A 72,089-nucleotide genomic window follows, 5' to 3' on the forward strand; every position below is an offset into this window, starting at 1 on the left:
AGTTCCAATCATTCCATTATTTACACATTTGAAATTTGACAAAGGGATATATAATCATGATGGACAATTTATTTTGCTATTTTTAGAACAGAAGAGGATTACATATAATGTTTACCAGTAAGCTGCTGCAATTAAAAGAAAAAATAATAATAAAATAATTTTTTAAAAAAGTAAAATAAAGTTTGCAATAACTAAAGTCTTCTTTATTCATTTCTTTCAATCAGAACTGCAAGAGAATTGAGCCCTTAGAAGATGGTTTCAGGGTATGAATTCTAGCTAGCAAACAAGAACTCCTGAGGTTTGTACAGGAATAGTGTTTCATAAAGACCGTTGTCCTCAATTGGCCTCAAATATCCAGCATCATCTTATGCTAAATTAGGTGATGATATATAGAATTTTTATGTTAGAGGACAAGATCAGAGTAAAAACAGTGCTGACTAAGGAGATTTGATTTTTTTTTTTTTTCCCCTAACTTTGTTCTCTGAAACATTTAACTTCCCCTGTGTATTATTGAACTGAAAAGATATGAGTTCTCCTACAGCACAGTAAATGGCTGAAATGCATGAATTAGTTTTAACATCTAAAATGCATTTTAAAGTAAAAGCTGGAAATATGTGATTCAGGCTGCACATGATATGTGTTCTGGATATAAAAACCTAATGACTAAGCTTTTAGCACTATGTCCTGGGGCATTTCTGAAACCTCATTCTTTTCTGGATCTAGCTTGCATCAGTTGGTGCAGCTAGCATTGGGGAGTCAGCACCTGAAATTCTTGAAGAGATTATCTGTATCATTTCCTCCTGAGAATCTAAACAGGACTTATTCCTTATTGTTTCTTTTGGATTGTCTTTTTAGGTTGTTGTGGTTTGGTGATTTCTGTTGTCGGTATTCCACATCAGAACATCATGCAGAACAGTGGCAGTTAAAGAGTTCATGTTCTGGTTCTGTGTTACTGCCATTTGGGGCATTTTGGGTTCCCAGAGGGGAGGGGTGGCATCCCCGGAGGACTTGGCATGAGGAGGAAGCAGAATGGGAGCCCGGACCAGACCCCAGCCACTCTCTGCCTCTGGCCATCTCAGCTCTCCATGGAGAAAAACAGTGCTTCCCTCACACTGTCATGGTTTGACTCCTACTTTGGATACTCTTATCTCTCTTGTTTTGTTTGATTTGGTTACATTTAGTCAATTACCATTTCTTCTCAGATCATTGCCATTGTGTTTTCTCTTGGTTAAAACTGTCTTTTCCTGGAGCCTGTGCCCCCCTGTCACAGACTTACATCTAGGAATAACCCCATGACATAGGCACACCAGGATAAAGAAGAGGAGGTGGAGGAAGAGAGGAAACAAGTGGATGCCCCGTTTGTTACAGTGCTGAGGCTTGAATGTTCTATAAAAGTTCAGTGCTCTTTTCAGCTATTAAGTCAGCATCCTAAGCACTATAATGAACTTTTTCTTCTGAACACCTGCTGTGCTTCAGAAAACAGACTAAAACTTTTTTTCAGCAATATACTCCCCAGTTGACTTAAATGATGAAACTTTGCTTATGAGAATTTCACTGATGCCATCTGGTATTTCTCTGATATTGGATCACTGAGATTTTACTTGGATGACCTGTTATTTAAATATGGATTTAACCTTCCAATTCTAACCTTCTTTTCTAGAAGTCCTTTCAGGCTTTTTTAATCTTTTGGCCTAACACCTACAGTTGATCTTCTTTGTTCCCAAATTCAGAACAGTTTCTGTTGAGACCATTCTTTGCAGGAAGAATGGCAATAAACACAAATTATAGCTATGCCTGAAAGGTATTTTAAATGCAAGCATATGTTTCTGCTATCTACAACTCCAATTTTATCTTTGGTACACACTGAACATCTTTATAAGAAATACTAATTTATCCTTGACTTTTAAACAGTTTAGGATTATTTTCTTTTTGTTGAATGTCAGGTCTCACTCAATCTTGACACCTACCTAGTCTATTAATAGCTCAAGAATAATTTACTAGGCAAACAATGTGATTCTAAAATAAAATATGTAATTGGTAGGATGAAGAATCTCAAATACTCTGTGTAATTTAATTAATTTAAATTACTCTGTGTAATTTAACATCAAGAAATTAGTATGAAAGAAATTATGAGTTGGCCCAAAGATCCACTGAATGTTTTTCTAGTCAAATTCAGAAAAAAAATTAAGTTAAAAGTCAGGATAATTCTGTAAATAAACTGAAAAAAAAAAATGTTGGCTGAGAAATTTTGTTCAGGTGAAACATACAAGAGTATTACTTGAAAACATGATGTCAGTGCTCAGTATCTCTTGTCACATTGGTAATAGCTCACAGTTCTCTTGTTTTATAGCATCTTTCAAATATTTTCTCTCAAAATGTTTAATAAAGGAATATCTCTTATGAGTAACACGAAGAACGTAGTCCACATTTTTGATTGGCATCATTGCATCTCCTTCAATGTCAGCTGAATGGCCGGGAAAATTTTCATTCTATTATAAGCAGGACAGTATGAAAACAAGACAGCTAAGGGGACTTCAGAGCAAGACAAATCCGGCCCAGTTCCCACCTTGGTATCAAGCGTAAGTACTTACTAAGTTGACATCCTATGTTAAAGATGGCAGTAACTGGAATGAAGTATTCTAATGGATCAGAAATCAAACACTGCAGAAATGCAGCCACAAAATATTTCCATGATTTTAATGAAGCATGTTAAGAAAAGAGTGAATTCCGTTGATTGTTTACAGGAAATGTATGGAAGAGACAGTAAAAGCGTATTAATAATGCCTTGGTGAATGCTTAGCCTTGTCCAAAACAGAGCTTCTTTAATAAATAAAGAAAGTAGACTCTGTTTTGTTTTCTTTAGTAGCTAAAATAATACTATTAGTTAATATTCCTCAATGCTACTCTAGAATACTATTTGGAAAACTATTAAACCCTAGAAGTCTTCCCCTTTGAGAGCCTTCAAATGTTTTCCATCACCAGGCATTTCAGTATTGTTCATAATGTTTTTTGTTATTTTCTTTTTGTTTCAACTCTCTTTTGTCTCTGTGGTATTTTTTTTTACCCTGTGTATATGCAGTAGAAGAAGCTCAGTAAACACTCTCTGAGATCTGAGAAGTATGTTATGTACATGCTAGTACTGTTATTGTGTTAAATATTTTATTGTTAAAATGGCAAATATCAGTCTGTTATGAACTCCTTTTTGTAGAGAATGTATAAGAATGTTGGATCAAAATGAAGATATTACTGATATTTAATGTGTTGTAGGAAACTGTTAATGGAAAGATTTGTATTTAGCTCTTTATAGTCAAGGGATTCTAATGGCCAGCATAATTGAAGAGAAACTTCATTTTGATGACCAAAGTTCTAGCTCTGATTAATAAACTGGTATGTGTGAGGGAATTTTTCATTCCTTTAAAAAGGTTAGATAAAAATATTTTTATAATGAATTTGACTAAATGGTAAAAATTCTGAAAATACTCAGAAAGAATTTGGAAAAAAGTATTGTTTCTGTCTATTAAAATGTTTTGTTCATAATTCAGATACAGTTTTCCTGAAAACTAAATCTGTAGCTTTTTTCCCTTTCTCCCTTCCTTCTTTCTTTCCTTCCCTTCTTCCCTTTTTCTTTCTTTCTTTCCTTCCTTCCTTTCTTCTTCTTTTAGCTTTTCTTTTAGGAAAATGAGATTAGCTGATTTAAAAGCATTCTTCAAAAAAATTGAGCGAGGTATTTCTATATTAAAAAAGAAATATCTTTTGTTTTGTTCTGTTTTTGATGAAGAAAAATAATTTTGCCAAATAATTCTGAGCCAGGTTGATATATTCCACTCCTGCTTTTTAATTCCCTGACTACTGTGGTGTTTTCTCCACAGCATGGTCCAGCTATATCTTTTGTTAATAATTCACGTGTTTTCATACAAATTGTTCTAGAAGTTTGCAGCACTGTAGACTGGGATCATTCTTGTCATATCCATCAACTATCTTAGTATTCCTAACAAAAGCAGTAGAATCTGCCAGTCTTGTAAAATTATACTTCTTCGGATATATTGTAACAAAGTGATTTTATGTACACAACAGATTCAGAGAGCCCTATGTATTCATTCATATCTGAGAACAAATTCATTAAAAGTTAATTCCTTAGCTAGAATGTAATTAGAATAGACTACTTAATTGCTGCTTTCCCTATAATTCTGGGGCATCTGTCTCTGATTCTGAAAAATATAAGTCAGCTGAGAAACAATCTGGAAAAGCACATGAGGCTTTGCTGCAGCTGGCAGATTCAGGTTCTTTTTGTTTCAGATTATTGAACTCACTGCAGTGGATTTCAAATGAGAGCTCATGAAAATTGGTGAGACCAAAGCAATGGGGTGGGTTATAAACAAGGAGAGTCCTAGGTGATATACTGGTAAAGACAAGCTGGATGTATTTGATTTTATCTTCTTAGAACTACATGTTATCTGGGGAAGGAAATAAAGATGTTTCTATTTTCTTTTGAATTAGACTTACAAATACACACAAAAAATGGGAATTGCAAGAGGAGAGTGATGAAATAGAAAATGAAATGTAGGTAAACCATAAGTAAAATAAAGGAACTACACAAAGAGAGAGAATATGGGAAGCAACAAAGAAGGGAAAAGATCTAATTCCTGGTATACAACATCCTGAATAGTTCTTAACAACTGAATTGGACACAATTATAGGTGATAGTGACTTGCAAGTAGCTTACAGCAGAAAAATAAATTACATTTAAAGGTAATGGCAGTCTGGTATAAATGCCACTAGATGGGCTAGTTGGTATCAGGTGTCATTTGCCTCTGGTCAGGACACTGGCCTGGTATCAGTTGTGATGCTAAATTTGAAAAGTAATACACACATTGGCTATGAAGTCCTGATCACTTTCTATAGACCAGGACAGGTGCAGAATCTATGGCGAAGAAACAAGAGCGCAGTATACTTGTGGAGGAGACTCAAGGTGGAGTGAAGCATAAATCAGAGTGAAGTGCACTTGGCTGCCATTTCTGGAGTCTCACTCCTTCTTTTTCCTCTCTCTCTTTTTCTGTCTTTAACTGATCTTCTCTGACCTCATTAGGTATGTAGGTATTAATCCACAAAACTGATATTTATGAGTGAAACATCTGCTTGCTTGATGTTCTGCAAATTTGAGCTTTTTCCACTTACATATTAGAAGGGAATGTAGTTTAAATGAAAACAACCACATAACTAAACTAGCTGGATAGAATATAGACTTGAACATTGTTTTTCTTGTTTGTTTGTTTTGTTTTGTTTTGTTTTTTATTAAATTTCACCTAATATAAAAGATCTTCAAACTGGCTTTGGTACATCTAGTAATTACCCATTACCCTTGGAATTGTTATTTGTTGGTGCTTTGCTAACAGCCAGACACTCATTGATGATGATGTGGTGATACTGAACAAACAGACACACAGCTGTTCTTCATGTCCCATCTATCATGGTGTTTATGTCTGATATTTTTCTAACTAAAAAACCAAGCAGCTGAAATGAGACATGGAGTCTGCTAGAGAAACTGCCTGTCAGCATTCTTGTGGAAGGCAGGTAATCTCTCAGGGACACTGCACAGGACCAGCAACCAAGATAGAGAGATGCTGGAAACTGTTGAAGTGTTCCAGACATATTTCTGTCCTCCTAAACTGCTCTGTGTCCCTCAGTGCCAATGACAGCTCTAGAAGCCCACAGTGCAGCATCTTTCCTGAGCTGCATTTAATTTCCAAGCAGCCTGCAGTCTTTGCAGCAAAAAAACCTGGCATCCTACCCCTGTCATGCCTGCTATGCTGCAGCTCATGGGAGAAGAACAGTGCCTCTGGAAGTGAGTAATTACTCCTGTGCTGGCCTTATGTTTGCAGACTCTCTGGGCTCTCCTTGAGCCCTCTTTCTGCTGCAAAGGGTAAATACGGGAATAAGAGACTCAGCTGTTCTTTGCAAGTGACATGTGGCAAATAATGGCTGCAGAGGGCCAGACTCACAGGCATACATTCCTTTCACCTCTGTTGATGTTGCTTGTTCCTACTTCTCTCAGCTTCCTAACACAATGGTTTAGCTACATCTTCCAGTGCCCACCTCATTACTCTGTCATTTCAGAGCACACTTGAGATGTTTTAGGTTAATTATAGATGTGCAGCAGTACACAAGTGAGTGAAAGAGACGTGGAGAGATAACAATAGTCTGCAACTATGCAAAGGCTTTAAATGCTGAGACAATAGGGAAGATATTGAGGGAATGTATTAAGTATGAACAATGAGCTATAACTGGGGTGAATGGGACACTACTGGGAAAGGGAATAATCTGACAAATTCTCCTGAGAAGTCTGCCCAACAGTATGGTTATTACATCGGGAGACCGTCATCTAGCATTTTCTAGGAGAAAGATTTATCACTTGGGAGTTTCAAGTTTAGATTGCAATAGTGTACTGTAGGGGGTGGGTTTAATAGAGAACAACTTTAGGTTGCTGGCAACTGTGGAACTGTCATTTTTTGCTTATCTTCGTCTATCTCCATGCACAGTCACATTCATAGTTACACAGATGTAGATAACCATGCATGACTCCTTTGTGACAGTGACTCAGTAGTGACTGTGACATTCATGATATATGTTGTATGTTTAACATTCTCATCTCATCAGGATCCCTGTCCTTCAGTAAGACTCTACTGTGATGCTTCTTATATTTCTAAGGCATGTATTGCTCCAAACAGCTGTCATGGGACAAAATAAAACCTGCCAGAGTGGTATTTGTGTCTTATTTCTAAAAAAGTAAAATTTATTCCAAAGATTACTAATGGCCTGAGGCTTAAGAGAGGTAACATTCAGCTCTGTGCTAGGACTGTTTTTATATCTCACAATTCACTGGATTTGGGAAAAAAAAAAAAAAAGTGTATTTTCAGTAAGGAAAAAAAAAGTGTTCTGTTCTAAGACATACACTGTACTTTCAAATCAAAATAATGGCATGGTTGATGTGTTATGAAAAGTTTACTGCTTTTATGAGAACCTCTACAGATACCAAAAGAACAGCATGAAATACAAAAACAAGAGTTATTCTAAATGTTTCCATTTTGTGAGTTAGTGCAGTGTTACCTACTGTAAATAATCTGCAGTCGGTGGTAGTGTCTGATACTTCAAAGTGTTTAAAGAATCAAAGCCTAATCTTTCTGCCAAATATCTTTGTTTGTTTGTTTGTCTTTCACCCCCAAAAAATAGTCATTGAAAGGATTTCAGGAAATCACAAAATGCTGTGTAACTTTTTTATTTGTAGATTTAGTATGCAGAGGATTCCATTCATGTTCTGCTGCCTTGAGACCTGTCGGTGTCTCATTAGTCGGGGAACACACACAACTTTGCCTTTGTATCACAAACAGTATTTGTGCTACACCAATAACACTATGTAGGCAGCTCCTAAGCATTCAGGCTGTTTCAAAGTATTCACAGCTCAGGCTTGTTGCAGATTTGCATGCACACTCCACACTATTGCTTGTTCCTTTGTCACTGCAGTGCTGCTGGTAGCTGTGTCATGAGAAATGCATACAGCACGTGGGACCCTTGCCAGTCAGATGCTAAACTGTTTTTGCCCTAGACGACATGCAATACATTTCAGTAGGTTATTGCTTGTTTGTTTGTTTGTCTTGTTTATTTGAAGCTCTGATAGCACTTTGTTGCAGAAAACAAGGTGAATTTGGCCACAGGTATAAGTTTATCTGGGGACTTTTCAAAGGGCTGCAAAGAAGCAGATGTGATTTTGGATTTATGTTCATCGTGTGCTGCCCTTTCTGTTTGACCTTGCAGTATGCAGTAAGGAGAGAGAGAAAGGAGAGAAGAGATTGATGAGCTCTGAAGTGCATCAGAATCCTAGATGTGAGTCCTACAGAATTAGAAATCCAAAACTTGAGGAAGGCATAGATAAAGCCGATATTTAGTTACAAAGGAAACAAGAAAATACAGACTATTTTGTGCAGACTTTGCAGCAAGAGTTGGCTCTGTCTCAGTTTCAGCAGTCTCTCAAGCCAAAGGGAATGCAGGATGTGACAGGAGGGTCTGATTGGAAAGGAATTCAATGCAGCTATCAGCAGCAAGCTTCTATGTAAATACTGTAACACCTCTGCATGGAGGAACAGCTGAGATAACACTGTAAACTAATCTCTAGTGCTAGTGAAGCTGGCCAATCCCTCACATTGTAAGGTTTCTGTAGAAAAGATGTGCTAGAGAAAAAAAAAAAAAAGGAAAAAGAAAGAAAGGAAAAAAAGGTGAAGAGATGAATAAGCAGATGTGGCAGCTTACAACAGAGTAAAATGTACTTTTTCTTTCTTTCTTTCTCTCTTCCTCCCTTCCCCTCTCCCTCCCTTCCTCCCTCCTTTCCTCCCTTCTTCCGTCCCTTTCTCTCCCTCTCTCTCTCTTTCTCTCTCTCTCTCTTTCTTTCTTTCTTTCTAATTGAAAGCAGTGTGTGATTTTTTTCTTTGAAATGGTACTCTCTGCACACATAGCCTGTGCTATACAATATACTCTGGCACAGATACATGAATTCATACACAAATAGGCACTGCTATCACCAGAATATTTTCAACTCTTTCTTAAGCTATGTCAATTTAAATAAATACATACTCACTTGGAGTCCTTATGCCATCACCATTAATTATGGATGATTTTTCACCTATACCCAGAGTCTGAGAGATGAAGTTTGTCCAAAGCAGTAATACTGGTGTATAGTCCTTCCCTGCTACAGCCTTTCTAGGTCACTGTATTTTACAGACCTACACATCCCCTTCTCATGTTGCTAAGAAATACATATTTCTGCATATATACACATAGAAAATACACACACTCCTTTACACACAGATGGCGTCTCACCTGAAACAGGCTGTGTCTCCTCACTTACGGAAAAGCAGGTGCTAGGAATGACCAAGTTTATTGCCACATCTGCTTCAGAGTTGTGTTCATAATTGGCACAACTACAAGACAAACCAGGACTGAAGTGGAGCTAACCACCTCATTACTGATGCCACTCTCTCTGATTTCAGAACAAATAAAAGTTTAGGAGCTTCTGATGCACCCTTTGGATATGATTCAGCAATAAGTGGCAGTTCCCAGCTCGGTACCCTTTGTCAGAGCCAAGTCACAGCACAGACAGCTCTCATAGCAAAGCACTTCCAGGTTGGTATGCACCCACAACCTCTTTGCTCCCACCTCTCTGAAGCTGCGTACAGCCATATGGTGGAGGTGACACCAATAATCTAAAGCTACATGAAGCAGTTGATGCAGCTGGCTGGGTTCCCTCCTGCACTGTTTCATCCCCTCTTTGCCTTCTGCCCCAAATCTCCATTCTTATTCCTGCTGTGCCTTTTGCAGACCAGTGCTAAGCCATTACACACGGCACTCCTGAGGGATGAAGGACGCTGCTGTTCCAATGCAGTCCCTCTGGGACTCGTGCTGACAGGCTCTGCCTCACATACCATGCCAAGCCCACTTAAGGGATGCCTCTCCCATCTTTCTATTTTTAACTATACTTAAAAAAAAAAAAAAAAAAAAAAAGAAAAGAAAAAAGAAAAAAGAAAAAAAAGAAAAAAATAGATGAATATTCTGGGTTCCACCGTTGGAACAAATTATCAATGTGGATGTTTCAACAACTGAGCAGGAAAACAACTGCCACATTACATTAATAACACAGCTCTTCTTTCTTTTTTCATTTTTCTTTTTTTTTTTGTCTGAGCTATCCCCATCTCTCCTCCTCTGCCTTATGCATATCACTATGCATTACCAATCCAGCGTGCATTAGAAGAGCAAAAATAGGGTGTTTCAATAGATGCATTAATGTGAAGGAACAGCTCCCATTTTGTGCCATAGATATTGTCAGCCAAAACTAGAGAGGAGCCCCATTTTTTGTCTGCATTTGCTAATCAGAGTGTAAAAGAAGTTATAGGCATGTAGCGCTCTCTCCTGTGGCAGCACAGATGCTGCTCACGTGCAGCAGGGACGCCACCATTTCTGTTACCGAAAAAGCCTCATGGTTCATCTACTACACAAGTGATAGATTGGATTTTGTTTTTTGATGGAAACGAAAACGAAAAGAGGGGGGAAAGGACATCCCCGCGACGTGCCCCGCCACTTCTGCCATGCCTCTGTGCCTCAGCTCTGATGCCCCACGGCGAGTGGTCACCCGGGCCCGACACCTCGGTCCACGCACGGCGGCTCACTCTGCCTCGGAGGGACCATGGAGAGCCCCAGGAGAGCTCCGAGCCTGCCCTCCCACCACGTCGGCGGGGGGCTCCCTATTTGGCCATGCGGCGGCAGGACCGCGTTGCTCCGCACCTGCCTTAGATGGCCGGGCAGCCGCGCCGCGCCTTGCGCCATTCATGGCCGCGCTGCGCCGCCATGGCGCCGAGCCGGCCAAATAAGGAGAAGGTGGCTGCCCCGGCCCGCGGACCGCCCGGCCCCGCCGCGGGCTATAAAGCGGCAGCCTCGAGCCCCGCCGGCATCTAGGCGCTCGTCGGTAACCTTCCACCGCCCGTGCTGCTCCGGTGAGTGGTGCTGTAAGGCGGGACGGAAGGGATGGAGAGAGAGAAGAATGGATGGGGGGCATCGACGGGAGGCACCGACGGGCTCAGCTTGTGCGGGTGATACCGGCGCTCTGCCTGCTCCAGCCGCGAGCACGGGGACGGGAACACCGCCCTCTGCCCTTCTCCACCCCTCGGGAGCGGCTGTGGCTCGACGGGGCGCGGTTCCCTGCCGGTGGCAGAGTGCGCTGCGGTATCATTTCGCTCATCCGTTTTGATCCGTGCCCCGAGGTTACCGCTAGTGATGCCCTAAGTTAGCGTTCTGAGAGCCTTTGGAAGCGCGAAGGCAGTGGCCGCCGGGTCCCGTCGGAAGCCGTGCCCGACCATGGCCGAACCCCGCGGCACCCGCCGGGACCCGCCGAGCCTCTCGCTGCCTCCGGGGCCGTCCGTGTCCCCGGGCGGTGCCTCGCGGTGCCCGCAGGGGTCTGTATGTGCCGCCGCGCTGTCTTGCAGGTCCGTGCCTATCAGCCAAGATGTGTGACGACGAGGAGACCACCGCGCTGGTGTGCGACAACGGCTCGGGGCTGGTCAAGGCAGGCTTTGCTGGGGACGATGCCCCCAGGGCCGTGTTCCCATCCATCGTCGGCCGCCCCAGGCACCAGGTAAATTCCTGACTAAGGAGAGAACCGGGCTCCATCCTCTCATCAGGAGGCAGCCCCACTCCATAGTTCTGTCCTTCTGCCACCCCAGCCTTCTCTTCCCTCGTGTCCTACTGACACCATTTCTGTTGTCTGTGCTGCTTCCCTACATTTCCCTCTTGGGCTCACCATTCTCTTATCTCTGTCACTGTCACCTCTTGTACCAGTTCTTTCTGATTCAGCAGTATCCCTTCTCTCTCCCTCAATGAGTCCAAACCCACTTTCCTTCAGAGCTGCTGCCCACACCATCCCTTAAGCCAGATATGCTGCTGGTGTTGGTTCAAAGGCATCTCCATGGGCTGAATTGAACCCATCCAATTTTCTACATATCAAGACTTTGCATTTCCTGTGCTGCTTTTGTCTGTCTCTGCCTTCTTATCACCTTCTAAGCCTTCTTTTCTGAGGTCCCATTTCATTCTCCCTGTCTTATCTCACAGTTTGTTCAAAATGCAGAAAACACATGGCTTTTTCTCCTATAATCATCTCCTGATGAATATTAGAAAGCTTATCACGCTTTTCACTGCCAATTGAACTTTTGGTCCAGAAAGAGGACCAAATAATATAATAAAATAATATAATAAAAATAAAGGATATATAAAAATAAAATTAAAAAAAATAAAACTGGGAGAATTCCTTTGATCTTATTAAAGGAAAAATAATTTTAAGAGAGAACTTCGAGTTCTGTTGAGTTAGTATTTTAATAAATAACTTTAACAACCTTTTAGTGGCATTACTGGTTGTACCTTTCTGGAAAATAGCATGGTTGATTGAGGTGTAAATCTAGCTCTGTGATCTTGTCTCAAATCATGTGTTCCTGTGTTTTGTTCTTTTAGGGTGTTATGGTTGGTATGGGTCAAAAAGATTCCTATGTGGGTGATGAAGCACAGAGCAAAAGAGGTATCCTTACTTTGAAATATCCAATTGAACATGGCATAATCACCAACTGGGACGATATGGAGAAGATCTGGCACCACACTTTCTACAATGAGCTGCGTGTGGCCCCTGAGGAGCACCCCGTGCTGCTCACAGAGGCCCCCCTGAACCCTAAAGCCAACCGGGAGAAGATGACCCAGATCATGTTTGAGACCTTCAACACTCCAGCTATGTATGTGGCCATCCAGGCTGTGCTGTCCCTGTATGCCTCTGGTCGTACCACAGGTAAAATAGACTTCTTTCCTTTCAGGACCCACAAAGGGACTCCTTCCCTTCCCACTCCAGACGTACACACACAGACACAAAACATCTCAACATTCAAATTTGCAGAAAACTATGCTGTTGGCTTATTCTTTTTTAAGATTATATTTATTAAAAGTAAATTTAACTAGCAGAAAAGCTAGTCTGTGGAAGGAGCTATATAAATTTGTCAGCATTGGTTTTGAAGAAAGACATTAAAGAGCTAATTTTCCAGCTGCTTGTCATGATGCAAACAAACAGACATTACTGCAGTTACCACAAGTATTATACTAGTTTGTGTTTAAACTGGGCCTAAGAGTTGCCCTTTACTGGATCAAGGCGATCAATACCATTGATATACTTGCAGTTCAGTGTAGTATTGGAAGCCTATTCTTATGGATTTGTAGAAGTCCGTATGGGACATTTTTTTATGGGGATTGTTTGACCAAATGGGAACATCAGGAGTTGGCAAGAACTGCCTGGCAGGAGCTGGCTAAAATAGAACCATGCTGCTTTATGCTACCTGAAAAATGCAATGTTCTTATGTCTATGGTACTGCTGTGTTGTAAGGTTTCTCAGGTTATTCCAACTGTTTTCTGACATTTCTGTTCCAGGTATTGTTCTTGACTCTGGCGATGGAGTCACCCACAACGTGCCCATTTATGAAGGTTATGCTTTGCCTCATGCTATCATGCGCCTGGATCTGGCTGGCAGGGATCTGACCGACTACCTCATGAAGATCCTCACAGAACGTGGCTATTCCTTTGTGACAACAGGTCAGTCCTTCAGCTTGACCCTCTTCTGAATATCCTCATATCTTCCTTGGCCCATCTTCTTTCCCCAGTATTTTGTTTCTCCAAACTTGATTTGATTTCTGTGTACTTGCAGCTGAACGTGAGATTGTTCGTGATATCAAAGAGAAATTGTGCTATGTTGCCCTGGACTTTGAGAATGAAATGGCCACAGCTGCTTCATCATCCTCCCTGGAGAAAAGCTACGAATTGCCTGATGGTCAAGTGATTACAATTGGTAATGAACGTTTCCGCTGCCCTGAAACTTTATTCCAGCCATCCTTTATTGGTAAGTGCTGCCAGGAAATTCTTTTTTCAGTAGGAGGTGCAAATGAATCAGAAATTCTAGAGCTCCCCTTCCTGTTTAACTACATTTTGCACAAAATCAACTATTAATAGGGAGTTTGATTCTCTGCTCCCTCTTAGCTGTACTTAATGTCATTAATAGCTAGTAATTAGCTGGGCTCTGGACTCCTGCTGCAACTTGTAGACCAGCTTGTAAATTCACAATTTTTAGTGATGGAGTGTACATTGAAAATGTTGTTGAGTTACCAATGGCAAGAAAAACTTACAGTGCTAAATTTATACCACCTGCACTTCAAACACTATCTGATTCCATGAAGAAGTGAAATGTGTGTGAGAAAAAAAGATGTAATGAAGAAGTGTATATTTACATGCACTGAAATTAAGCCTTGCCATGGACAAGATGACTGGTTTTGCAGTGTGTAGATGCAGCTGACGGATAACAGCAAATGCTTATAATCTAAGCCCCAAGGAACAAATGCAGTTGTTGATCAGCTGACGTGTGACTGTGGATTTAGTGTCAGGAAGCACCTGTTAAAATTATAAATTGGAATGCAGCCTACGAACACTTGCTTCTGGTTTCTTTTTACTTATCACCAAATCCTAACAATGTCATCCATGTCTTGGTTTTGCCTTCACGTTTATAAATGGTGTGGACTCATACTAAATAAGTTTGTCTTATGTTTCTAATTCTTCTCTTACTGTAGATCTTGTGTCTTTGCATATGAATTATGGTTCTTAGCTTTTCTAATAAGCAATATTCATTTTCTAAACTTATCCTGTAGTTTTGGGTTTGTTTTCTTTTTTTCTTTTTTTTTAATTTTTTTTCTGCACAACCTAGCAATCAATAAACAATTTTAGAACAAAACTATAAAAGTTCATATTCACTGTGAAGGGAAATGCTGAGTGTCGTTTTCACTAAGATCTCTTGTATAATTTACTAATCAGCTCTTTTTTTCACAAGGTATGGAATCTGCTGGTATTCATGAAACTACCTACAACAGCATCATGAAGTGTGATATTGATATTCGTAAGGATCTGTATGCTAACAACGTTCTCTCAGGTGGTACAACAATGTACCCCGGTATTGCTGATCGCATGCAGAAAGAAATCACTGCACTTGCTCCTAGCACAATGAAGATCAAGGTGAGGACTTTATCTCTACTATAACATAGGAATAAGGTTGGGGAAAACGCCCATATCATTAAATTAGGACATAGGAATAACTTATAAATGAGACCATCAGCTGATGAGCAAATAAGAAGTATTTCCATTTAATTAACATAATGTTATTAATGAGAAGCAATCGTTACAAATCAGGAAAATTGTCTGTAGATTTACTTAAAGAATATTACATTACCAGATGCTGAAGACCAGTACATTACTATGCATTCTTACTTAAAGAAATGCCTAGCAGTTTGGTGTGTTGATGATGTGGGTTAGTTGTGTAGGAATTGAGCTGTTAATGTAAGATTTTACTGTTTCTCTTCATCCTAGATCATTGCTCCACCTGAACGCAAGTACTCTGTTTGGATTGGTGGCTCCATTCTAGCGTCTTTGTCCACCTTCCAGCAAATGTGGATCAGCAAACAGGAGTATGATGAAGCTGGTCCATCCATTGTCCACCGCAAGTGCTTCTAAGCACTTTTCCCTACATTTACTTCCCACTCAGGATGACGACAGTATGCTTCTTGGAGTCTTCTGGCAGCCCTTCCTGAACTCCTCCGTCATTGTACAGTTTGTTTACACACTTGTGCAATTTATTTGTGCTTCTAATATTTATTGCTTTATAAATAAAGATCTGGGACTTGCAACCTACAAATGTTTCTGATTGTTTTGTTGTAAGTGTTATTTGGTTAAAAATGAGTCTGTGAATATCCTGGAATTTGGCAACTCCCATCAAACTTGCCATGAATGTCTTTCTAAGTGATGTGGACATGTTAGTCATATTTCATACTTATAGTTTTAATTTCTAAGCTTGAAACAAAAGATCTATCATTTACAAGAAAGTAACCTTGAGGGTAGACCCAAGGAGTGGAACAAGAAGAAGGAAACCTCTCACGTTCACTGAATGGGCTTAGAATCATTTTTTTCCATTACGTTAATTATTACCCAAGTAATTTAATATCAACTTAATGAAAGCCAAAGCCTCTTAAGAAGGATTATGCTAATACACCTAGAAAGCAATTTATAACTAATTAACTCAGTACTTGAGAGTCATACAATTGTTTATGTGGGTTATAAATATTTATGACAAAACATTATTTCTAATTGACAATTTACTCATTTTCTTCCATCTTCTCAATGTCAGAAGCCTCAGTTGTACTAATGCAAAGAACCAAACTGTTGCTGTGTAAACATATAATTGTTATAACTGATTAGTTGCACATCATCATTCATATGTCTCAGGCAGTTTTTAGTCCATAATCTTTGCTATTCTTACTACCTGACCTAAATATGCTTTTCATGAGCTTTTGTGTTCCTCACCACAACTTATTCATAACTGTGTTCATTGTTTTAAAGAATAATACCTAAAAGGTGAAGAACCAGAATCACCTGGGAGATTTTCATAGAAATAATGGAACTAGTCAGTGTCATAGCTTGAACTATGTAAAGACAAGTGAATCTAAATTTGATTTAAGAAATCAATTAAAGTATGTATCAAATTAGTACCTGTATTTAGGCATGTGCTCAAATAAATGCCATTACAGGTGTTTAAAAACATGAGATTTATTGCTAATTTTATACTCAAACTCTAATTGAAAAAAATATATATATAGTAATAGGGTGTACAGAAACTTTTTGTGTTCCTCCTACCTGTTAATCTTTGGAAGCGCATTTAAATTGGTCACTTGGAGTGATCTGCGGTTAAGCAGAACTGATCTTACCTTTTGACTACTTTAGACATGTTTACTACCTGTTTCTAGCTCACTTAATAATAGAAGGCTGTTGAAGCTGTTTGGCTTAAGTACTACTGTAATTGCCTACCACTGACATATATTTGAAATATTTAGCTGCTTCTAGGTATTTATTTGATTTTGGGCTTAGAAGGTGGATGGAACTGTTAAATGTAAATGAAATTTGAACATAAACCTGAAAGATACTGCACAAAATATCACTGAAATCCTTCTACAACAGAACTTTTCACAGCGCAGTACAGATTAATTATCTGCAAATCACTTAAGGCAAAGTCAACATCTATCAGTGTTTTCAAGAAGGTTTCCAGAGTAGGAATTGTATCTTTTCTGAAAGTGTAGGAACTTTACCAGATTTTTGAACAAGAGAGAAAAGTAAGTATTCAAACAAATAAAATTGCACTTTTCTTACTTAGTCTTGGTTACTATTTGAAAGATTTGGCTGATAAAAGAGGTCATCTCAGGTATTACTGTGAATTAATGAGATGATACTGGACATAAATTGCAACTAATTGGAGCTTAAAATTGTTAAGCAAGTATGCGAAGGGCGTAGTAAGTCAGGCCTCATGGATTCCTGACTGCCTGGCTCCAATAGGTCGGGAATGGCAAGCATACAGCTGGCAGCACTGCTGTGACTGTGATTATAATTTTGTCCTTAAGCTTGTGGGCATGAGGAGGGAACTGAAGGAAGTCACTGATTCCATGTCCGGTAGAAAAATTCTTTCCATATAAAGTTCTGGCTATGTAATTTACAGTTTATGGAGATGGACAGGAACAGCAAGGATTATGTAAAAAGATAGTATGCTTGACCAAGAGTACAGTATGATTAAACAGTACTGGCATCTTACCCTTTTTTCTTCTTATAGCATGTTTCCAGATATATTCAATTTTAATGCTGTTATCCCATATTTTGCCATTATCAAATATGCATTCACAGTCAGTGCAGTGAAAACTTGAATAATTCAGTGGAATAGGAAATATGATAACTATTTATGGAAACAAAACTTGGGAAATTTTTAGAACTCTTAAATATAGATAATGCAACTGACCAGTTTTAGAGGAATTTGGGTCGCATAAGCTAGGATAAAATTCTGCTAACGGAACCTATTGCTGAAATGTATCCTATTTACATTTTACATCAAGCCTCAATTATAGTTGTTAACATTTTATATGGTAAATAAAGAGTGTGGAATGTGTTTAAAATGATTGATTTTTTAACAGAAAATAAGGACATGTTTCAGAAATTTCTTGTTAGTACTTCAAGGCTCCTAAAAAAAAGAAAAAAAGAAAAATGGTACAATAGTCATCACAAATTTGATAGTTGTCTACTTTGTGCTAATCCCTAAAAAGGATGTTTCATCTGAAGCCTTAAAAATGCCACCCTGGGGCTAAACACTAATATGAAAATTCTTATCTTTAGAAGAAGTTAGAAGAAATGAATCCCATAGATTATGTGTGTAGACTGAGAGATTTATATTAAAATATTCAGATCACCAAGTATATGTGACAGACAGATTAATCTACAATAATCATGCAACAGTAGAAAAAGAAATCCCCCTTCTCTGCTAGAGGGACAGATTTAATAGAAGGGCCAGACAGGAAGAGATTTTTGCTTTCTTATACTAATAGTTAAATCTCATCTCTGGGTTATTATCATTATCTCTGTTATTACCAAGACAAAAGATATGGCAAATATATATATATATATATATATATGTAAATAATGAGTGATTAGTAAATCTCACTCATTGGACTCAAGAAAGAAGCAATTCAGGCAGCCAATATACCACCAGTTCTTTACATTTTCTCTTGAGGGTGGTTATGACTGTTGACAGTTGCAAATACAGCATACAGAAATGTTAATTACTGTCGGGGAAAAAACACTGATATGTAGTTAAAAGATAACTTTACTTTGTGATTAGGCTGTCCTGTGCGAAGTGCATAAAATGATTTCAGTAGACATTAGCAAAAATTTAACATACCTGGTGATTATCTTATTTTTCATCATAAAGGGATAGCTCTCACAGCCAACTATGGAGAGTTGAAGGAGGGGCAGTGGCACGTGTCAGGAATTGCTCTGCTGCTTCTGCAACTAATTTTGGCTGTCTTGGAACAGCTGAAGTTGCAGATGCTCTCTAAAACGCAGTTCCTCAGTTTCCCTACCAGCACTGCCATTATGCCAGACAAAATCTGAAGGACAGTGAATAGCTCATAAGGCAGTTGAGACCCTTTGGAAAGAAAGCCAGCATATTCCTAATTCTCTTTGACAACACTCTTAACTGATGATCTGTTCCTGATAAGAAGGGAATCAGAACTAATCTTTAAAGTACTTTGTTACCGCCTTGCTACCTAAGTTTTATCAGGTACTTTCCTTGACTTACCATATTGCTTATATGGTTTAAAAAATGTTGCTGAAGCACAATTCCTCCTTTCTAGTAGAGAGCATACTATTTTCCATTTGATTTTCCTTGGATATACCTACTGTAGATACCTCATATGAGTTGGGGATTGGGAGAAAAATCGGTACATTTTATTCTGAGGAGGAAGGGGTCTGGAAGCAACACACTTCTGGGACAGTCAAGGTGGGGAGATCCTCCACAGCATCAAGATCTACAGGGGCTTACAGTACTAGATGTCAAGAAAAAGGTGGAATTGAGCCATATTGTCATATATTGTTATATGATAGATATCTTTTGGTATTGAATATCTTGCAAGTTCTGAATTTGTTTTTATTATATATTTCCAGGACACAGGTTTCTATCTTCAGAAGTTAAGTTTCTATTTAATGATAAACAAACAAACAAACAAACAAACACTAAAGTGGATAAGGAACATCAGTTTTAAGCAAGAAAATTGTCCATTTTGACTCATGTTTTTAAAATGTTTTTAGTTAGTAAAAAATTTAACCATTAGATTATTGAACTGAATTCCTTCTTTTGAAAAGCCAATGCAGTATGGTTTGCAGTGCTCCAATTTTCTGGTGAGCCAGAAAGTACAACCCTTGCAGAAATAGAAACCTCAGCAGATTTTTAAACACAAACAACTCAGAGCATAAGAAAAAAAAAAGCTTCTTACTTTTATATGAGTTATGTCTTGAATTTACTACTGAAACAAGGAGATCCTTCACTGTCTAGGGGCAAGGAATTCCATCTGCAAGAAAACACTGTTTTCCATTAGATAAACCATGCCATTTTTATGGCTGTAACTTTATTTTGAGCTGAAGTTTAAATGCAGTAATTTCCTCTTCTGCCTTCTGTTACACTCTTGACAGAAAAGACCTTTCTTGTGCTATACTTTTGACTCCATTACCTATATTAGTTTGACAATTGGAATAACTGGCGATGTAAATTAATATCATTTACTGATTTGGTTGATCAGTATTGGTATTCTGTCTATTCATGTCTTTGACATTCATAATGTTATATATCTTTCAAAAGAAGACACAGATTTTGAGCTATGGAGAGACAAAGTTATCATGTTTTTTCAGATCACTGAAATCTTGAAAGAATTTCTTACAGCTGGGTATCTAAGGAAATGATTGTGAGAAATACAGTTTGTGGTTATATGCTTAAAAAAAATTAACAGCTTTATTTGAACCATACTTAAATTATCTATATATACACACACAGGAAAGAATATTTAGTAGGAATTTAAAGTTTAATATGGCTTAATATGACTAAATGTCATAATTCATTACAGTGAAATACTACGAGCTGCCCAGGTATGCTATAAAATTATAATTTCTTATATTATAGACATGGAAACCACTAATATGTGACGAAGAGTTTTACAAAATGGATTTACAACACTTACTAGTTTTGAAATGATTGGATTGGAACTCTCCCGTGCAGCTCAGCTTTATATGGCAACTAGACAAACTGAAGCAATGCAGCAGTCACTTTTGGTCTTTTGCCTGTATATTTTGGCAGCTAAATTTAATGGACTTCGAAAGAGGCTTGTGTGGTATTGATGACTTCACTGTACACAGGAAAATGTTATGTTATTGCTGATCATAGATAGTCTCTTTCATTTGGTTCCGAGTTCTCTGAAATACAAGTATTTTCTCTAAATCTTCTCTTTACCTTCTCTTTGCAATTGAAGAATGCCTCTAACAGACACAATTCAGAGATTGTGTCTGTATAACACGACAAATGAGTATCTCCTCTAGCAACATAACTTCATGGATATATTGGAAGGACAAATGTTTCTTGCCAGAAAATTCAGACACATTTGATTAACAGAGAACTGCTGATATTTTGTAGCCTGAATTCTATGAAAGGACTTAATGCCCACTTTGATTTTATGCTTGAGGTAATATCTCAGTACTTTAGAATTTTGAGAAAAGATCAGAATTTGTGTATTTTTAGTCAAATGTGACTTATGGTCTGCAGTCAAAAATGCACAGAAATGTGATCTTCAGATGTAGCCCAAATACATCACATACTGCTGGAAGTGTAAAAGTGCCAAAAGTCATCTAGAGAATGCTGTGTCTAGTGTCACTTCAGTGTTTTAAGCTCTGCAGCAATAGTTTTGTAGAATTTTTCTTTCTAATAAAATGTAGAATCAGCCATAGTCATCAACTAACTAGACAAATTTACTTCTTTTCGTTTTAACAGAGATAGTGGATTTTGCCCATTGTACTAGCAGCTACTAGAAAGAGGAATCTATCTTCTGAACTTATTTTTGTAAACAGAAAGAAGTATTAAATGAACAGGGATAGTACCATGAAGGGTCTTCCTTTTGCTGAAAAGCATACATTGCTTATTTTGTCTGTGTATATCTTACAAAGCAAATACAACATCCTTTTAAGTTCTAAAAACATTATTTCTTTTACAAGTAATTATCCAAGAAGATGATTGTTCAGTCTCCAAATAGGGTCATGTGGTGAAAGGGTAACAGTGGGTGCTATTAAAAGCCTGACATTTATCATTCACAGTGGTTAAATTTATCATGGTATTTGTGGCATTTGCCAATCTAAGTATAGAGAATGCCACAAATACTACAGAACAGATAAATGCTGACTTGTGAAGATTGAATGCCATTTTGGGTATAGTGAGCATGGATTAATAGAGTTCTTGATTCTTGGAAATCTAAGGAGCAGAAATCTAACAGAACTGCCACCTTGGTCTTCTAGAGGGAAGACTTTGGCCTGTTGAGAAATCTGGTTCACAGAGTCCCCTGGGAGGCAGTTCTGATGGGGAAAAGAAGGCTGGACACTCTTACAGTAGGAAATCTTAATAGTGCAAGAACAGACCATTCTCATGTGCTGAAAGATAAGCCAGTGGGGAAGAAGACTAATTAGACTGAACAGATCTGTGGCTAGAAATGAGGAAGAAAACGAGAGTTTGTGGCCTTTGGAACAAGAAGTAGACTACTCAGAAGGACTGCCAATATGGGCAGATGGGGCTATACAGGGAGAAAATTAAAAGATCCAAAGCCCAGCTGGTGATTTATTGGTTATTGCCATTGAAAACAAAAATGCTTCTTGAAATACACTAGCAACAAAAGGAGGACTGAGGAGAATCTCTACCCTTTGTTAGACATAGATACAGATACAGGAGTATAACAATGAAATATTCTCCAGGCTCAGGGGGTGAGCATGTACTGCCGCTCACAAGTCTTTATAGATGCAGGTGCAATTCTGTCCCTCCTTAACTGAAGAAGGTGTTGTGTTGATTAATACTATGAGTATTAAGTTGGATAAAGGGTCTTTTTTTTTTTTTTTTTTTTTTTTTTTTCCCCACAGTTTAAAAAGTATTGCAAAAACTGAAAGGATAAGATCATAAAGATCATAGCTGTGAAGATTTTCTACTGTTTGTTAGATAATGTCCCTTCAAAGGAGTTGTTAAGACTTTGTTTTTGATAATCTGTTAAGTTATTGAATGCGTCTGGTTACTGCAGATAACACTGAAGAGTGTATAGCTAAATTCCTGGGCTGGGGATAGAATCTGTGTGTTACGACTCAGGGTTACTTTCCATCCCTGATATGTACTCTTCACTTTAATTTAGCATTCTCCCCAAAATTCCTTGCTATTTGCACACACATGCATACAAAAGAGAGACTCTATGTGGTAAAAGCAGAGGAGGGAAGTATACTAAGGAAAGAGGGTACTATATCCAACTTCAGTCATTTCTAAAATATTTTAATGTTTTCTGAGTTCATAAGTAGGTTGATATCTTTAAAAATCTCATGAAGAGTGGAATGTGTTTTGCTTTGGTAAGTATTATTTTTGAAGACTAGAACTACAAATATAAACTAAATGTAGAACAATAAAAATGTGATCTATTCTTGTGCTGATATAAAAATACTACAGTCTAGAATCAATTAGAATATTGCTGCTGTTTTAAAGATGATGATACTAGCAGATAGTCTAAAGCAGGTGAAAGTATTACTATTTTATTGAAGCCTTTTTTTTTTTTTTTTTTTTTTTTCCCAGTTCCTGTGTTTTAAATCTATGCATACTTCTAGTCAACCATTGAATATGGAAGCTGAAAACAGTGAAGTAGGGAAGCTCTTTGTTTTCATTTTTTCAAACTATGTCTCTGGGGCCAGATCCTAGTACAACTTGCTTTACATACTGAGAATTAACATCAATGCTGGTGTGCAAAAAGCTTGAATTTTTTTGAAATGCTGGAGTTTTGTGTGTTATATTAAATGCAGTGATATGCATATAAATGTGCTACTTCACTTTTGAGAAGATGATTTTCATAATAAATGCCAAATATCAGAAATATTTATCAATTTAAGTAAGAATGTACTGCTATTCAGTCACAAGACAATTTATAATCTGAGTAATGTACAACTTCATATTTGCCTTTTCTGTGTAAATTATGATTTGGCTTTCCAACTTACACATTTGCTTAGTTAAAAGCAACAACAACAAAATAATGTAATACTGAGCTATTGATAGACATTGTAGCAGTGCACCAAATTTGCTGCAGAGCCAGCTGTGATATGACATACCATCTCTGCAGGACAGTCATCTCTGCCTTGTGCTTCAAGTACGCTAGCACTTTCTAGCACTGGAAAAATTCCTGTTCCCTGCAATTGCTTTTCCCTAGAGAAAAGAACAATTAAAAATCTTTAAGTATGTCCAGATATATTCACATAATATATTTCTCTGATCTACTCTTCTCAATGAAAGAATAAGAAGATGTATCTCATATATCACATCAAAGAGAATATCTTACTGTATATTATATCTTCTTTCCCAAGATAATGTTAAAAACTGAATAAAACCATATTGTTTGGTTTAGGAAGGGGGAATCACAAATGAAGAAATCTTTTAAAAGCAGAAACTAATTCTGTGTTCTTTGTTTAAGGATGTTTCTGTCATCATGGCACAGTGCCACCAAATTTATCTTAGCTTGTTCGTCTCATTGTCTCGCACAGTGCAACATACTGTATTAAATGCATTTTCCATTCAACAAGAACTCTGCCTGATATCTCTGACTCATCCACCTGTCTAGTTGGTGTTCTTTGACTTAATTGATCTATCTTTGAGCTCATGTTTTCTCTCATGCCTTGTTTGTCTTTCTGGCAGTTATATTTGGATTTCACACATTTAGTGTTGTCGTACTTACTGCCTTCAAGGCCAGGGAACATTTTGCACTGACATTTCAGGTACTGTGACCTTGGACTTTGATATCTTGTTGGTGTAATTAGTTTAAATGTACCTCACAAATTTTTATTTATTATTAGAGCTATGTAGAGGCTTTTTTTTTTTTTTTTTCTCCGCCTGGAGAAGCCGTCCTGTAAGCTCTTTCTGCTTATAATACAATTCCTGCTCCATGACACATCCTTTGCTCAGAGGAAAATTCATGAAATAATGAAATCTATAAAAAAATATTAATGAAACAAATCAGACTGATAATTTATCCATGTTTTCATGTTTTATTACTTAATGACATGTTTAAATAGGTCTTTATGTGCTTATCAACAAATATTTGATGTCACTAACCTAGTCTTTGTTCCCAGAAACTCTAGCATGAATGTACATCCTTATACAGTATTATTTAGTGAAATAAGGGCTGGGAACTACTGATTCTTCTGTATCAGAATCCTCATAAAATGTTGAGTGTTTCAGAGTTCTGGAAAACGCTGGGTAGCTGTGTTGTAATATGAGACCTTGTCTCAAAATGCTGGAGAATGGAGGTTTACAATATATTTTAGTCTATTTTATGAAACGTAAACCTTAGGAAAGAACATTTTCCATAGACCAGTTCTTAGACACTTCCCCAAGAGTGTCTGTTATGTGCTGTACAAGAAAGAGGAGAGTAAATCTCAGTGGGGAAAGGGAGGTTTATTGTCCCAAGGCAGGGTGTTTGGGTGCAGCTTGAGTGAATCTGTTCTGAGGAAATTGTGTGCAAAATGGAGAAGCTGACTGAAGAAAATAAAATTCTGTGATTTTTACTACGTGCCCAGCAGGCATAGACACATACAAGTGCAAAAGATGCTTCAGAACCTGAAAAATAGGAAACGTAGACAAAACACAAAGTGTTCTTTACAATAAATCTTATTAATTGATACAAAATAATAAATTGATAAAAATGTATGCATAAAATGTTCACCCATTTTTGGGAAGTGTAGATCTATCACACTGTTCTCACTGTTGGAACCTTTGGCACTCACTTGACTAGCATTTTAAATGACAGGAAGTACAGAAAAGGTTAACAGACTGGCAAGTGGTGATTATGGTGTGCTCCCTGCCACCCCACTGACAGTAGAATGGTCCCCCAGGGATTTCTCCAACAGCTGCTGGCTCTTCTGTGCATGGGCCACCTTTCCTCACCAGCCCCTGCCCTCCTAGGGATTTCATGGAGAAGGTAGAAGAAAGGGAGGCACTTCTTGACATACTCAGCTTTCTGCTAAGGAGGGCAGATACACTTTTCAACTAAGGAAATCATGGGGCAAGGTACAAAGGAATTTTTTTTTTTCCTTTTTTCTAAAAATCATTGCTACTTTGGATATGCTCATTACAGGAAAAACAGACCCTGATTTATTGCAGGGTAGTGTGAAAGAGACTGCAAAGAGCTGCAAAGGAAAAGTTCTAAATCTCACATGAAAAGTAAATATCTGGTTAAAAACGAGGTCAGATTTGCATAGGATATGTTCAATTCAGCGCAGCCCTAGAGCAACTGTGACCTATGCAAGAAATTACACAGACTTCTCCATTGTCTAGAGAAATAAACTGTAACTTCCAGTGCCATAATGACATTATGCAGAATGAAGATTTTTCTTTTTTTTTTTTTTTGTAGAAGCACAGAAATAAACCATGCACAGTTTTACAATATTTTATAGATTACTCAATTTATTTTTTCTCCTTTTTTTTCCCCATGAATTATTTACTTCAAAAATAGTAAAAAATAAGTGAGTGTTGATAGATTCTAAAAAATGTAGTAGGTAATTGAATATTTCACAGCATTAGAAGTATGGAAAAATCTTTAATCACTTTGTTGTGGGGTAGAAAAAATTGAATACTTAGTCACATCCTTTTAAAACTCAGGAATCTATATTCATAGAACATTTTGATACTGCAAAATTGATTTTCCAACATTTTGAAACAGAAAAATCACTAAAATTTAAGGAATATCCTGGAATTTTTGTTGTTGTTGTTGTTTAGGAGAAGTTAGTTAACAAATAGTATTTTGAAAATATAACACTTTGCCCAACACTGAAAAGATGCAGTGTGTTAGAAGCAGCTGTAGAAGTGATAAAAAGCCCAGTTTTATCCCCACCTGTGCATGGCCTGGGGTAGTTCTGGGAAAACATTCTGGGCCTATTAATTGGTATTTTTCAGTGTGTAGATCTCTAAATGAGGCTAAAGCTTTTAGACTAAAGATATATCACTGCTGAATACTTATGCATCACGCTGCAATAAAATTCTAACATTTAAATTCACTTGATTTTTTATTTTATTTTTTTAATATTACATGTACTCTTGAAAGTATATCAGATTATTCCATTAAACTATATATTCTTGATCCACGTGAACAGAAGTAATTGAAAGGATAACTCAATAGCTTTCAACTTGGGACATGGGAGAAAGACTAAAATCACATCGAATTTGAATGCATCCTCCCCACACAGGCCTTTTAAATCATCCTAACAGTCTCACAAAAGAGGATTCCTAGAGAACAGGAATTCCTATGGGATGATATACTTAATATTATTTTGTATTTCTTTGCGTCAAATGAACTCTAACTATAAAACACTCATTGACATGTGTTTGCACACTTGTGCAAGTGTGTATACATTTGTACTTTATATATCTAATGAATTGCATATCATTTATATTTTATATAACTGTTATGAATTGCATATGTATTTCACCCATTTTTACGGTAACTGCAAAACCTTTGACTGACAAATGGATTTTAAAAAATTTGCATTTCTTACTGAGCTGCCACTCTTACCAAGTTTTCCACTCCTGCTGTCATAGTTTACTTTTGAGTCAATCATTTGCCTGCCCTAGTTATTTCAAGTGATTACTTCAGCATAGCCTCCATTGGGATGCTTTAATGTAATGTGAATTCCCTTTCAAGACTGGTGAGATGTGGAGGGAGAAAAGAAGAATGATGGACATCAGGAAAGCTGAAGACATGTGGAGGTATGACAACCCAAATAAATGAAAGTAACTCTGCTGCAAATGATGTCGCTGAACAGAAAGCATCTGGATAAATAAGGACGCAGAATATGGAGAAAGACAAATGCAGGGAAGGCAAAGTGGTAGATCTAAAAAAGTCTTGATGTAAAGCATTCATATTGAAATACTGAAGCATGACTTCTCATAAAGAATAATTATTCTTTTTCCACAAAATGTAGGAGGCAAATGCTGCTGGCAGTTCCAGTGCATGGAAATTGGTTCTTATTACTGAATCTTTCTTTTTGTTATTCTTGCATTCTTTGCAGCACTCACTTTCTCATCATTAGCATTTGGCCACTAGTAATACTAAGATGTCCTGGTATAAATAAGTTCTTATGAATTTTTGAATTGTGACCAAACAGAAGTCAGAATTGACATTAGTAAAACAAAGATTGACTACCTAGGGACTGAGATACTATTATATGAATTGAAAATAAATGCTTTTGAATTTATTATTGTCATTATATTTTATTAATTTTCTTCTGGTTATTATGTATAGCTCTTACTTGATTTGTAAGGAAAAGAGGAAAATCAGGTTTGACAAAAAGAATCTTGCCAACATTTTGTATTGGTTCTAGTACAGTGACCATATGATTGGCCCATATTCTACTGTAAACTACCAAGCATTTGTATCAGGCTGTATATCTTTTTGAATATGGATCTTTGAAAGATTGGAGCTGCAATTAGAAGTGAAATATATAAAATGTTTTCTAGACAAAGCAGTTACACTTAGATATTTAAAATTCTTTTCATTCTTAACATTATGAAGTTTTTATTTAATACTGGCCTGCCTCATGAATATTTCTTGTACCAGCTCCCAGCTGGCAAGACTAGTTGCAGAAATTCAGTGCAACATATAAGACCTAACATTTATTCCATCTTTCCTAATAACATGCACTGATTTGCTAAAGAACTTTTCACTCATAGCGTCCTTCGGTAGAAAGGAGTAGGCATGGACCTGAGACTGATAACAACCTTGACGTCATTATTAGGATAACTATTTTGTCTATTTAAGTGTTCCATGAAGCCCTGACTTTTCTGCAGCTGGTGCTTTGCTGTTCCCTAGCATGGCATGCACAAATGCAGGCCATCTTTCATTCTCAAATGAAGGAACAAAAGTGCTTGGCTTGATAGTGGCAGTTTTGATACAAACACTATTGCCTACGGGAGAAGAATCTGCTACATGTTTCTCAGAATCAAAGTGACTGTGTTGCAGTCTGTTGTTGCTTTGTCTTGAAAGCAGATGACCTCTGGCAGTGCATCCAGGTCTTGCACCTTTTCGGAAATCTTTTTTCTTCAAATGCACTCTCTGGTGTGAAACAAAGAAATTGCCTTTTGTAGAAATTTCATGGAAGAAAAAGCATAGAGGATTTCTGATTAAAATGCACAGAGCAGTTGTGCTAGGGTTGTACTCACACGGCAAGAGGAAAATGAACACACAACTGTTCATTTTAATGAGGAAGTGTAGGTGGAAGAAGATGACCTACATGATTTTATGAATAAAAGATATAATCTGATGCAATCATTTCATTAATACACACATGGCATGAAATGAAAGCAGAGTGTAGCAGATGGCTGTGAGAGGTCTTAGATAGGCGTTTTCTGTTTAGTAGCTAACTACTTAGGTATTGAGGATTACACCAAATACTGTCAGAAAGAAAGCACTCATCACATTGGTCTTTGAAAGAAAATATTCCAGTTTTATAAAAGTAATGTAGGAATATCTCCCTTTTGTGACATTGGATGGAAAGTGCAATCACAAAGCTAATGTGGGGCAATAAAGATCCAGGGAGATTTATTCTGAGATAAAATATACGGAAAAAAATGAATCTATATCTTTAAAAGGGTGTAGTATTTGGGGGGTGCTTCTGTAAGATATGGATCTTGTTTTCACATGAATTAATCTCAACATAGAGAACAACAAGGTTGGAACACAATGATTCTATACATGATCTGACAGGTAGGCAGCGGCCAGCTGGCTGCTTTGCCCTGACCAAGTCATTCCATCAGCACTGGGGCTGCAGGGAGTCTGATACCAGAGCCAAATATGTCGGTGCAGGCCCTGTGTGGTCAGCCCTGTATTTGAGGAATGCATAGCCTGAGAGATTTGTTGGCCTCCCAGCCTTTTGCAAAACCAAATCAGGGCAAAAGGGCTGGATTTCTTAGAGAGAATCTGTCCTATCTCTTCTTAGAGACAGATTAACCTCAGTTTGGCATCTGAACTGAGGACACACACAGTCTCATTCTCCAAATCTAATCCAAGATCAGCTCCATCTGTATTATGTTAACATGAATTAATATTGAGGCAGAGCCATCTTTGAATACATGTGGAGGCTGGAGTTCTGATTTCATTTTGGAAAGGTTGTTTGAGCTCGGTTATTGTTTTGACTTTGGTATGGGGAGTTCTTTTTGCTGGTGTGAGGTTTGTGAGGGTTGTGTTATGAATGCTGAATTTAATCTGCAGACAAATAGTCATTCTCTTCAAATGCAGAGCAAACCAAATATAAATACATCCTCAGCTCCAAAGCCTGCACTTGGGAGTGTGAAGCCATCTTTATTTACTTTTTATACAGCTAACAAATATGTGGAACTGGACAGGACTGGCCCTGTTTTTTTCAGTAAGAAATGATTATTTGTAAGCCTTGAGCTTTGTATAATTTAAAGTGCTGATAATCCTGAGTGCTTGTGAATGTAATACGTGCGTGATTTTATAATGTGAATATCACACATGATGCAGATGCTTCAGTAGCATTCTTACTAGTCTACTCATCTGCAAATCATAGCTTTATCATGGACTGGAGTATTCAGGGAAACAACGAAAAATCTAATAACCCCAAGAAGCTGAAGATCTTCTTAAGTCTACTATTCAAACTTCAGATACTTTGTAATTTAGGTATTTGTCAGGTGTATGGAAAACTGGTAATCACAGCCTGAACCTCTACTTAATCAGCTGAGGCAAGTGTCGGGTCAGCTGTGGGTGCACAGGTGAGAGTAATTCAGCTGTGCTCCCGGAAGGGGTGAAGCTTGACTCCACCTTCCCTAGACTTCATTTAAGGGCTGACCACCATTAAGGCAGCATCTCTTTGAGGTTGCTTCTTTGTGGAGAGTGGGTAGTCAGCCTCAGCATTTTTCAGCCAGACTGAAAGCATCCATATTGGTAAGTTTTCCCTATGGATAACCTTTTGAATATCTATTACCATCTTTTCTATTATTCTACCTTACAGTCAGGCAAGTCCGTGGGTTGCTGTTGCCCATGTGGTGAATAAAGGGAATGTTAATAATTACTTTCCATTCACTTAAAATGTGTGTTAGCATCAAGAAACACTCAGATTGTAATTATTATCTTTTTGCCCACTTTCACAGAGATCTGAAGTCCACAAACAGTCAAGTGTAAAGACAAGCATCCAGTTTGTGAATAAGGTGATGATGTGGCATATGAAGCTACTGTTAGAAAAGGAAAGGTCAGCTGTTTTAGAATGAGTTACAACTCCCTGACCTGAAATATTTAACTTTAAAACACACATAAGCAAAGTATATTTCATATCAGCGTTTACATATCTGTAACATTCATTTACGTTACTTCCCCTTTATGTTTCTACAAGTGGGCTACCACCAATAAGTAGATCTCATAACAAAGAGCAAATACTGGTTAACTGATTACCAAAAGCTCAGTGTACGGTTTGATCAGAATTTGATTCCTGTTTGTTTACTGGTCATAAAAACTCAGATATGTATGTTTTCTATCCTGAGGCTACTTAACAGCTTCCCTTTGTAGAAATGCATATACTTGACTGTGGACCAAAATCTCCTCTGTGCTCTTCAGTAATTTCTGTCAAGGTCTTTCTCTCTCTGGTTCTCCAAATAGGATTATCATCATTAGCTTATTAGCATACTCCCTGCCCTCTCTCCTTCTGCACATGCATTACTGCTTCCTTTCTTGTTTTGATCTCTGTTGTTTTCAGATGCCTCTCCACAGAGATACTTTGTGGCCCTAATGAAAAACTTTATGGCTGATAGATACTGCAGTCCTTTTAAAACAAAAGGAACAACTTTTTTTTTTTTTTTCTTTCTTTATGTTGCTGCAGCAGCAGGTTTTACAAACACATGCACATACTGCAGGAGGTGTGAGTTTCAGGTTTAAAGAAGGATGTTGTCAGGATTTAAGGAAAAGCAATGGTGTTGGAAAGAAACAATCCAGATTACTTCTTAACATCCACTTGATTGGATAAGACAAAAAAATCTGAAATTTTCTCTGCAAATAGAGGCATTCATTGATCTTCTCATATTTGACATTTCCCCATTTCGAAGGCTTAAGGATCCAGTCAGGAAATGGACCCAGTAACATGAATCAGGGACCATATGCACACATCAAAGGAAAAGGCAAATTTTAAGGTGTCTGAAACACACCAGTGTCCTGTACATTGATGAAGCTTGGCTCCATATATTTAGAGAACGCTTCTCATCATTAGCACAACACATTTTTTTTCATGAGAGAGCTGCAAATTAAAGAGGACCATACTGTTTAGAGTGGCCTAAACCATTCTGCTTTGGAAGAAGACTGATTTTACTGAGTTTGGCAGCAGGAATGCTGATCAGATTGATTTGAATTTTTCTTATGTTCATTTTAATAAGATCAGTTGAGCAGGTAAAAAGCTATACTTTATGGAAATGTAGAGAACACACTTTAGGATTCACCACCAGGGAAGAGTCAATCCCAGCAGGTGTCAATGTTTGTCTGAAATTGTTTGATAGTGTCTCAAATACAGTCTCTAAGGGTTGCCATAAAATAAAAAAATATTTAAAACATATTGTAATGATTTTGGGGAATATGTAAATGTTTTATAATGAAGGGATGTCTTTATTCTCATGCTGTTTGGAGATGTTTTGAATGAAGGTTTGGTGTCTTTTCTTGCTTAAATCCAATCTCAGAATTCTCTGAAATGGCTATATATGTTCACTTCTTAGTGATTCTTGTATTATATTTGTGATCAGAGGAAAATTAAGGCACAGCTTTAAGACCAGTATCCCCCAAAGGTAAGCAGTTGTATTAGTTGAGATTGCTGCTGCATGACACTGCTGTTCTCTCAAGCCCGGGAACTCTCAGAGCCCCACAGCTCCCGACTCTGCAGTCAGGCACAGGGGCACAGCACCCCGGAGTAGCAGCCGCGGGCCAGTGCCGGTTCCCCGGGGTACTCTCCCTTGGGGTCCTACCCCAAAGGTGGGGAGGTGGCCGGAATGACCTGGCCGCGACCGGGAAGGGCTCTGGTCGGGCGACTAGCTGCTCGCTGGCGAGGGGAGCCTCGTGGCGGCTGGGCCAGCTCTTTCTCCGCCTCCCTCCTCCTCATTTATTTACTTCATTTGTTTTATCTCATTTATTTATTTATATTCACGGGAATAATAAAAAATGAGAAAATCCGAGCTCTGCTTTTGGCTGCTCTCCACCAACCTGTCAGTGACGCAAGCGGAGACTACTTAAAGGCAGATTAGAGGCAGCAAGACATTAAAAGCCAACCTTCCTCCCTCCTCGGCGCGGGTCCGCCGCGGCACGAGCTGAGTGGTCCGGGCCGGGCTCGGCCGCCGCGGGGCCCCGAATAGAGTCGGGCCGAGCCGAGAGTCCTCGGAAGGGCTGCCGCGTCCAGCTGCCTTTCTACTACCGGACTGCAGGCGGTAGAAGGGGGTTTCTCCCGTTTGTTTTTTTTATAATTTTTGTTGTTGCTGTTGTTGTATTTTTTTTTCTTTCTCCACCCCTTGCAACACAATAACAAAAAGAAAAAAAAAAAAAAAGTGGGGGGAAGAAGAAAGGGGTAGGAAGAAGTGAAGAGATCCCCTCCGCTTGCCAAAGTCTTTGTCTCCGGATGAACAGCGATGGGGGAATGGACTATTCTAGAGAGGCTACTGGAAGCTGCCGTGCAGCAGCACTCTACTATGATAGGGAGGTAAGGGCGACGGGGTGCTGAGGGGGGGAGCGCGGGGTTGCCCAGCTGCCGAGTCCTGGCGGTGCGAGCAGACTGCGCGGGGCTCCTGCCGTGCGCGCCTGGAGACTGCCTGTGTGCGGGCGGAGCGGGCACGGAGCCACGGCACAGGACGCGGAGACACGGCGCTCGGCCCGACCTCGAGGAGTAGGGGGGCTGCGGGCAGACACTGAGGGAATTCCGCCGCTACAGCGGTCCCGTAGCCGGAGCCCTTCCGCGCCTCTCTGCGCATTCTGCAGCTGAGGCCCTCGCGGTCGCTGTTGTTTCTCCCAGAGGGGCCGGGGCAGCTCCCAACAGGAGCTGGGGCTGGCGGCGAGGCACGGCCGCTCCCCGCCGCGCCGAGGCGATACCGCACCGGCTGCGGAGCTCCGGGACGATCAGCACTGGACAGCTCCCGGTCGCGCGCACTGACGGGCTTCTCTGTTCCAGGATCCTGCTGACCGTGGTGGTGATCTTCAGGATCCTCATTGTGGCCATTGTAGGGGAGACGGTGTACGATGACGAGCAAACTATGTTTGTCTGTAATACGCTGCAGCCAGGCTGCAACCAGGCTTGCTACGACCAGGCTTTCCCTATTTCTCACATAAGGTACTGGGTGTTCCAGATCATCATGGTGTGCACTCCCAGCCTGTGCTTCATAACATACTCTGTTCATCAGTCTGCTAAGCAGAGGGAACGGAGGTACTCCACTGTCTTCCTCACCTTGGAGAGAGACCAGGATTCAATGAAGCGTGAGGACAGTAAGAAAATCAAGAACACTATTGTCAATGGGGTGCTGCAGAACACTGAGAACTCCACCAAAGAGGCAGAACCAGACTGCTTAGAAGTGAAGGAGATCCCCAATCCTGCAATCAGAACTACAAAATCAAAGATGAGGAGGCAAGAAGGCATTTCTCGATTTTATATCATCCAAGTGGTCTTTCGAAATGCCCTAGAGATTGGATTCTTAGTGGGACAGTACTTTCTGTATGGATTCAATGTCCCTTCCATGTACGAATGTGACAGATACCCTTGCATTAAAGAAGTAGAGTGCTATGTCTCTAGACCCACTGAGAAGACTGTGTTCTTAGTGTTCATGTTTGCTGTCAGTGGCATTTGTGTGGTGCTCAATTTGGCAGAACTGAACCACCTGGGCTGGAGAAAGATCAAAATGGCAGTGAGAGGAGTACAGGCAAAAAGGAAATCCATATATGAAATCAGAAATAAGGACCTGCCAAGAATGAGCATGCCTAACTTTGGCAGGACTCAGTCAAGTGACTCAGCTTATGTGTGAGGCTGTGACAGAACTGAAACTTGGTGCCAGGTGGAACAGACCCAGACACTATTAGAGAAAGGTACATTGCTTAGGCAAGCATTTTATCAAACCACCAAGAAAGCCATTAAGGTATTGGATCTGCACTTACTGAACTAGCTGCAGAAATGCAGTGCTATGTAAAAGACTGAAAAACAAACAAACAAACAAACCACAAAACAGCTATAAAACCATGCTTGATCTAGCCTTACAGCTACTATTATTACTAATTTTCTTTCTAAAGATTGAATGCTATCTGTTGGTGGAGTGGCTTTTTGGTCATCATTAGGATGAGTTTACAGTTCGGACTGTCTGACTGATCTTTGTAAACATGTAGAATGTTCATATTAAAAATCTGCAAGGATACTCTATGTGGGGTGGGATGGGGTGGGGTAAACTGTTACAATGTGCAGATGTAAGCATGTTTTAAAAGGAGGGTAATTGCACTGTGACCACAGATCTATCAGGACATCTGCTTTCACCTATCTCAGATGTCTGATGTTATTTTGCTAGTCTGCATCACAGAGTTCTTCCTGGTGTGTATTACTAGCTATTTTCTAACATAGTTTGTGCATCATCTAGTTATGCTAAACAATAAATGCTGGATATAATTTTGCCATTTATTGTTTGCCTGTCCTCACACACCAGAGTCCTTAATCATCTTATTTTAGTTGTGATCTAAAAAATATAACAGCACATTTCAGTTCATTCCCTGATATGTGCATGAATAAGATGGAGTTGGTTCATGCTGGCCAAGTTACATACTTACCTACAGTTACCTACGGTGACATACATACCAAAGGAACAGAGTTCATTGCTTTTAACTGTGATTATATCACCTTCTCTCTGCTCTTATTTGTATAAGTGCCATACTTGAAACATCCAACTCTGTACTTAATCAGAAGGTTGTTTTGGAATACCAGTTGTAATAAAGTGATTTTATACTCTCCTTTATTTCTTTTATGCTATTTGTTTAGTCATTGCAGTGGTGTAAAAAGCAGCTAAAATCTCTATTCATAAATAAAGTATTTGCCTTTTTTTTTGTAAGCCAGAGAGGTTTGTTCTTCTTTATTATTGTATACAGTTGTGGAAATATACAAAGTCAAAATAATTGACTTATAAATACTCTTCAGGGTTTAAAGTGTCTTGTTTATATTCTGAACTCTAAGTGACAAAACCTGGGAAATCAAGACTATTCATTATGTCCGTTTTCCTCTTAAGCAATAATTTTCTGTCTTTAAAGCCTGATCCAAAGCCCACTGACACCAACAGCCTTCACTCTGCTGACACTAAGGGCAACACAGTTGGCTGCCAAGGTCACTCTGGAAATAGCAGGGTGTGTTTACCTTGAAAATGAAACAATTGCAGCTTTTCATCAGGGAATAGTAACCTCAGCTTTTCTGCTTTACAGCTGATTCAAGAAAGACACTGTTCCTGTCCCCTCGACTTACTGGTAAGCCACTGGGGCAGTCAGAAAGAAATCTCTATTAATAGCAATGATTTTAATATAGGGTACAAAGATTTGCTTACGGACCATACCTAATTCCCAACGACTTTGACAGAGGGTATCTCACTGGCAACAGTAGGACTTGGATCAGGATTCAAAAACCATAAGATTTCATTCTTAACTAAGTGTTATCTGCACTTTAAAGAAAAGTGCCCAAATGGTGATGGAAAAATTGGGGATACTTTATAATGCATGAAGGAGATGAGGGTTTAGAGCTACAAATGGCCTTTTGATTGTATTTTATTTCAAGCCTGACTATGGATTTTATTATACTTTGTCCTGGAGATAGTGCATATAGATCTTTTCTTTATGGATTACAGTAAATATTTCAACATTTAATTCTTTTTGCTTGCCAGTGTTGAAAACAACAACAGCAACAAAAAACCCTCGCACACAATAAAAACCAAACCACAGAAGTCATTAGCTGTTAGATAGTGTATTCATTATCATTTTCGCTTATAGGCTTTTTTCTTCCAAAGTGAAAAAAAAATACTTTGAAATGTGTCATGTTTTTAAAGATTTTAAAAATCTTTTTCCTTATGTAAAAAAATAAATTTTTTACAGTTTGATTATAGAAGATCATAAAATGGACTTATCAAATGATTCTGTGCAGTATAAATGCTCACTGATATTGCTAGTTGACTGCATGTTCACTGGAAAACTGCCGGTTATTTTTAGAAAGGCAACATGGCAGCTAAAATCTCCATCTGCAATATAACAAGCTTCTAAAGATTACTATTTGACACACAAATCCAAGCCTGATCTTCATTTTGTGGATTTGTGGGTTGTTCTGCAAATTCACCTTTTGAATTTATATTGAACTGGAAAATGTTTGACAGTCATAAGGATTGTTTTAAAGTTGAAGAAATAGGAGATTTTGTGCAAAAGACTTGATCCATTGCCAATTAAAACTGAAGGAAAAAATTCATGCTGACTTCACTGGGCTTTGGTTCAGGTTCAGCTTGATTTCCTGTCAGGCAGAAGAGCTAATGCAGGTTATTTCTTGTAGATGCATAGCCAGTGTTCAATCAGACTCGAGTGAAGGTGCGCATCTTGATAGCTGTAAGGTTTTAATGCTTAAAATTCCTTTGCATATGACACAGAAATGATCTGTTTATAACAGTCAGAGCCAGTGACTCAGTTCATTCAATTACTTTATGCAGTTGCACATTTTGTACTTCAGTAAGCTGGGATTCTTCAGAATTTTCATAATAGAAATATATAGGGAAATACAAATGTTGATTTATTCAATAGTATCAGTGATAAAGAAGGCAAAGGCTCATAGTTTGATAAATAAAATACAATTCCTCTATTTTTTTTTAAATTTTTTTATTTTTTGAGTAAGTTCTAAATAATTTTTGTATTTCTGAAGAGAAATGAAATGATGTCAGAAGATCAAGTGTTCTAGCCTGCCTATTCAACTGCTGCATTTTGTTTCTTACCTATGACTTATTTGTCATGAGCAAGAGAAATACTGGAAACGCCTTTTTCAGTCAGTGTATCATGTAAAAGTCATATGATTAATGCTAATGGACTTCTTTATCATGAATGCTGACTGTTTATTTATAGAATAAATGCTTTAAAATTATCACAACAATGGGAAAGCGTGTTAGCTGAACAGAAATGAATGAGAGTTGAAGCATAAATTATGGCCACATAGGCTTTGCTCCTGTCTCATTGAAATGAATTAGTTTTTCCAGTGATATGTATGGAAGATTCAGATAATAAATATGAAAATTCAGTTCATATCTGTATTATTCATTTCACACCCTATTTGGTACTTGTGGACAATAATGTTTCTCAACTTAAATGGAAACAAATATTATGATCACTAAAGAAGTACAGAAATGGGGTCCAAAAAGTGGAGAATTGTGAGGGAGAGAACAGGCATAGACTATTATGTCTGATGTTGCACTTCATGAAATGATGAGATTTGGCTTTCTCTGAGATGAAGACAGTTCCCAAATGAAGGGAACATCCCATTATTTCCTGAGATTAACTGGGGGGATTACATCTTCTCTAATGTCCACCAATTTTCGGGACATTTTGGGACGCTTCTCCCAGAAGTTCTATGTTATTGTAAGCTTTCAGAAAACATGCTGAACTTTAGAGGTGGATACATAGAAGTCAAATAATCCAAGACACAGTTATAAATTAAGTGCAGTCTTCTAACTGAACAAGTCACATTTAAAGAAATAAAAATTACTTTTCCTTCTATGAAATTATTGCACTATGGGCTGTGCTAATAGCAAATTTAACTGGGCAATCGTGTACACAAGTCATAGCTAAAAAGAGGCTTGCCTTCATTGTATTAAAATCATTGTGTTAAAATCTGTCAGCTTTTACCTGGTAATGTCTGAAATAGAGATGATAACTGAATATGTATGACTTCTTTATAAAAATGCATGGTATAAAATAAAATGCAAGTTTAATTTTAAAAATATTTTATGTTGTTTCTGATGCAATCATGGTAACATTTTTTTAAAAAGAATTAAAATATTTCTTTACGTTTAAGAGTAACTTGCAATAAACATACATTAAAAGTGGTCTTATTACATGGTCAGAATTCAAATACAAAGGGATTTCTACTGCATGTAATATTCTAAAAGCATAGGTGTTTTGAAAAACTTAATTTTCTAGAAACATCTTAACTTACCCTTAAAAAATGTCACCCTGTTCTAGCAGCGTCCTTTGGATAAGAATGTGTGAAGCTCTGTGTATTCAAGGCTTTTGAGAGGGAAGATTCCACATCTGATATTGCTAAATGTCCTCAATGTACTTGAATTAAATGTATTTTTAAGTATAAAACATATTCAATTTTTAACTTCAATTTTCTCATTTAAGAGTGGGAATATAGCTTTAAGAGCAGGAAAATAAGTTTGTTTGTATCTCTTGTATTTGCCATATGTCTGTCAGAATGTATCAGAAGTGAAACATTACATATTTCTATTTAATGAAACTACTGAGGTTTCTCTATTTAAAAATGGAGTGGAATCACATTCTAAGTCAAATTTTAGCCATAGAATCCAGAAAATAAAAAGATTTAACCAGGATATTAATTTCACAAAATTCTCGGCTGCATTTATTTATTTATTTATTTATTTATTAGTGAGGTGAAAATTTTCTTCACCTTTTCTTTAAATCTTCAATTTAAATTTCCAAATTATGCCTCCTGGGGTGCGTAATGTTCTTGTTTTACTTTTCTAATCATCATAATAATCTAAGATTCTGTATGTATTTTAAGGTATTATAATTCTAAAACAGAGTTAACAAATATTGTCAGTTTTTTTTTGCCAAATTTACATGAGACAGACCATTAAGTATCACTAGAAATATGTAATTACGAACCTGTCCAACTCTTTTCACTAGGATTTGTTTAGTACTTTAATTATTACTCTTAAATCAAGTGTTCTGTGCTTTCTCATGGCACTGTCTTGTCTATAATTGTGTACTGAAGATTTTCTCTACCTTCAGCAATGCGATTTGCTCTTCAGATTTTGGCTTGCTTTCAGATCAATAAGATCAGCATGTGAGCAATCAATGAAATAAAAGTGATCAGTGGAACACAGGAAAAGAAGTGAATTTTAAAATGACGTTGATCTTAGAATATAGTAAATTAAGTCAGTCTCTATGGTATTATGAGGCATACATGAGTAGATATTGTGTATCATTTGCAACCTTACTAACAAAAAGGCAGTTAGAGACTTCTGAGGGACTCATTTTGAAGTCATTAGTTTCTAAATGTCTCAAATGGTTATTCAAAACTATCTCAAGATGATGTATAGATTGGATTGTAATTGTGAAATTGCATGTAGAGTTTGACTTCTCCATTCTGGTATTAAAAAAAGAATGGACTTCAATTGTACCATTTTTATTACAATGCACTAAAAGCATGGATGGATAAAATGTTTCTAGTACAATTAATGAATTTGCCAGTGTGATCCATTAACATTAACATGTGCAGCTAAATCTTACTTCACTAAGCAGAATATATTAATTAAACTCTCATATTTACTCAACACCTTGAACTTTCTACAGTAAACTATACAGTATTTTAAATTCATTTTAAACTAATTAAACTTCGAGGCCCTCCTGTATGCTCATGAGAACACATATCAAGGAGAAGCTAGCTTGTCAGGGTGAGCATATGGTTATCTAAATTTAGCCTGTTTTATTGAAAAGGCGTCAAATTTGATACGTTGAAACTGTCACACCGTTGGAATAGCAGTTTATGCTTTGCAGTATTACATACTGTGTAATGGTACAGTGAGCCAAGTAGCTGTGCGGCAATGGATACTTGATTCCTCCTAATACTGAAAAGGCTAGGAATTTATTTTCTCTGAATTTTCTTTTCCAGTGATCTCCTGCTTTGAATAAAAAAGACAAAAAAGGAATCATGACAGAAACACAGCCAGGAGGCCTAGCTATGGTAAGGAAATATGTGTAAGTTTCTAAAACAAAAATATAAAAATAGAACAATGCCTGGACCATTAATCATAGCCAAGCAGGACTGCTCAGAAACATGTCCCGCTTCCCTAGTATAAGGTTTGAGTGATGCTATAGGGCTATCTCAGCTACAATACAGATGCTGCAATTCTCTGTGGAAATATTTATAATTAACCCCTGAGTGGACATTGGTCTGAGTGCATGTGTAAAAGGTACTGTTTGGCTGACATACCTGTTCAAGAGTTAAAGCTTCTGATTTTTTGGTCAGCAAAATTATGCTGTTATTCACCATGAAATGAAACACAGTCATTGAAGTGAATGTGTTTTCTCAAAGTTCATCCTAGGACAGCTGATCACATTCTCAGAGGAACTCAAAGCACAAAACAGACTCAAGTCTGTTCAGCAGTAGTATAAGCAAAACCATGGGGGAGAGAGAACAGGAAGATCTGGCTTTGCCAGTTTTCTACTGCTATGGAGAAGCGGGGAATTAAAGCTGTGATTACAGCTTGTCCTTGCCTTTACCCCTGACTTCTCTGCTCAGACACTGCTGTCACCTCTCATATGCAGCCCTTCCCTGGACTTAGCAGCTGTGGCAAGCTCAGTGGCAGTGCCTCTTGTTCTCTTGCCTTTGCAGGATGTGTAATGGGCCCAACAACAGAAGAACCCGAGCAGTTGGCAGCTCTTGCTTGTCCAGGGATAGCTTCATCCTTCTTGTGCAAGACAGCTGCTCGTAATATCAAGTCTTGCCTTGGGCATGATTATTCATGCATTCAATCCATAGAGCAAAAAAAAAAAAAAAAAAAAAAAAAAAAGAATCTCATAAAACAGAGTTATTGTATGAAATTAAGGCTGTAACTTCCCAGTGGCTCAGAGATGTACACAACGAAACTCTTTACACCAGATCATTCATCCAGAAATGCTGACTCATTACAGAACTAATGGATATAAAGTTAAATTCTACATATGAAGGTGTGAGGGTACTTTTTCAGTGTCAGTTGGAAAACCTCAGAGTAATCTGAGGAAGAACAAAATGTCACATGCAAGTTAATGAAGAATGAAAAATAATGTCAATATTTTCTATGAAGTTCATTTTGCTTTGAAATAAAATGCTAGATAATACATACAAAGGGTCTTCCATGGGGAGTAAAGTGAGTAAGTGTCCCCTTGCCAATTTTTTTTAATAACACCTTCTGGCACTCAGCAAACTCGGAGCATCAGGATAGTTCTATACTGAGATGAATTTAAGTAAAGAAATATCCTCAACTGAAAAAAAAAGTAAAGTTTAAAAAGTCTTCCATACAATAAATTCTATTGACTATACTTTAGAAATCATTTGAATTGTTTCTTAAAACAAAATGTATCAAGACAAGTTTTAAACTAGTACCAGGAGAGACTAACTTAAAAGAAAATGGCAAACACTGCTGGAATTAGAATGACAGAATTCAATATATTTTAAATCCCAATTTATATTAATTGCTATAGATGATGCTGATAAAAATCTTTTGTGCAGAAGCAGTGTGCTTCTATATATCCATGCTTAAAGAACTGTACTTCATCTTGTCATATTTATAATGGCATTGCTAAAAGCAAGATTTAGCTATTGCTAAACCTGATACAGCAGAATCATTATTGGCACTTCATTTGTGGAAGTTTCCTAATTTTTTGTCCATTTTTTTCTTTGGAATAAATTGACGTTTTAGAAAAATAAGATGGGAGTAAAGACAAAAGAAGAAAATCCAGTTCTTAAACAGTTTTTAATTTTATTTTTCAGTGTATTTGGAAATCTAAATTCCCCTGGTAATTATTTGCATTAATGTTGAGTAAAGAATAAGGAGTGTACGTTTAGTCAATAGACTAAAACCTTGTTGAGTGAATGTGCTTTTTCTTAGATATGATGGCCCTTAGAGAGGCAAGCTTCCTGCAGCAGGCTCATATTCAACCAGTGGAGGTTGAGTGAGTGTTCTCAGTATGTGGACAAAACCAAAACAGTGCACACATGTATATACCATATGCAAAACAGACACAGAGCACATTCTGCACAACAGCAAAAGCCTCATTCTGCTGCCCTCTCTGGCAGCACCTTCACCTAAGTCAGGGGAAAAAAACAACCAACAGGTGCTTCAAGTTTTGCTCTTCTTAATGGGCTTCACACCTGGACGTTGGGCCTGAGGATTTCCTCAGATAGCCCTGAGGCATGTCAGGGGAGGGTTTGGGCAGAATGTTACCCCTGACTCCTTAATTATGTTTGCCAGCTGATTTTGTGTTTCTACTCTGTGTGTGTGTGAAGGTGGATTTCTGGTGGGTCAATTGCTCCTGTGATGGGATTGGGAGAAGATGGTTGGGAGTTTTCTGCTTACTATTGTCTCTCTATGCTTCTTTTTCAGTGTGCAGATAAGCTTTTAGAACATAAAATTTTCTATCACATTTATCTGTTGCTTTTGGAATTTTTACCATTCTGCAGTGGAGATTATGACAGAAACACATAACAGGAAAAGTGCTAAAATCTCCTTAGCTGTATCCATGCAAGATCCTGCACTGTACTGCCAAGGCTGTTGTTTCAACTAATGCTGGTAAGCTTTATAAGAAGAATCTGAGCTGTTCAAGTAGTTTTTCTTTTTTTTTTCAATGGCAGTCACTTTATACCTGGGATGTCATTTCTTTCATCAGCTCAATGAAAGTGTCTCACAGTAACCTAAGTGCAAGCTGACCTCACAGTTGTTAAGAAATTCAACCCTGACGTATCTTCTCAAGGGGAACTGAGAGCTAGGGTCAGAGACTTCTAAAATCATCTCAGCTGGTTCTTCTGCAGTACCTGTCAGCAGCCTTTGATCTGTTTCTCAGCCAGCAAAGCAGCTTCATAGCATGTGACAAATAGTTTTTCTGGATTGAGACATCAGGTCCCGAAGTCCTGATCCGAATCTATTACTGAAATCAATGGGAAGAACGCTATAACTTCTTTACATGCAAGGGATTTTTATGAGCATTTAGGATTTATGTCTAATCCAAAGAACACAAGCTTTTATCTGGAGTTTTCATCTTAAAAATTAAAAACTTAACATTTTATCCATGTTGCTGTTCCCATGGTGTATTTTTTTAATTCATAACTGTGTTATTGACAGTATATATTTAAGGTTTTGACTGTTCTGTTTCTGATTTCACACATTTTAAATGTGTGAAAGCATATGTAAAGGTCTTGTTGCTTGTGTTTTGTTTTCATCTTTTTGTTAATCTGATTAATTTTAATAATAGTTTATATTTCAAATCTTACTTTTATAACTCAGTTTCTTTTTCTTCAGCTCAGTGGTTGTTGGTAGTAATGGAAAAAACTATTTTAATGCATTAAAAATGCCTCTCACAAATGCTCTGTTAGAATCTTAGTAAACATATACCTGAATATTTTTCACCATTTTATTACAGGTGGCAGGTCTGAGTTGAAGCACTGTGCAGCAGACAGCTGCACATCACCTGTCCTCTTGCAAAGAAGATGCAAGAAATATGGTATGCACTGAGCAAATATGAGAAAGTAAGCATTTGAATAAAAAAAGAACGTGCAGAAATTTTGGCAGTATATCTTGCCCGTGATGGTTTTGGCCAGCATGCAGACTGGGTTGTAGACTTTGTTCAGTCTCTTATTTTCACCATGTAAAGTGAGAACAGAGTCTGTTGCTGTTTTTACAACTAAGCAATGTCATAAAAATATAATACTGATTAAACATATTCTTTTGTGCAATTCCTGCAGCTGCATGTCAGTATGAACAGTATGGCACTTCAGTATGAGCATGACAGCTGTCTTTTTCTTTCTTTACTCCAGTCACATTTTTTGTCATCTTGCTAGTTCCCCATACACATAGAATTATTAGTATTTGTTGAGAAGATGTGAGGTTCTGTCATCTCCCTTGGTATGTTTAGGCTGCCTTTTAAATCTTTACAAAAGGAGATGGTCTCAAAGATCATTCTTATTTCACAGATTCACTAGGCCTCCCCTTCCAGATGGACTGCTTTTCAATAGCTGGTTATCCATGGGGTTATTTTAACTTAATTCAGGTGACTTTAAGAGCTAACGACAAAAACAATCATCAAGGAAACTAACTGGCTCAGACTCATGGCACAGCAGGACATCTTGTCAAGGTGAGAGGATATTCAGTCACCATTAATCTAAGAATTACATTGTGCGCTTCCTTCTGAATTTAGCAGTTACTCCTGTTTACGGTTACTCCACTGACCTGAACATACCCAGAGAAAACCTGTACCTCTCTCCTTGTAAGACATTTTCTTCTAGCCCTTGCAGTCACTCACTGTGAGGACTACTTCTCTGCTGCATACACAATTAAGCTTAAACACTGTTGTGAGCCTAACAGTGGTGCTAAAGAACTCAGACTGCTGACTGCCGTCCTCCTGTGGCTGAGGTGTCCAGCGTTAAATAAACTCAGGTTTCAGTTTACCCCACTGCAGGCAATTTAGGGACACCATCCTCTGATCTGTATGTTTTCTATGTATCTTTGGATCTTGAGGTGGAACTACATTGTCATAAATACAGGAGTGGTGAAGCAAAGGCTATTTTCTACCATGTTACTAAAAGCTCACTATAGAACAAGTGGCCTCAAGTTTTATGAAATTATTCTGCATTGTATAACACAATCAAAACTAAAATAATAAAATAAGCTCAGCTCAAATACGTATGTCCATTTATTGTAGCAAATTTCAGCATCTGATTTACTGTTTTTCACTTTGTTTCCTTCCATGAAGATGTGGGAATGTGGCTGCTTGTTTTTTAAACAAACTGGATTGTCCCTTGACATCTTGTATGCAAGTAAAAGTCTGTGGATGATGTTGAAAAAAATGGCAAAGATGATTTACAAAACGTGAGGTAAATCTGCAGCAGAGTCAAGAATAAAGCTTATAGGCACATTCAAGCCCTTGTAAATAAGGTTAAAGGTACATCAGGCTATGATTTCTAGTGTTCTGTTCTTAGTGGTGAGTGAATCCCTGTTCTTTGTTATTCAGAAGCTATTCAAGCGTCTGTCTGATAGCTGATACATGGACTACAAAGATGAATGGTAATTAAATCAGCCAAGCTGGGCTACTTAAAGTAAATGACCTGGAACTATGTGACTAAACCACATCAGTATAATTCAGTCTCCTACTATCTAGCATCCTTGTAACAAAGCAAAATGACCAAGAGACTTCTGGGGTGTTTCTTAACAGCTGAGAGCTGTTTAAGATTTTCAAAAATCTAATTGGTTCAAATCTTCCCTAATGCTGTTGACTAAGTTAAACTGCTCTTTTTAAAAGTGGTGCTCTGATTTAGTTTTTTGAGGTTAAGAGCTTGTAATTAAATGATTTTCACACATTCTACCCCAATTCTCTCTCTTACAGTACTGCAAAAAAGAAGTGAACTGAAAACAAAATAGCACCAGTTCTTTCAACTTTATTCTTACACAGGTGATTGTGACTATACAAAAATCCTGCGGAAATAAGGTAAGTCCTAGGAGATAATTAAACTCATACATCTGTAAATGGGTGATGTAGAGAGATGGGAAGTATTTCTCATTCAGGGCTGGTCACAGTGGACGACTGTCATCTAGCCTCAGATGAGGCACACAGTTCAAAGCCTGACAGCCACCTGGTAACTGTTACCAAACAGGATGTTAACAGGAACTTTGCGTTGGGAAAGGAAATGTTGAATTCCCTGACTTGTTATTTTCTTGCTGCATTATGAAATTCATGAAACTTTATAGAGCCCTTCTACATAGGTCCAGTTCTTGAAGTTGAAGTTCGTTTTGTTTAGGGCACAGAATTTGGTTCAACTCCATACAGAACTTGGTTTAGAAGTCTGGAGGGTATGACCACTATCTAAAATCAGGACAAAAAGAATCTATTTGAATCTTGACTCATTAATTGGCTCTAATCCTTTATGTGCAACCCAAGGATGCTTTTAAGACAGTAATGTGTAATTCATCAGCTATCCTGAGCAAAAGCAGATGAATAGAAGTGAATCTCATTATGCAAAAAATCTTGAAGGTGAAAGAATAGAGCATTCCAAAAATACTCTCTGTATGTAGCACTATGACACCTGATGAGAGTTTGGTATCATGGGTAAAAGTGAGATATGCAGCTAATTGCAGCCTTCTGTAATAACTATTTAATTCAGTAGATTAACATTTCACTGCTTTGCAGATCCACCTGTTGTAACCACCAAATAGAGTTTTGTTCCTAGGGAAGAATCAGTTGTAATCTTTACTTTTGTTTGTTTGTTTGTTTGTTTGTTTCCTCATTAAAAAAAGTTTCCCCATTAAAAATATTCACACAAACATATATTGATTTTTTTGATAATTGTGAAAATCAGTTTTCATATTTCAAAATGACTGCTCATTCAATTGAAGACAAAACCTTTCCGTTGTTGCTTTGTTCTATTTGTTTTCTATTTATTTATCATATTTTTTTATTTGTTTGGGATGCAAAATCCTTTTTTTTTTTTTTTTTTTTTTTTTTTTTTTTTTTTTTTTTTTTTTTTTTTTTTTTTTTTTTTTTTTTGGGATGCAAAATCCTTTTTTTTTTTTTTTTTTTTTCCTTTGGTATAATCTTGGAATAAATTTCAGCCTTCCTCCACTGATGAAAATATGTCTTTTCCTTAGAAAATCCTTTGTGCATTGAAATTGATGAAAGTACTGGACAAAAGTGTCATTAATTTGAACTCTGATTAGGTTCACAGAAGAAACATTGTTAGAATTATATTGCAGGAATAAACAAAGTGGAGAATATTGATAACTGCCCTTGATGTGACCATAAGATAAATCCTGATTTTTCTAATTAAATTGTACTATGCTAAAATTTGCGAAGTAGAAGACGACACTCTACTCTGTATACAAGATACTTGTATACTAGCTGTAATTTACATCTAATTACTTTTTGAACATGTTTGTACAAACCTATTGATTTTCTATTTGTTTTCTGCATGTTCCTTAGAAAATAATTTGATATGGGGACTTCATATGCTGCCACAAAGAGTAAGAAGATTATTTTGACAGGAAAACCCACAGGGAGTAAAATGCACATATCTGTCTGAATTAATTTGATTTAAGTATTGCAGGATGGGATTCAACGATGAAATACACTCTGTTCTCTGGTAAAAACAGGTACCAGATGGTATGCATAGCAAAATATGTTTGCTGTATACCTGTGGGTTTTGAAGTAAAATGCAACCTTCCTAACAGCTGGCCTACCACCTCAGGACATCTGAAAGTGCTCAAAGTGGACAGATATTATCAGATTTCAGAAAACTACATTGAGTACTTGTTATCTTAACTTTGTATAGACAGTGGTATAAAATAGGAACATCAAAAACATACCAAAAGTACTATCTTCATCCTACATTTTATTTTTAATTTGTATATTGTTGGCTATGCAATACCAGCTTTCTCCAAATAGCTACAAATGTCATATATAATTTATTCTGTAGTTTCCACTGCTAGACAGAAAAAAAATACAGTTATTTAAAAATGTGTTGACATGCTAGCTTATATATAAATAATAAATATTTTTGTACAATTTCCTAAGGGAGCTGTTGGAGAAGAAATCCAACAGTATCTTTTCTTTTTCAGTAGGGGTTATATATACAGCATTCTTTGTTTCTGTTGAACACAGAATCTAAATAAGCCTATACTATCTGTAACTCAACAGAGTTAACATACAGAACTGCAGGTATATATATTTATTTATAGAGCTGTATTTGAATTTTTGGGGAATTTATGTTTCCAGTAGTAGTACTACTAAAATGAAGCAGGAGGAATAATGTACTGACAATAAGCCTAATTTTCTTGGGTTATTTTAGGTTTGTAACAAGGCTGTCCTTCATCTTAAAATTTAAGTTAATTTAAGTATCTCCTCAGAGCACTTCAGAGTGCTGTGAAACTTTTATTTACAAACTAGTAAATTCTAAAGTATACTCTGTTCCAGCATAAAAGTTCTTAAAATATCCAAATTCTGTTCTGTACAGGCTAAAGTGGTTGTGTTCATGTGGTTATGAGAGTTGACATTTTTCATATCTAGCATCTGTCTAGAATATAAAAATCTCTCTTTTAAAATAAGCAAAGCATTTCTTCTGAGTAAGGGTAGTTGGGGTTTTCTTCCTTGCTGTATTGTTCTGCCTAGTTAAATATTCTGTACCTGGAAATGATGGTAAAGAGGCTGGTGACCATGTTCAATTGATTTAGACTCCCTCTTTCAAATGAACAAACAAGGGCAACTAAGCTAGGTGAGAGGAAACAAAATGCAGTAGTAACTTTAATGCCACACTGGTTGTCCTCATGGACCTGGTGGAGTCCCTGTATGTACCTTCTGAAGAACACATGTTCCTATTGCCATTCAAGTGGCTTGTGATCTGGTGGTAGACTGTGGTTTGAAGACCCTCAAAGAGAATGATGGAAATACTGGTCAAGATAGCTGCTGTCTTTATGTTACAAACGAGTCTTAGTTCTGAAGAGATTTGGATGAAATAATGTTATGCTTTCAATTTTTTTAGAGGACATTGAAAATAATATGGGAAATCTTTGAAGGAAAATCACTAGACCATGGCTATTTAAATGACAGCTCAAATAGGAATATTTTCAGGTTAAATATGCTGCCATACTACAGCCGATGAGTTTGGATATTTATTTAGCTAACTTTATTAAACTTAGCAGGAGCTAAAGTATCATTTTCTTTCATTACCATATTTTGGGGCAGTACTGTGATGTTTACAGGAATTATTCCTTTGTAGCAACATTTTTCACATAATAATAATTTTATGGTCAGCCTAATCCTGCTGTTTCTTGGAGTCAGATGGACCTATGGGCCAGAGCACTGGCTCGCTGAATCACATACGCCATTTGTCTGCGAGATATTTTAAAGACTGTTTTAAAAGATCGCTTATTCAAGCAAGTGATGTAAATAATTAACAACAGGAAAAAAATCAAACATGAGATGGGAGGCTGGGGTCACAGGCAGGTCAGTAGTCTGAGGTCTTCCTTCCTGACAGGCGGTAAAAGCCCAGTGGGACACAAAGATACAGACTGATGATCTGTGTTCCTTTTGGAGCTTCCTAGCCTTCTCCTGTCTCAGTGAGAGAATACTCCTCATCTACCCAAATAAACAGTTTTTTTGGGATGCTTGTTTGTTTAAACTAGATCCTCTGAAGCAATATTCTGAGCCTGGCCAGAGCAGAGTGTTACTGTTTCTATTCAAATTTGAGGAGTGTGAGGGGCTACATTAATTTCATACTGCAGGTCATACTTCTTCCTTGGAACCATGAGGTGGCCTTGCAGGTAGATAGCAGATCTGGCTTGATGACAACAACTGACTGAAGAAGGGCAACTGAAGAGGTAATGACAACTCTAGTCCCACCATTTCAAGTGGGAAAATATCTCTGGGGAGGAAATGTTAACTTAAACTCACTTGACGTTTTTATTGTTATTGTGAGCCAGGGATTTTAACATCTCCGTTTTATTGATATCTGGAAAAAAAATAAAAAAAGAAATCACTGTGAATTTAACCTCTTAAACGTTTGAATATTACCTTCCACCTGCTAGTATAAGGATTGCCAGAAAAGGTGAAATGCAGTTAACGCTGAAAAAAATTCCTCCCTGTGTTTTTGCGGATAAGAACTTTTCTATCCTTGTACTACATGTCAGTGCAATAAACAAAATTCTGTGCTTAACTTTGGAGCTAATGTGCTCTTAGTACATCAAAAAGTAAAGAGTTGACTGGTGTATATGGCAAGTTAGGCTTTCCCTATCTATGGTTAAAGGAGAAGGATTGAATTGTTATCTCAGTTCATTCTTCTGAGTAGAAATACATTTTTTATGTCAGTGAATTGTTAGTAATTAATGTCACAAGTGCATATTTGTTGGGAAATTCCCACCTCATTCATTGTCTAAAAGACATGGAAATATTCTGAAACAAGAGTACACTAACATAGTGTCTTGTTTCAATTACAAAAAAAAAGAGGGAGAGAAGGTTCTTTTAATATATGTATACCCGATGGAGAGATTAAGACACAATGGGTCAAATGTTTGCCTGACCAGTTTATTGTGAATTGTAGTCAATTAGGGAGATGGGGAAGACTGATAATCAATATGAATTAGGGTGATGTGGAAGAGGAAATGGACAATAGGAAAGATAGGAAAGGAGCAAGAATTACATAAAGCGGGGATAGTCACCACCAAGTTCCAGCAGCATCACATTGCACTCCATTCCAATGGTCCAAGTCCGATACAGGAACAAGAGAGCAGGGAGAGAAGCAGCAGAGTGGCCAGCCTTAGGCAATAAGCAGGTGCAGTGACAGCAAGTCCAGAGGAAACAGGGAGGTCTCAGGTAGCAGGCCCAGGAGAGTCCATCAGCAGGCAGGTATCATGTCATGAGGCATCTGATGTCAGACACCACTCACTTGCTTGTAGGTCCCTTTTTTATCCACTTCTGCCAACATGGATTCCCTGGGCACTTAGGTAAGAGTCATGTGCAGGATCCCTGAGCATGCAGATATGGTTATCTCCCTCAAGAGGAGCCCACACAGAAGAATTCTTACAGGCCATTAAGCTGCTGTTCATCTCTCTCTTCTTGCCCCTGGACTGCAAATCTTCAGACAAAGAATTTCTAAGACTGACCAGGACTTGCTGGGAATTGTCCATCTGTGTTCAACAACAAGCTTTAAGACAAAGGTGAAAAATAAAATAATAAAAATAAGAAAATAATTTTTAAAAATCTCTTATACATAGGTCTGGAGAAATCCTGCTGCTTTGCAACAAAAATAACAAGGTCAAGAACAGAGGTGTGGGTTTAGTGGTCCTAGTAAGGAGGGGTCCCCTGTCACTCTTTCTAATGAGCTGGATTGTTGGATAAAAATTCTAACACAAGTATCATGCCCAAACTAAACAGCAGATTTTATACAGATTCTAGTGGAAGTATATTTGGAAGAGGACTTGACTGCTAATGATTTAACATACAAAGAATGATCTTATCAGTTTAATAACACTGTCTGAATTGGAGCTGTAAGTTTATCTGGAGTTTTCTGGATCTATCAACTTTCCTCCTGAAATATCAAAAGTTTTTTAGATAGTCTTCCTCTACTTTCATATTCCCTTCACTGATAATCTTTTCCTTGACTGTGGACAATTGAAATGTATACACACTTCAGTACCTGTAGATTCCTCTGAAATCTCAGTTATTTTAGAATAAATTTTGCTTTGTTTGGTAATTCTTTTTGCAGCTTTCCCCATATTAGTATCTGTCATCAAAAATGAGACTTTGAATCACCACATTAGCCTGTTGGTAGAAATTCCGTGAACCTGTTTCTCCTTCCATGATATCCCAAAACTAGGGTTATGAAATATTTCAACTGAGAACATCCTTCAAACCACAGGAAAACATGAAATATGCTAAAACTAAAGAAAATATATTCTGTAAAAGAAATTTCCTTTTCAGTCTATCGACTGTAAAATATCAAAAACATAAAAAGTTCGAAAAACTTAAAATATTTTGGACCTAAATATTTCTGTGTAGAACAGTGTAGAAACAACTGAGGTACTGTAGCAGAAATGCTAAGTCATGGCCTGAAACAATAATTGAACACCTGGTGGGAAGGCAGGGGCAACCCACAGGAGCTCAGGTGTATGCAATGCAGAGTGACCAGAAGGGGTGGGAACAGGACCCACCCCTTCCCAGACCTATTTTAAGAGTAGAGGAGCAGGTATTTCATTGGTGGATCTTTGTCTCTTGGAGGCCTTCCAAAGGTAAGTAGCTCTTTTCTTTTGGTGATGCTTCCATGGTTTCTTTGTTTGTGCTTGTTTGTGTTTGATGCAGCCAAAGGCTGCTACCTGTAGATCTCTAGTGATCCAGAGCTTAAAAAACAAAACAAAACAAACAAACAAATGAAAAAAACCCCACACTTGTGACTTACAGAGGTTTGAAAGGGAATGTGTAACCTAAAAGATAAATTTAGAATAAAGTAGGAAGGAAATACCTGCTATTGCTTCTTACTGAGATTATAAGAAATTCCAGATCATAAAAATGAGATTCTCATTGTGATTTCATGAAAGGCTGGAGGCAGTAGATTGCACCTTAGCAGCGGGTACATTGGGATCGTTAACTTTGAGTAACTAATAAAGAAGGAGGGGAAAGAAGTTCTTACGTGTGAGACATCTTAAGAGGTTGCATAGTATCACATTGCTAATGTCTGCTTAATCTCTAAGAGAAACCAAAACATTAAGAAGCATTATTCTGATGAAATACAGCATGAGTATTTCTGTAGACAGTCTGATTTTCATTCTTCCTTCACATAATATTCTGCAGGATGGAATTAAAATGTTTTAAAAGATATATATTTACTGTGGTGGTTATGACTTAAGATTTCTGTTTTAAATATTTAACACTGAAGTAACATGAGAAGCCAAAATGAATACAGCAAAATAATCAGAATGCAAAGATGGCAAGGAATATAATGAGGCTCAGCATAACAGCTAGTCTGTGGCCCAAAGGAGGATGATGCAAACTCCTTTAAATTTCTGGCTTACACAACATATTTCTGTGTATTTATTTTTTGGGGAAAAAATGCTGATTCACAACAGCAGGAGAAAATTAAATCTCTCTTGTAGTTTAAAATCTGCTATTTGACAATTTCAACTAACTCTTAAACCATCTTCATAAACTACACTGACTGAAACAGATGGATGTGTAATTCAAATAATGAGCTGGATCCTCTCCCTGTAGCAGTCAATTATACAGGTTTTTCTTCAGTATGGTCTTCAAGAGACTAAGATCTTTCTCTATAAATAGATCACCTGAAATGACCTTGCTTAGGCAGAGCCAGAAACAGTGTTTTTAAAAGCCAAAAAATATTATTTAAGAACAATTATATCTGGCAACATTTGCACTTAATTTGTACTCAGTACTTAGTAATGGGATTTTTTAAAGTGATACTTTATCTAGATAAACTGCCTAGAGACATCTGATATCTAAACATGAATGCTATGCGAAGCATTCCAGTACCCTTGTATTTTGCTGAGAAAATAAGGACAATGAAAGCAGTAAACTCCTTTCATTAATAATACATGACTATCTCTAAGCAGCGAGAAGTCATGATAAAGATTTAATTTGCTTCTAGGACTGCACATGACATGGTCTAAGGACCTGTCCAGTGGCATGTGTGGAGTGTTCATCTAAGGCATGACACGGGAACTTATCTTCCTTTGTGCTTGTTAACAAGAACAGCTCTTAAATATGTTTTGAGACAGGACAATGTAATAGAGTAGGAACTTTTATTTGTAAAAACATTTGACAGTGTCATAAAAATTTATGATACTGGATCCATGGTAAAGAATCAGTAACAAAAAATTGTGTGAACTGAATTTTAGGATTTGGATACCCTGTTAAACAAGTGAAGAAAACTTCTAACACTGGATAGGAGCCTCAGAACTGTTTATATGCACTGATCTCACCAGAAATCTCTGGGAGGGAAGCAGGTTGCTTGCCTTTGGTTTGTGAAGCCCTATTAAGGGTAAAATTTGTTTAGGTCATGGACTAAGTAAATCCTAGAAAACCTTGTGAAGCAGGTGCAGCAGGCTGGATCTTGTCAGGAAACAGGCTGCCTGAGTCCCAGCATAAAAATTCTTGCCCACTGTGGGGCAGCTCAGAAAGTGAGGAACAAATCTAATTTCTGTTCTATTTTATATAACCTATTGGTATGTGAATATAGGCATTGATTATATGTAGCTGTGGTCACAGTGGTGTTTAACTTAGGATCAAGAGGGAGCTGAAACCTAGATGTGCAATTAAAACCAGACAATTTATTTATTTATTTATTTATTTATTTTGGGAAGAGATGGGATGTAATATGCTAGAGTTCATAATTCAAGGAGCTTATTTAGGTTTTAAAAGAGACATGGGAAGTCTGTGGAATTATTGTTACATATCTATGAAATAACTTCTGCATAGCAATTTTGAAATTGGTTGCTCTTTATGAAGCTTTCAAATGTATTTTATTGATTAAATAAAACTATGGATATGCTCTGACTTGTTATATAAATGCTATTTACAATTGCATTAGTGCATCCTGAACATACTAGCATTTTTTTGTGTACATTTTTATTTGGATATATGCCAAATGAAAATAAAAACTTTACAAGTGATATGGAAAAGGAGTTATTTTTCATCTTTATTTTGAGATAAATTTCATTTCTGCCTCACAAAAAGATCACTACTTTACTTTTTCCTTGATATCTTAGTATTTTATGTCATTTAGGACTGTTAACACTGTCAAGTAATTCCTTTTGTATCTGAGAGAACTGTCACAATTTAAAAAATATTCTGTCATTGAGTTCAGTGAGGCTAGTCATAAAACACTGCATTTTGTTTATTCTCCTTGATTCGATACTGGGGCATTTTTATCTTGAATCTGCTGGAACTGGAGTGAAGGCTTTGGATTAGATTTGGTGATTTACAGTGACTGTATCCTTGATTGACCCCTTCTGTTCACACAGCTTGTATTTTCTTTACAAAGCAATTGGTTCAAATTTGGCCCTCCATCTGGTCTCATAGCTGCAATTGTCTTTCAGGCATCCCTTGGAAAGCTATTGGTTTCAATTTCTATATTTTTTCCATCACATCCAGGATATGCACATAAGAAGTTTTGAGACCACTCTCTTATTGCATTCCATGCTTATTACTGTGATTTTCTTACTTCTGAATTCTATATGTAGGAAGGTATAGCATATAGGTTTGAAAATATCTCTATTTGCTTCTTTTCTTTTAGGTAACATTCTCCCATGCATAGAGAATGTAATTTTTGGAATTGTGTTCTTCCTATACTGATATAAATTATTTCTGAGAATATTAAATGCATGTTTCTCCTGGTCATTAAATCATTGAGAGTTGAAGAGTTCTCTAATTTATTCAGCAAGAACATAAGAATCCAAAGTGCAATATTAAAGACTTATAGAGCAGAATAAAACACAAATTTCTGGAAAAAAACTTTATTTTGACAGCATATGAAATTCATTAAGTGAAGAAAGTGATGCATTTGAATGACTTAAATGAAGTAATTGTACGTTTTGCTATGGAAATGTTGATCTTCTTGCTAAGGAATATTTATACCCTAATGACTTCACAGGTTTATTTGTAGTTGCTTGATTGATACTTTAAACACAACAATAATGGTCTATCCTCTGGTTCAGAACATCTTTAAAGTGTAGATTGCTGGAAATTGAGATGATTAACTGTGAGGTTTAGCTTTTGTATTCTTGCTCTGTTTGTCTTACATAGTTATCATTGACAGACTTATTTGGGATGGTATGACTGTCCTTAATATAAAAAGGTTTTTTATATATGTGCAAGTATGTATATGTATAAAAATTCACTTCCAATAAATACTGTGATGTAAAAGATTTCAGCAATATTTTTCCATAATTTATGCTGTCTTCTTCATTACTTTCATGTCCAAAACTCAGTCTCTGTTTGTCTCCTGCTGTCTTCTATGGTGCAGAGTACCTGATAAGATTTGCACTAGGGATCTCCAGCTGTTTGTCACTAAACTCATTTTCCTATCATGCTAATTGGAAGTCATTCAGGCTACTGTTCTTGTTTCCCTGAAGTTTCAGTTTCTCTTCCCTCCATGTTTCCTCCTTATTCTTTGAAGTCTTATACTTTTCTGATCTTCTGTTTATCATTCATCAATAGGTGATGTTTAATTCCATCTCTTTCCACACCCATTTCTCCACTCCCTAAAGCAATCTGCTACTAGAATTACTTCTGAGCCATTATTGCACATCAGATCACATCTTCCATCTTAGGAAAATATTGCAATTGGACTAAATTTCTTCCAGCTTTTGAAAAGATGAAAAAGGAAGCTAGAGAAAGAAACAGATTATGAAATATCTCAACCTAATACAGTGTAGATTACTTTTCAGGGTTAAAACATAACCTTGGCTTCTTCTAGTCTGAGACGCTTGCTCTATAGCTTCACACAACTTCTAAAGAGAAATGGAGGTTATATTAGCAGTAAGAAGTGTGATGAATGTCAGCCTTTATCAGAAGAGCATCACATGGCATCACCCTAAAATAAGTTGTTGGAGTATACTTGGCTCTGTGGTCATTCCATATATCTTGTAAATTTTTTGTACACTTTCTCTGCTCTTCTTGAAAATGCAAAATAAGCTGAGTCACTTTCAGCTCCCTGGGGAAGGTAAGAAGACTTCTGTTCTACTGGTGACCTGAGATACCATCTGCTTTCATTCACTGTATTATTCAACATTGTTTTACTCTGCACTATCATGCTCAGAGAAAACATTGCCACCTCTTTCAGATTCACATTAATATTCTAATACTTTCTGACTCTGCTTATATGAATAAATTGAGTGTCTACGTACTGGTGACTAGTGGAAACGACACCTGATAAGTTTAATTCCAGAGCCATTCCAATTTAAGTATGCTGTAGCTGTCTAATATAGAGAAAGAAAATAAGGATAAAAAACACTGCCTAAAGATAATAGACTTATGTAATCAAATGTAATTCTTCACATAACTATTTGTGACTCTTAAGAATGATTTTAAATAAATCTGAAATATAAGTTAATCTCAAAATTAAGCTCCTAGAAGTTTTAAGAAAATTGACAGAAGGAAAGTGGCAAAAACAAAACTAAGTAAGTGCTCTCACTGACCTCAAGCTCAGATGCCTTACTCTCTATTAAAGAACTCCATGATCAATTAGGGCAAACGTAGCTGGCTTGTGCTGTCTTTCTTCCAGTGGAGCTTTCAAAGGGAGGCAGAAGGAGCTGTAGTTATTATAAACAGATGAGCAGCAGGTAGAGAGACTAGACTAAAAGTTACAATTGTTCTGGAAAACATGCTTTCCTGGTTCTTCTACTCCTGGGACAAGCTGTCTCTCCTGCTTTTTAGGTTTCTATCTTTCATAAGAAATTGAGTATTTCTGCGATTTGTTTCTATCATAGTTTCTCTTACAATTTTACATGCCAAATCTTTAGGTGTTAATATTTGATTCATTCATTGGATATTTCATCTGAATGTTTTCTTTCTGACTGATAGGTCTAATATTTCTGTAACTGCAAATAGAGATAACGTTTTGGTGATACCATGAGATAATAATCTTTAGTCCCAGGATGTATGCAGCTGCTGTCATGTTTCTGAGCCGTAAACAAATGACACTGTTTCTTGAGCACACAATGGTGTCTTAAGGTATTTTTATTTATTACTGTAAAGTAAGTTTGAAGAGATATCAAGAAGTCATGCAATGTAAAGTAGGCACACTGATGATAATGCAGTAAGTGTCTGAAAATATAACTAGCTGAAATGGACCAAAAATGATCTGGTTTATGAAAAGCAAGACCTAATGATAGTGAATTCACCTAATAGGAAATTTCTTCAAACAACAGATAAACAGGGGATGAAGAGAAACCTAAAACTTAGCAGAATAGAAAATTGTGGGGGAAAAAAATAAAAAGTTTAAGAAACAAAAACCAAAAGCACAAAAATCTTGTAGTAGCAATTTGCTTAGAGTTTTATTTTTAATAATATGAATAGTACTGAAGTGAATGTAGAAACCAGAAATCTATTCTAATGTTTTACAGCATGTCAAACACAGGACATGAAGACTCTCCAACTCTTTCAGTGGTTTCATTAGAAAGTGGAATTACAACAGTGTTGTGGAGGATTTGATAGCCTTGGCTAAATACTGGGCAAGGTGACTCCATGCGTTCAAGTGCTTTAGTGTTCATGCAGCCTATGTGTAATACTGTCTGCTGCAGCCAATTCCCCTGGTGACTGTGAAATTATAGAACTGGGCTGCCCTTATCTGCTTGATATTTTAAGTCACCAATGTACTAATTTCATTGTGGAGGATAAAAATAATTGCAGACAGCAATAGTGATTTTGAGAAGCTGCAGAGACACATACTCACTGTTTCTTCACTACACCCTGAGGAAGTGATAGTCATTCATTTTAGCTCAGAACAAGGGAAAATGACTGTGAACTGCATGAGTATTTTCAAGTATTGTCTGTCTTCAGTTATAAAAAGAGGGATATGAGTCTTAGGGTACAAGTTGTTTGTTTGGTTTTGGTCCTTTTAGAAGCTTTCAGAGAGGATGAGAAACTCAGGGTTTTTCAAGATTAAAGACATGGATAGGCAGCTAGAAAGAAAGACACAGCTTTAAGTAATGACAGTCATAAATGTTACGTTGTTTTTTAATCTGTCTTGAGTGTGTTTATGTAAGTGACTTGTATCATCATGGGAAAATAGCTATGTTAAGACAAAAATAAATAAATAAATATTTTCTCCTTTTTAGATGTTACATTCCACGTAGGTATTACTAAGTCATCTTGCATTCAGAAACACAGAACTGTAGGATCTTGATCAATTATAGCAGTCAGGATAAGACTGCTAGGAGTCATAGCTATACAGGGAGTGTGTTGTGGTCACTGTCATATATTGCCCAAAAAGAATCACAGAATCACAGAATTGTAGGGGTTGGAAGGGCCCTCTAGAGATCATCGAGTCCAACCCCCCTGCCAAAGCAGGCACCCTACACCATGTCACACAGGTAGGCGTCAAGGCGGGTCTTAAATATCTCCAGAGAAGGAGACTCCACCACCTCCCTGGGCAGCCTGTTCCAGTGCTCCATCACAAACATTTGAACGTGTAGAAGAGGTTAAGCTTAGTAGCTATTAAATAAATGGCTGGAAAGCAAGTAGGTTTTATAAAGAGGATTTAAACACCTATAACAGTTTATGTGATGATTAGTCAATATGTCTCTGCCCATCTGCTCTGAAGGAATGGCTGGTATGGCATTTTCTATGCAGTTTGCCACATGAACCCACAGGAACAGCTGAAAGTCACAGATCTTTGCTTGGCTCAACAATCCTCTTGAATCCATGTGGAATTATGGAATGCTATATATATATATATATATTTATTTTTTATTTTTAATTAAAATCATCCCCAGGCAACTCTGCCTGGTGAACTGATAGCAGGTGGAAAAATCATTCCTCTTTTCTCATCTCTTAATATGAGAAACTTGTTTAAGAGGAAAGAAAAAAGAGCATTACATTTTACTTTAAAAGGTCTTCAACAAGGACAGCAGAGATAAAACAAGGGCAAAGGTTGGGGTTCCTGGACTATGTGTTAAAATATAGCAAGCAGTAGCCAAAAATATTGGGCTGTTATGATTTCTGTCTCTGTCCAACAGTGGTAATCCCTCCACCTCCACAGTGAAATTCTATATATTTTTAACAACTTTGCAGCTGCTGCAATGTCTTGGTTGCTGTTTAAATTTGTTGATAATCCTATTTGAGGAGGAGGGTCTGTGGGTTCAGGCCTGGGGAGCCTGAAGAGAAAGGCACAGGCCTGTCCCTCCTTTTACCCATGCACTCAATGTCTTGGATTTCTTTGTAACTTAACTCTTGGTCTTGAGGCTCAGACTGTTTGCTTTTCTTTGTTTGTTTGTTTTTTGTTTTAAACCCTCTCTGCTCAAGAAAGTGTTGGTTTTTTTTTTCATCATCCACAGGCAGTGAGTTTAGAGTGTCATGACAACTATGTATATTTAACAGGTGTTTATGACGCAGCTTTGATTTGAAACATAAACAAAATCTCAGATCAAAGTGTTGAGTCTGTCTGATTTTTATTCAGATTTTTATTTTAATTTGGCTGTGTTGAATGAATTAAACTGTCCTGCCTCTTGTTCTGAAGTCTGAATTTGTAAGTCCACATCTTTGAAAAGTGTATGTGAGCACAAGCTCTCTGATGTATATCTCTCATAAAGCCATACAGAATACAGTAGGTAATCCTTAATGTCTGTTGATACACTTAGCTATTGATGAAGATGAGAAAGTTATATGGGAAAATAGAAGGAAGTTTAACTGAAAGGTACAGCAAATAAATTAACAGTGTGATGAAATAAGTTGTACCAGCTTTCAAATTTTGAATTCATGCAACAGGAACCTTAGAACAAAATTATCATCTAGTATTTAATAGAGTCCTATCAAATTTACTTGCTGCCTCATGCAAAAAAAAAAAAAAAAAAGCAATGACAGTCCAGCTATGAATCATGGCATTCTGTTTAAGCAGTGCATCTTCTATTCTAGATAATGAATTAAGATATTGTCTCCATTCTAAAATAGGATCACTGTGTCAGCTTTGCTTTTGTTATTGCGTGGCTCAGCTGTAGCTCTTGTGTGTTCAAGCATTTCTCTGTAGGACACAGTTGGAGTCAAGGATCATGTTGACAGAAACATATGTGGACCCATTGGCCATTAAATCTCTCAGTCAGAATTTTCTGGCAGACACAGATGTAAGTTGTAGCAAGCTTTCTACATTCTTCCCAGAAACAGAGAAACAGTCTTCCAGTTCTATATGGGGCTTAAAACACTGAACAGAATATCATAGGCTTCAAGAAAAAATACTGGGATTTCAAATACTCTTTCATACATATTCTTATTAACCCACTTTTTTTCAGTAGTGACTCAACATTCAGGGAGCTAAGTTCCAGTATTTAACTGCTCAGTGGTGAAAAATACCATTTCATGTGCTAGTTAAATCTTTCTTAAAACCTTATGCTTATGTTTGAATCTCTCTGTGGTATTTCTGAGAGTCATAAGGGCTAGAGATCTCTTTTTGACCCTGAAAAATCATAATATATCATAATGTATCATTATGATTTTGCTTAAAAAAAAAAAAAGAAAAACAACAACAAGGACTTTGCATATTTGCCTCCCACTTAAATGACTGAAATATATTTAGGGTGAGATCCTCACCTTATTTGGTATGGTAGTGTTCTTCTTGCCATTGACAGCATAAGAATGATATTTGGTCAGCTGATCAGAACCTACTGTATATATGGCATAGATCTGTGAGCTAATTGAATACCTTCATACTGTCTGGGTGCTTGAGGTGGATCACAGTGGAATGAACCACAGTGTCTCTGAATGGTTGTATGTCATGTGATGTAGAAGTACAGATTTATAAAAATACAGGTTTTTTTTTTATCAGATTTGCAGATTTTTACAGAACACCACTGTTCTGTAATTATTGCAATACTAACACAGGGCTAAGTTCAGAATGCTACAATGTTGAAAATGCAGGGATGAGCCATGAATCTGAAAGACAGAGGACCACTCAGAACTGGACAGCTGGGAATTATGTTGCTATTTCTGTGAGATACTGCAGGATGAGATCAATTTGCGTGGACTTGTTTCTTTGCTTTCATCTGTGCTGTAAATTTTAAAAGTATTTTCAGGGTGGCAAAAGTTGAGTAGAACTGGGGCAAATTTAACTATGACAGTATGCACAAAAACAATTCTGATGTTGATTTTAGGCAAAGCAAATACAGTATGCACTAATTAATGAATTTTATGAGTGCTCAGACTCTGTGGATAGTAATGTCTTGAACTGGATGGATCAGTCAGTCAGAAAGGTGAACTTAACCCTTACTAAATGTTTATTATTGAGCAGCCTGGAGATCATGCCAGTTACAAAACAATGGAGAAAATGGATCTCTTCTTTCTCGTTGAATATTTAAACGGCTCCCACTTATTATGGGCAGCAGTGGCCAGAACTGGACATCCTTCATAGAAATAAACCAGTACATCATGTAACAACTGTTTCAAAGATTTATTTATTTATTTAAATATTGGCACCTCATTACAGACAACAGGTGGTCCTTATATCCTCTCTTTTTCAGGATGTCTTTAAAGAACCTTCTCTGCAGTCTCCACATCAGCCATTCAAAGAGGATGAACTGTCAACAGAGTGCCATGTCAGTCATATCAAAACAAAGAGAAGCAAAAGAGGGCCCCAAGTTGACCAGTTGCTTTTGCAGTTGGCCTGACAACTGGATGTTAAATTGAAAGTGAAGTTAAAAATGGTAGCTTTCTGTCCACATTGGTCTTTTCATTTTGTTTTAAACATCTTTGACTTCTCAGCAAACAGTAAAAAAAACCCCATACATTATGTTTTCATGTTAAATTTTAGTGATAAACTAGATTTAGTTTAAATTAGTAATAGTATTTTTGATATACTGACTGTGTGTGTGTGTGTGTGTGTGTGTATAGATATATACACTTAGAGACATTTACTTTCAGCGTAGAGTCAGATAAATTATACTTCTCTCAGTGTAGATAGAGATATGTGTGGTTAGTTTTGCATGTGTCATTTCATTTCTTCTCTCTTTTTTTTTAATAAGTGAATCTAAATATATTTGCCTGACTTTGAAACTTTTCATGAGTTTCCAGTATTCTGAAAGTGCTGGAACTCAGTTGAATACAGAGGAGTAAGTTTTCCATTATCAAAGATCAGGAAGTGTTTTTTGTTGTTTTTTGTTTTTACCCTCATGGAAGTAATTAAACGTTGTACTGGTTTCAAGGGTGGGTGCTTATGGCTCTGATTCAGAAAAGTACGTGGTTCAAAGTACACCTTTTAATCAAAACCTGCCTTGAAATACTACTGGTGCCATGGTTGCATACAAGTGTGTTTTGTGTGGGCCAGGGTTTGATGTGCTGTTTCTAGCTATGGAAGAAAAGTAGTAATACTTACTAGATTGTAGTAACCTGTGCTTTGTGATTCTGGTGAGATCTGCTGATTCCGTACACAATACTGATATTAAGGTCCCTGTAACTTTAGAATCTAGATGTTTTGTGAATGTACTCAAACATACACGAAGCTGCCATATTTCTATATGATTTTTGAAATACTAAGTCTTGCTTTATTATTCCATTCTCTGAGTTTTATTAATAGCCTTTCAGGTATAATTTATTCATGGGATACAATAGGGATTGTTTGGCTTGATGAAAGTTGTAGTGAAAGGGAGTACATACAGCAAGATTTAAGACAAGGCAAGAATGTTATGAGATAAAGCAGGAAAAAAATAGCATCATTTGTAAAAAGATCTGTTTTTAAAAGAATGTAATATCTTCCTGCAGACTCTGAGAAGTACATTTGCTTTTAGCTTCTAGCTTTAGTTGTTTGCTAATACTGAAAACTCAGTCCTTTCTTACATAATTAAGTTATTCCAGGTTGGGTTTTTCTGTGCAGGGAGAAATCCAGGGTTAAAAACAAATAAAGGAACAAACCAAACAAGCAAAGAAAAACAAACAAAAAATGTTCATCATAGAAAAAATAATTTAACTCCTAGAAAAAGATTAATCCAAACTGGCAGTCACATCATTCAAAAATCCAAAGAACCCAAAGTTCATTTCTGCATGTTACTCTAAGAGGAGCAGCAAGAACCACTGACACAGTGACTTTTAGATGCATGCTAAAGTAATGACTGGAAAAGATCCCAGTCTTGAATAAATGTGTGTGTAAGGATGGATGGGCCCCTAAGCTTGCAGTCCACAGCTTAGTGTGTGGTATGCCATTAAACAACTTATATGCCAGGAACTAATATTGGCTTCAAAAATTCACTTAGTGATGATAAGACTTTACATATTTGGATTAAAAATTATCTGTTATGACAGATTTGTGGAGTATGTTCTTCCATATTAATGGAAAAGGTTTTTCTGTGTATCATCAATCCTTTCTTCTCTGAAGGCTGAATATCAAATTCACTGGCATGGGCTTATCCACTAGAAATATCTGAGTAGTAGGAAAAACATTCTCCCTAACAGAATTAGTGAATATGCAGTGATTTGCAACACTAACTCAGAATATATATGATGCTGCTACTTGGCCTGATCATGTGGGACATGGCAAGTTCCAGGGTATTGATCATTTCAGATTAAATTTATCTCTTAAGTTGGAATTGGTCCCTCCAGCTCTGCTGTCACATGAATAGCAGCAAAAAGAAAGATCCCTTCTTAGACAAGGAACGTTCAGGCAGCACTCTACCCCATCCCCCAAGCACAACTCTGTTACTTTAACAGCATTTACTGCATGATGACTCTGAGTAAAATGATATTTGAAGTACCAGGGCATGTGTGCTTGCCATTTCCATTTCATTTTACAACGCTAATGTACACAGTTGGGATCAAACAACTTGGCTGATTGGATTCAAAGGCATATGGATGAGAGAAATAGAGTGCGTATACTCAGATCCAAAAAATGTTGGGCAATTGAATTCCAAATTTATTCAAATATGCTTGAGAGCAGAATTTGGCCCACAATTGCAAGTTTTTAATATTGTGACTGTCTTATTGAAAGTACATACATCTAGAGGAAAGAATGCAGAAAGTACATACATCTAGAGGAAAGAATACAGTTGCAGGCTCCTTACAAAACTGAAAAGAAAAGCATGTGATAGACCAAATGGGAGAACAGTACACATCTCATGTGACATCCAGCTTACCATCTGGGGTGTAAAACCCCAGCATACCAGTTCCTTCTGTTGAAGAGCAGAAGGGATTTCTCCTGCCTTTTGCTGAGTGCTGTCTTCCCTATCATGATGAGTCAATGACGCTGAGTTTTGATATTTAATACGTACAGAGAAATGGCCAGGTTTTGCTGCTTGTTAGTTACAAACTATCAACAGGACAACAGTGTATATCAAATACCTCTTCCGGTGAAACTGGCCAAGCTGTCTTGTTTATAAAAGTCATAGCAGCATAGACATTTGCTCCTAAAATTGGAAAGAGACTTAGAAACAGCACTTAGCCTATTAGTAAATAAAAAAAGAAAACAACAAAATAGTTGTGAAGGTAGTATGAAGTAGGCATAATTCCAAGAGACACATGCCACAGACTGCAAACACAGCAATGCCAGCATGTGGAAAATAAGGTATAACAAATCCCTAGTCCCGCTTCTATTCTTGTCCCCTTTTCACCAGCTGTAAGCCTGGCCTCTCTATCCCATTCCTCAGCCTTGCTCACTGTCCCCAAAATGGTGTCTTCATTTGTGTAGTGCTTCCAAAATCTGCCTATTTGCATCTCCTATAGGAAGGCAGTGTCACTTCACAGGCATGCTGAAAAACCTTTATGCCTCGGAGGGAAGAAAATTGATTTAGGAGGTTATTTATAGATAATTCTGATTGCTTCAGAAGCCGACATCTAGGAGTTAAACACAAAACAGTTATACTGTGTCTTCTCTCCTGTAAAAAAACCAACAAAAAATGCATTGCAAAAACATGCATTCTAAATTGTGGATTGTCAGAATGGAATTTGCTCACACATTTTTAATTCTGTATTTTTGTACTTATGCATTATGAAAGGAGATTCATCCTGGGCTGTTCCCACGGACTGTTCCTATACAGGTTGTCAGACTGGATGATCAAGATGGGCCCTTCGAGTCCTGAAGCCTATGGAACTCTGATCTAAAATGACATGATCACACACCACTTTCCCCTCGGCGATGCTGACTTCAGTGCACCAGGTAGATCAGTACTGTGGTTGGATTAGTTTGCTCTCTTTTGGATAACTGTTCCATTTGTTGGAGAATTTGAGATATATATATAGAGGGAATGATAAGCACTCCTTCCCCACCCTGCCCCCACCAAAACAAAACAAAACAAAACCAAAAAAAAAAAAGAAAAAAGAAAAAAAGAGTAACTCTGGAGAATTGGGTTCTATCATTGACTCTGTTACATAGTTTTTAAAATAAGTTTGTGTCCACATGTGATTATTCATTTCTGAAGATGTAAGTTGTTTAAAAGCAAAAATATGTGTTTTGTATAGCAGTGATGGCATATATTGATAAATTATTTGTACATTTTTTTAAAAACTCTTCATCCAAATTTGCATAGAATTTTGAATTCATTAATCTGGGAATAGGAATACCTGATCATTACAGTGGTACAAAGCTCAGTATTATTTTTAAAGAGCTACAAGAGCCATACAAATAGAAGAACTACATAAGAGAAAATGCATTTCAGAACAGAGACCAACTGATGTGCAGTGAATGACAGTACTACAAATTCTTTCACGAAAACAAAGCAGAATAGGAAATAGCTGTTCATACCTCAACTGCATTAGATGAAAAATGCTCCTATAGAAAGTAAATTAAAATTATAAAAGAACAGTTAAAAGCATATGAAGATAGTCTTATTGATTTCCATATCTATTCTGTTAATATACAAATCCATATAATGTCTTGTTTTCAGCTCATTTAAAATGTTAGCTGAGTGCAGATAAATTACAGTGGATGGAGATCTCATCTGATTATTCAAATGCCAGATAACTCTCTACACTCTGCTTTAAAATCCATACTAACTAATTATAACCAGAATAAATAAAAAAGGATGTCTTCTGCACAAAGTAACTTGAAGCATTTTAGTATCAAGCTGATTTTTGTGTCTGAAAATCATCTCTCTTGATTTATCATCTGAAGAATATTTATCAAAAGGCCTGTTAGATAGCATACCTATAATTTTGGCTATATAGCTCCACTCTCAGTCTAAGCATTTCCCTTGATACCTGAACAGTGTTTTGGAATCACTGTAGTGTTATGTGAGCCCCCTTGGCTCACACAAATGTGAAGCAATCCAAAGGAAATGACTGCAGTCTTATAGCACATGGACCCATATGAAGAACCTGAATTAAATACTTTTGAATCAGACATATTACAAATAAACTAATGGGAAAACTACATCCCATAGAGTAAACTCACTCATAAAGTGCAGAAGTTGGGGATACCTGCAGGGTAGTTTAGACTTTTAGACCTGCTTTGTAGAGAGAGTCTCTTGTGACCGTGTATTAAGGTCATGGTGTTTATAAAAGGTGGTAGAAGACTAGACAGAAGCATCCTATAGTTGCTACAGAATATAGTTGAAAAAGGCTTACATATACCCCTGGACGAAATATATTTTCCTGTTCCTCTATCAGATTTGTGTATTCTAGAACAAAGATTAAAGCATAGTTCTCTGGGGACTACAGTCACTTGTATCAGTGGCTTAATAGTCATTTTAATAAAGGAATAAAATATCTGTTCAGCTGGCAGGCCTATATTCTCTGTGATAAATGTGGGATCTTCTGCAATGGTGGAAAGGGTCTGATTCTTACACAGAAAGAATGCTGCTGAAAATCCATAGCTGTGTTTTTTTACACTGCAGGAGTCACAAAACAAGGATTTTAGAAGATGCATCTGATTTACCAGTCTACTATGTTAATATCATTTTGACAGGTGTGATGCATCAACACAGTATTATAAGCTTAAGATAAATTACAGCATTCTTTTTCATCAAGCAGCAAACTGCAGTGGTGTATTGCACAAAGCTCAGTGTGTTCAGTCAGTAGGCATTTGTGCCTGCAGCCTAAAATAGAATGTCTTTCTGTGATGGGTTAATCCCTCTTTGGCTCTGATCCTGGGTAGATTACTAGTTATAGCATGCCATGAAAGACTGCTGTGTAAGACAAGTATTTCACTTAAGTCACTTACCACGTTCTCTGGACAACAGAAATTTCTCTGCTAGAAATGTGGGCATGATTTACTTGCCTTTGCTAAGATTTCCAATGTAATTTAATAATCATTCTTATTAGAATGTGCATATTGTTAGAAGTTATCAGAACATCATTACTCCTGGTGCATTTTGAATAGCAGGGAGAAAAATCAGCCTTAGATTTTGACTAAGAATTTTTTTTTCCTCATAATTTAGAGCACAAAATCTGTTTGGTCATTCTCTATCACTTTTTTATTATTATTATTTATTCTGGTTGTCTAAAGTGTATGACAAGACTGCGGTCTACTTTACATTTACCTGAAGGTCAATAAATATCAGAACTTGGCAAAGAAACAATGAATATTCTTCAGACATTTCCCTGCAAGAAAAATGGGTTTATTTCAGCTGAGAGGATGTCTCTATTTGAAGGATATTTTTCACTGACATTCAGTTAATTGAATTTTCCTGAAGTGAATGTATGTAGAAGCAAAGTGATAAATTTTAGGGAGTACACACTTTTAGTTTTAGTGCCAAGGGCTGTATTTATAGTGCTTGATTTTTAAGATGGGCTATACAGTGATTTTTATCAAATGATCCTATTTGAAGTGTTCTGGCTTGATATCCAGATGATTATCTTCACTTCCAAGTCAACAAAATTCTGTTGGTTACAAACACTTAAGGTTTCAGAGCTTGACATGTGGTCAGAGAATGGAAATGGCACTGTGCAATGGCCATAACCAACCAAATCTCCCAGATATTTTGTGGGAGCTTTATGTAGGAAGAAATGTTGAGATGTTAGAAAAACAGGATGTTAACCAACAGTAAAACAGCAAAATGTAAGCTAAAAAGTACTTAGTTACTATTAATAAAGATAATGAATGAGGAAATTAATTTAAAAACATTTGTGAAGAGAAAGGAGAAATGCCTGTGTGAGAAACTAATATTTAAAATAAATATGGGTAACTATAAGGAGCAGGAAGTGTTTTTAATTTTTTATTCTAATATAATTGCTATATTTTCTCTTTTTTTCTTTTCCATTTCTATTTATGTTTTAGCTCAAAATGAAGATGGATTGATCTAGAATGTTTGTCAAAAATACATAGACACATTGAGAACCATATGTATTGAGTACATAGATCTATATTCATAGGACTAGAAAACTGTTGAAGCCAAATAGTAGAGGGCTTTGACCCTGACTGTATGGACTCTTTTATACACAGATTAGGCTGGATAGAAAGTCTGTGGCTGGCTGCGAAGACTGCAAGATTTCCAGGCTGAACAGGCTCATATGGAAGTAGTTGAGGGTTTGTATGAAACAGTCAACTTTGTAAATGAGGAAAATGAATACCAAATAAATACTCAAATTTTATTTCCTTTTGGTATAAGAAAGTGGGAGATACTTTGCATGAGTGATTAAGTGCAGTGTAGTAATCACTTTTCAGGCCAGTCTCAGTTCCATTTTAAACATCAAAAAAAGATTTATAAAGCATGGTAGTCTTCAAAAGTTTCTGTCAACAGTCATTTTGAGAAAGAAATACAAAAAGTCAATGAAATGAGAAAGAACAGAGGTTTCTTTGGATTAATGGGTGAACAGGGAAGTTCTGTTTTTCAAGGAAGATCAAGGAGTTCAGTGGTAGGTACAAGGCCACAGTACTAAATGCTAACACGGACTTTCCAAGGTTGCCCAGAGTAGCTGTGTTAAGTCAATAATTCCATATTGCACCTGTCAGAAGCTACAACATAATTGTTTTGAAGTGAGTCATATTAACATCCATGTACTTAGCAAACTAAGCAATTATAAATAGGACTCTGCTCTCCCCATTGGCTATTATAATTATTTGTTCAATTTGTTACTTTGCCTCAATGCTAGTTAATATGACTTATGAGCACTTAGCACATACTGGAAAGACAAACGAGAAAAGTGACTGCTGAAGGTCTGGCAGTAGTCCACAAATATTGACTTTATAGTGACAGGCAAAGATGGGGCTGACAGTCAAGAAGGAGTACAGGACTGTAGGGCAGGATGCTGCCAGCTGGAGGTGGTAACACTCAAAACATTAAGGTTTTACAGAAACCAAACTTGTATTTTTTTTCTCTCTCTCTCTTTTTTTTTTCCTTCTTCTTTTATTTTTCTTTTTTCTTTTTTTCTTTCTTTTTTTTCTTACTCTAGAACATGATAGCAAAAGTTTCTATAACAGTTGCAGAAACTACTGATTTTGCCTTTAAGATATCAAACACATAGTGCCACAGGAATGTGAAAAAAAACACATATATCTCTCAATATATTACATGGGAATTGAGACAAATTAAGTTTTTATGAACTCCGTGATCACTAAGTTTGCCCAATATGCAGGTGATGACTTGAATTTTCCAAGCAGCAGATGTTCAGAAATGGGGAGACAGAAGCTGGCCAGGAAAGCTGCCTCAGCAGCCGTGTGCGTTATAAATTCAGCACGGACAATCTGTTCTTCAAAGTAGAGCTAAAGTGATTTAAAAGGTTCATCAAGGTCACTTAGGAATACTATACAGGAATGTTCCAAAGCACCAGCTGTCAGGACTGTCAAGTCTTGCTAATGAACTGTGGAATTTGTAGAAAATAATACTAATGCTAATTGAAACCTGAATAGATTAGAAGTCTAGCAGGTCATTGCTATTGATTCATATTAATTCATATCCTATGATAATGATAATGATAATGTCACCTGCAGAGCAGGCAGTGATGCCTGTCTACACAGAGTAATAGCTAATCCATTATTGATGCCATTCATACAAATATCTGGAAGGTCTGAAGCCCTCTTCAAGAAAGGTGTTCTGTTACTTTAGTGATGATGGATCACCTTCTGATTTTATAATAAATTCTGAGGGTTATTTTGGCCTCAGAAAAGGGGAAGAAAGCGCCCTGCCTCCAAGATAGCTTACAGTTCCTTAGAACTGTTTTTTACTAGGGCTGGAATGGGTCTGAATAATTTCAGTTAGAATTTAATTGATCTATTTATCTTAGTTTCTGTTTTGGGGGAAGATGTGGAGGCCTTTTTTTTTGTAAAATTTAATAAGAAACCTAACAGCAGTTGTGTCTTAGGTATGTGTGCCAATTCTGATCCCATAATTGAAAGAGTGATATGTAAATTCTGGATCTTAAAATGCTAGATTGCCCTTAAATTGCAAATTATGGTCATGGGTGTTTGCATAGGAGAGTAAATCAGAGCTCACCCTAGCTCTGGTCTCATGGGCCAATTGCAGGCACACAGCACTGACTTTAACCAAACAAGGCCCGCTTCTTCATTCAGGAATCTCTAAAACTCCATGCTATGTATTATTTTTAATAATAATAATAATTATTAATTATTTTTAATTAACAAGTAATTTAGTATAAATATGGACTGGTGAGTGTCACAATTGGTCTTAAGATTCAATTTCACACTGTGAAGACAGTAAGGTTTGTCGATCAGCCAGAACAGAATTATTTAACTGAGATTTGCAATATATGTTTTCCTTATGTCAGGGCAAAACTTTACCTATGTCTCAATAACAACCTTCCTGTTGTTTTTATATTATTATGACACTTTCTGAGAGTTCTTTTCATGAACTGTTTTTACAAATCACTGACACATAGGATCAGAGAATCATAGAACAGCTTGGGTTGGAAGGAACTCTAAAGACCATGGAGCTCCAACAGCCTGCACTGGGCAGGGCTGCCAATCATCAGATCAGGCTGCCTGGGGCCCCATCCAACCTGGCCTTGAATAACTCCACATATGCCTAATACTGAAAAAAATAATAGAAATAGTTCAAGATTCAAGGAACTTAGGATTTAATTAGGGCAGTTCAGTTCATATTGAATGTTCTGAATGTAACCAGTGTAAGACCTTGTCTTTCCATTTTCGTATTCATATTTTCAGGCTAGCACAAAGAAAGTTATTGTTCTTTAATACAAATGGGATGATCAAAATTATATTTATCTATCTGAAAGATTTTGAAGATTTAATACCTCTATTAGTCCATCTGCAGAACCAACAGAAATCCCAAGATGGCCATCTGGACAGATTTCACTTTTATCATGCAGCCACCGTCACTGTCTCTTCTCTCAGAAATATCTAATTTGTGGGAAGCAGACAGAAGCAGTGTTAAGACAGCTGCCTGAAGTCTAGCTTTCTGGTCAGGTAAGAACGCTACAGAAACTAGAGATCTGCATGGTTGAGAAAAATGTATGGAGTGGTTAAAAATAGCTGATACACTGAACTAGTCAGTTTTCATGTCGGGTTTATATAGGGCAGAGACTGTTAATGATTGTTGAAGCGTGCATTTATAGGAAATTGACCATGTGGAAGCCTGGCCCAAATCATCTCAGTCCCCAGTATATACACAGAAATTACCTAGAGCCTTATAAACAAGGAATACTAAGAAATGTTTTTCTTCTTTTAAAAATGACTAAATGGTTACAGATTTCCATTCAGAATACCTTTAGCTGTTTAGTGATGTGTTGCGTACAGTGTGAACT

The 72,089-nt window shown here is 37.1% G+C and overlaps 2 protein-coding genes and 1 non-coding gene across 3 annotated transcripts; all 3 read left to right on the forward strand.

The window, feature by feature from the left end:
• The first annotated feature begins 10,432 nt into the window (after nt 1–10,432).
• ACTC1 (actin alpha cardiac muscle 1) lies at nt 10,433–15,298 on the forward strand. Its single transcript, XM_015864910.1, has 7 exons — nt 10,433–10,535; nt 11,025–11,173; nt 12,043–12,367; nt 12,997–13,158; nt 13,271–13,462; nt 14,441–14,622; nt 14,974–15,298. Exons 2-7 carry the CDS (start codon nt 11,045–11,047, stop codon nt 15,115–15,117), a joined length of 1,134 nt encoding a protein of 377 aa, XP_015720396.1. The 5' UTR covers nt 10,433–10,535; nt 11,025–11,044; the 3' UTR covers nt 15,118–15,298.
• A 17,134-nt stretch (nt 15,299–32,432) lies between these two features.
• GJD2 (gap junction protein delta 2) lies at nt 32,433–37,676 on the forward strand. The gene is made up of 2 exons (XM_015864911.2): nt 32,433–32,973; nt 33,439–37,676. The coding sequence occupies exons 1-2, from the start codon at nt 32,903–32,905 to the stop codon at nt 34,280–34,282; spliced, it is 915 nt and encodes a 304-aa protein (XP_015720397.1). The 5' UTR covers nt 32,433–32,902; the 3' UTR covers nt 34,283–37,676.
• A 2,487-nt stretch (nt 37,677–40,163) lies between these two features.
• LOC107314995 lies at nt 40,164–45,731 on the forward strand. The gene is made up of 5 exons (XR_004307529.1): nt 40,164–40,236; nt 42,638–42,823; nt 43,671–43,776; nt 44,221–44,381; nt 45,630–45,731. It is a non-coding gene; the product is annotated as an uncharacterized LOC107314995 (transcript).
• The last annotated feature ends 26,358 nt before the right edge of the window (nt 45,732–72,089 follow it).

Source organism: Coturnix japonica, chromosome 5 (assembly GCF_001577835.2).
Source record: "Coturnix japonica isolate 7356 chromosome 5, Coturnix japonica 2.1, whole genome shotgun sequence".
Lineage (NCBI taxonomy): Eukaryota > Metazoa > Chordata > Aves > Galliformes > Phasianidae > Coturnix > Coturnix japonica.

Excerpts from the sequence above, each read along its gene's own strand:
- ACTC1 (XM_015864910.1), top strand. The coding sequence starts at position 11,045 with ATGTGTGACGACGAGGAGACCACCGCGCTGGTGTGCGACAACGGCTCG. Across the intron at positions 12,368-12,996 it reads TGCCTCTGGTCGTACCACAG|GTATTGTTCTTGACTCTGGC; the intron begins GTAAAATAGACT and ends TTTCTGTTCCAG. Across the intron at positions 13,463-14,440 it reads ATTCCAGCCATCCTTTATTG|GTATGGAATCTGCTGGTATT; the intron begins GTAAGTGCTGCC and ends TTTTTTCACAAG.
- GJD2 (XM_015864911.2), top strand. The coding sequence starts at position 32,903 with ATGGGGGAATGGACTATTCTAGAGAGGCTACTGGAAGCTGCCGTGCAG. Across the intron at positions 32,974-33,438 it reads CACTCTACTATGATAGGGAG|GATCCTGCTGACCGTGGTGG; the intron begins GTAAGGGCGACG and ends TCTCTGTTCCAG.